Source organism: Ostrinia furnacalis, unplaced genomic scaffold (assembly GCF_004193835.3).
Source record: "Ostrinia furnacalis isolate ACB-3 unplaced genomic scaffold, ASM419383v2 OfSCF4295, whole genome shotgun sequence".
In the NCBI taxonomy this organism is placed as follows: Eukaryota; Metazoa; Arthropoda; class Insecta; order Lepidoptera; family Crambidae; genus Ostrinia; species Ostrinia furnacalis.
In genome coordinates this window covers 214,225-275,172 of record NW_021134534.1, presented here as the reverse complement: position 1 = coordinate 275,172, position 60,948 = coordinate 214,225, and the positions used below count along the sequence as shown (strand labels likewise).

At 40.9% G+C, this 60,948-nt stretch overlaps 4 protein-coding genes across 7 annotated transcripts in view; 1 reads left to right on the top strand and 3 right to left on the bottom strand.

Moving 5' to 3' along the window:
* Positions 1-1,013: 1,013 nt before the first annotated feature.
* Sra-1 (Cytoplasmic FMR1-interacting protein Sra-1) lies at positions 1,014-32,621 on the bottom strand. Of its 3 annotated transcripts, XM_028313635.1 has the most exons (28): positions 32,317-32,621; positions 31,253-31,389; positions 30,590-30,769; positions 28,669-28,850; positions 27,683-27,810; positions 27,144-27,241; positions 26,296-26,400; positions 25,442-25,527; positions 24,387-24,507; positions 22,886-23,077; positions 22,233-22,447; positions 20,121-20,251; positions 19,580-19,750; positions 19,195-19,277; positions 18,510-18,652; positions 17,313-17,486; positions 16,535-16,630; positions 15,856-15,898; positions 15,167-15,253; positions 14,247-14,446; positions 12,168-12,301; positions 11,660-11,851; positions 9,527-9,651; positions 8,554-8,727; positions 7,356-7,537; positions 3,567-3,629; positions 2,829-2,976; positions 1,014-1,440 (listed from the first exon to the last, which is right to left on the bottom strand). In XM_028313635.1, the coding sequence occupies exons 1-28, from the start codon at positions 32,390-32,392 to the stop codon at positions 1,279-1,281; spliced, it is 3,828 nt and encodes a 1,275-aa protein (XP_028169436.1). In that variant the 5' UTR covers positions 32,393-32,621; the 3' UTR covers positions 1,014-1,278. The 3 variants fall into 3 exon arrangements, with proteins under 3 accessions (XP_028169436.1, XP_028169435.1, XP_028169437.1); XM_028313634.1 differs by lacking the exon at positions 15,856-15,898 and having other exon boundaries at positions 16,492-16,630; XM_028313636.1 differs by lacking the exons at positions 15,856-15,898; positions 30,590-30,769; positions 31,253-31,389; positions 32,317-32,621 and adding an exon at positions 29,121-29,206 and having other exon boundaries at positions 16,492-16,630.
* Positions 32,622-33,343: 722 nt separating this feature from the next.
* Positions 33,344-37,896, bottom strand: LOC114359309 (zinc finger protein 600). The gene is made up of 2 exons (XM_028313637.1): positions 36,287-37,896; positions 33,344-36,141 (listed from the first exon to the last, which is right to left on the bottom strand). Exons 1-2 carry the CDS (start codon positions 37,763-37,765, stop codon positions 35,731-35,733), a joined length of 1,890 nt encoding a protein of 629 aa, XP_028169438.1. The 5' UTR covers positions 37,766-37,896; the 3' UTR covers positions 33,344-35,730.
* A 697-nt stretch (positions 37,897-38,593) lies between these two features.
* Positions 38,594-40,194, top strand: Pisd (phosphatidylserine decarboxylase). Its single transcript, XM_028313638.1, has one exon. The coding sequence runs from the start codon at positions 38,872-38,874 to the stop codon at positions 40,015-40,017; it is 1,146 nt and encodes a 381-aa protein (XP_028169439.1). The 5' UTR covers positions 38,594-38,871; the 3' UTR covers positions 40,018-40,194.
* Positions 40,195-53,190: 12,996 nt separating this feature from the next.
* Positions 53,191-60,948, bottom strand: part of LOC114359296 (solute carrier family 25 member 44) — an 11,938-nt gene continuing 4,180 nt past the window's right edge. The window contains exons 4-9 of one of the 2 annotated variants that reach the window (XM_028313623.1): positions 60,104-60,193; positions 59,364-59,489; positions 58,339-58,421; positions 57,972-58,072; positions 55,730-55,857; positions 53,191-53,407 (exon numbers count right to left, since the gene is read on the bottom strand). In XM_028313623.1, the coding sequence (XP_028169424.1) occupies positions 53,213-53,407; positions 55,730-55,857; positions 57,972-58,072; positions 58,339-58,421; positions 59,364-59,489; positions 60,104-60,193 (723 nt within the window). In that variant the 3' untranslated portion in view covers positions 53,191-53,212. Of the gene's footprint in view, positions 53,408-55,729; positions 55,858-57,971; positions 58,073-58,237; positions 58,422-59,363; positions 59,490-60,103; positions 60,194-60,948 lie in introns of both variants that reach the window. The other variant, XM_028313622.1, reaches the window with a different exon arrangement.

Genomic DNA, 60,948 nt, shown 5'->3' with positions numbered 1-60,948 from the left:
CGACGCTTCATACATTTCGGCTGTCAGCGCTGACTGTCAGCGTGACTCTAAAACCAGCCTTAATATTATCGCTACAGTTCTGAATAATAATAATTCATAACATTTTACTCTCTTTCAACCCCCTAACTATACTCACCAGACATCCCCCTAGTTCATGTGATGTTGAGGGGCATACTACAATTGTCTATTGATTTTCATCCCAATTTATAGTTATAACATTGTAAGTTTTTGCGCATTTTTTTGAGTATCTATCTTTATTTCTGTGTATATTGTGTTGAGGCGAAGAGAAGAGTGGCGTGTTTTCGAACTAGTCTCTCTCTACAGTTGTCTATACTCTATTTTTTATCCCAATTCATAAGGTAAAACATAACATTAGTATTTGAATTTTTACGCATTAATTTCTAAAATTTTGTTTGAATTTCAACCTAATGTTTTGTTCTTTCTCTATTCATACCAAAATCAATACTCACTTCATCCCCTAATTCATAAGATGTTGAGGGGCAGAAGGGGGTGGGAAGCACCGCACGTGTTTGATAAACTAGACAATATATATTAATTTTTCATGAGTTCATCTCTATAGTTGTCTATATTTGGATTTTCGTCCCATTCTACATCGTCATCGTATATTGTTCAACCCCCTATAGGGATGTTATGGATATGTAGTTTCGGTAGCGGAAACGGTTACGGATATTGGAATAATATTATACCGGTTTCGGTTACGGATATTTTTTTGTTTCGGATATCCGAAAGCTTCGGTTACGGTTACGGATATCTGTGCTAAGTATAGAATGCAAATTTCAATAGTTGTCCAACACAGTTCATGAATTACGAATAGAATGGGTACAGAAGAGATTTCTTTGGCATCTGTCACCATCTTTTGGTCTCACAAAAAAGCTTTTATCTTATGGGAAAAAAACTAATGTACTTCAAAATGCAATTCCTAACCTGCCTACATCCGAAACTATCCGAAACCTTTGAATCGGTTATGGTTATGGATGTTTTTTTATTTCGGATATCCGAAAGTTTCGGTTACGGTTGCGGATATCCATAACATTCCTGCCCCTAACTATACTCACTTCGTCCCCCCTAATTCATATGATGTTGAGGGGCGGAGGGCGGCGGGAAGCATTTAATAATATTTTAATTGTCTACAATTGTCTACTGATTTTCCTCCCAATTTATAGTTATAATATTGTAAGCTTTTGTGCATTTTTTTGAATATCTATCTTTATGTCTGTGTATATTTGAATTTTCACCCCAAAATCTATACTCACCCCCCTAATTCATATGATGTTGAGGGGCGGAAGGTGGCGGGAAGCACCTCACGTGTTCGACGCCCGCCCGCTCGTCGTCCGCCGATATGTGTCTCGCTAGCACGCTGAATATCTGCGAGTTTAGCACTTGGAAACGACGGATGCGGTCCACCATCCTTTTGAGGGGCTGTAGGGATGAAAATAGATAGATTATAGGTTAGCGCTTATCTGAGTCAGTGTTTGAGATGTGGGAGCGGCACGGGAGGGGTGACATTGACATATTATGACGTGACAAAGCATACAAATCTAAAGAAATCTAGTCTCGCTGACGTTTCACGTCTCAAAACACACACAAATAAATAAATAAATAAACATTCAACTTTATTGTACACAACACAAACCAAGAAAGTAAAGAAATAGACACAAAAGAGACTGCACAATTTAGACTGTATTATCGAAAGTGTAAGGACTATCGTACCACGGATCGTACCTTAATATTCAATATTACTTCGGTACTATCTATTAATCAGAACGTCGTCGATAAATAGATTATTCAAAACTATCAGTCAAAAAGAATCTTAAAAACATAGACAAAAATGTTTTTGTTAAATTGTCCTATCCCTGGATTATCTGGAAGAGATTGTGGCTAGCGATAAAAGCGCCTAAATTGTAACGTTTCGTTTCTGGCTCGACGTTGCCTTCCTTTTGTGGTTTGCAATAAAAAGTATCTTAACTCTTTATAAAATACACTCAAAAAACAAGAACAGTAGAATCTCGATTATCCGGATATCCGATTATCCGGACTCAATCTTCATGGCTTTAATTAACGATTTAAGGCCTGGAACCAGTGGCGGGGCAAGACCTAAATTTGATGTGGGCAAGACAGATTTCGCGAGGCCTTGTTCTGTGGCGACCTGAAGACGGATTTTATGAAATAATAAAAAAAAACGGGTCAATGGTCTTTCATTGACAGTTTCTGATTTCTTGATTCAGTGATTATTTTTAAAGGAATATTGCGCCAAAGAATAATGTTCGTCACTTAAAACCGTGTTGTTGCTTAATTTTGTGTCTGATTATGACTGAATTTGTTTGGAAAAAAATATATTTTTATTTTTAACTAGGTACATTGTTTAGCTATCAAGAATTTATATTTAATAGTCAATGTTTGCATTTATTGTCGTATTGTGATATTGTCATCTCCACCTTGTATACATTTTTTCAAAATTTTTGATGCGCGAGGCCCCTTGTACCGCGAGGCCGTAGGCGGTGGCCCACGTCGCCCACGCCTTACGCCGCCACTGCCTGGAACCATCAATAGGGCACAGCGCCGTCTGTGATACGGCTCGGCGCCGCCACCGAACACGGTACAGACAGACGTCGTCTTGGTTCATTGTTAATAGAAATTGGTTCACCCAATGTTCTAAAATCTAAATGATGTAAATGAACCATTTTCTATTAGTGAAAAGTTAATTATTGTTCGATTTTACTTTGTAATCGATTATCCGGATTACCCTTGGTTTTAATTAATTCGGATAATCGGGATTCCACTGCACTAAGATCTAGTCGGTAACTTACGATGCCTTTGACCAGTTCATCCTTCCCATCCACCCGTTGCACCCTCAGGATATGGTAGCAGAAGTCCAGCGCTTCGAAACGCCTCTGCTGCCCTAATAGAGCGATGATGGTGCAACCGGCCCAGTGGAGACCTTCGCCGAACAGCTCCCTATGAACAATGGTCACCATTATTAAAAAGATTTTTTTAATTTGTTTATCAGTAGCTTCCCCGCGATTTCGGTCCGTCTCAAAGTCTAAATCCTATGACGCAAAAACAAGAATAAGAACTATTCTTACTTCTTCCCTGGGTCTCAAACTGTCTCTATCAAATAAATCGACAATGTCAAATCCGCGGAAAAAAGCTAGTATAAAATATACTCTCCAATTTCAGGTAGTTTGTTGCTCTTTCGTTATAAAGTTGCGATCTTCCAGTGCCTTATTTTATTATGAACATACATATACATAGGTGTTTAACAAAAAAATATGAATATGTTTCTCAGGGAAAAATTACAATCCTAAAGGTGAAAGAATTTTCAAATCTGTCCAGTAGTTTCGGAACCTATTCAATACAAATACAAAAATAAAATCTTTACTTTCTTTATAATTATTAATAAAGATTATTATTAATGAAGTACATAAAAATCCAAAATCCTCAGAGATGTAGCTAAATCGACTCATCTGCGAACAATACAAACTAAAACTTGTACAACCTAGCTCTTGGTTTAGGGTTTATAAAATATTATTTAGACAGTTACTTACTCAACAGTAAACTGTGTGTCGCCAACTGGGATGCAATACAGGAACTGCAGGGCCGACCACAATCTGCGAACAAAAGGTCAATTAAATTGGTTACTAGCGGCCGCCCGCGACTTCGCACGCGTATTTAGTTTACCCCCGTTCACCCCTTTAGGGGTGTAGTTTTGTAAAATCCGTTTTAGAGGATGTCTACACCCTACTTTGAGAGTTATAATTTGAGATTTCGTCGTGCGCCATCACCTGTGGAAATCGACAGTGTCGTCGGTGTGTTTTGAGCCACTCTTCAAGGGGGTCCATTATGTAGGGGTCCCTATCCGAGGGGCCATTTGCTCACCTGTGGAACGCGGCGGTGTCGTCGACGTGGTGGGACAATCGGGGCTCATGGGGTCTAATATCCCAACGGGATACTCACCCTTGCAACTGTCAAGAGGCTACTCGGCATCAACTGTGTGCGACGGAAGTCATTATCTAAGGGGTCACTCAGGGCTTACTACTATGCACTTGGGAAGTTAGAAGTCACTTACACAGCAAGGGAGGTCACTGATCTAGATCACTATGGGCTCATCAGTGAGCTGGGGGTCACTATGGGCTCATCTGTGCGCTGGGGGTCACTGTTGGGGCCACTTGGGTCTCACTAGTGCGACGGGGGGTCACTGTAGGGAGTCACGATGGGCTATCTGTGAGCTGGGGTCACTGTTGGGGGGGGAGGGGTCCAATACCGAGGGGTCAATTTTCGTGGGGTCCAATATCAGGGGGGTCCAGGTCCAGTATTAATGGGTCAACTTTCTGGGGGTCCAACATTGGGGGTCCAGTCCGCTCACCTGTGGAACTCAGCTGTATCATCAGCGTGCGGCGGCGCGTGGTGCGGCGGGCCACTGCGGCGCGGCGAGGCAGGCACGCAGTCGGCGTAAGACCACCGCCAACAGGGACAGGCCGCAGCAGAGACGCGGGCGGGTTATCACTAGACTAGCAGGCAGTCAGTGGTCACTTGGGCTCACTTACCCTTGTCCACAGCAACTAAGCGGGACCACCGCGGCCAGAGACGAGCCACTAGCGATCTAGAGCCACTGTCAAGAGGGCTACTTGGGCTCACCTATATGCGACAGGGGTCCAGTATCTCGAGTCATCAGTATACACTGACCTCGTGTCACTATCCGGTAGTGTCACTAGTGCGACAGGAGTCACTGTCAAACGCGAGTCCGACACAGCTATCACTCGAGCGGGCGGTCACTCGACTAGTGTCTACTGTCATGGAGCCTACTAGGGCTCACGGACAAGGACGCAGGCGGGCGGGTTACAACTGGGAGACTGACCTCGAGTCACTATCCAGGTGCGACGGGGGTCACTATCTAGGGGTCACTCAGGGCTCATAGAGGCCACTCGGGACTCCACCAGTGTGCGATGGGGGCCACTGATGGGGGTCACTTGAGCTCACCTATTTGCGGCCAATGCCGGGGTTCACTAGGGTAGCACTAGTGCGATGGGGGTCAACATCTACGGGGTACCGGGGCCAAAGCGGGGGCCATTCCCGGGGGGGGGCGGGGGCCAAGTCAGGGAGCCACTCGGGACTCACCTGTGAAACTCCGCCGTATCATCAGCGTGTGGCGGGGCATGATGCGGCGGCGCGGCGGCGGCGGGCCACTGCGGCGCGGCGAGGCAGGAAGACCACAGCGAACAAGGACAAGCCGCAGCAGAAACGCAGCTAGACACAGCTAGAGGACACTGTTCTAGAGGGCCATTGTTAAGGAGGCTTCTTCATCAGTATACACTGACCTCGAGTCACTATCTGGGAGTGTCACCTGTAGCGCCGGCGGTCACTATATGGGGTGTCACTCAGGGATTCCTCTTTTGCTTCCGGAGCAAAAGAGGAATCCCTGAGTGTCACTGTTGGGGGATATTCTGATACTCAACTGCGTCACTATGTAGGGGTCACTCAGGGCTCATGGGGGCCACTCAGGACTCACCAGTGTGCGATGGGGGCCACTAATAGGGGTTACTTGAGCTCCTAGTGGCTTATTAGTGCAACAGGGGCCACTTCGGTGTCACCAGTGTGCGACGCGGGCCACCAGGTACAAGTTGGGGGCCATTCCCGGGGGGCGGGGGCCAAGTCAGGGGGCCACTCGGGACTCACCTGTGAAACTCCGCCGTATCATCCGCGTGTGGCGGGGCATGGTGCGGCGGCGCGGCGGCGGCGGGCCACTGCGGCGCGGCGAGGCAGGCGCGCAGTCGCCGCAAGACCACCGCGAACAGAGACAGGCCGCAGCACAGGCGCAGCTAAAGGACACTGATCTAGAGCCACTATCCGCGACGCGGGCTACTGTAGTAGGTCACTATGGGCTCACCTATGCGTTGAGGACCACAGCGTAGAGACAAGCCGCAGCAGAGACCCGGGCGGGTTATTACTAGACTAGTGCGACGGGAGTCACTATCTAACGGGTCACTCAGGGCTTACTCTTATGCTCCAGGGGTCACTGTTGGGGGATATTCTGATACTCAACTGCGTGCGACAAGGGTCACTATCTAGGGGTCACTCAGGGCTCATGGAGGCCACTCAGGACCACCAGTGTGCGGTGGGGGCCACTGATAGGGGTTACTTGAGCTCCTAGTGACATATTAGTGCAACAGGAGCCACTTGGGTCTCGCCAGCGTGCGACGTGGGCCACTAGTCTTACTAGTGCGACGGGGGCCACTTTAGGGGGTCACTATGGGCTCACCTGTGCGCTGGGGGTCACTGTTAGGGGGAGGGGTCACTCCATGGGGGGGCCAGTGTCAGGGGTCGTATGTGGGGGTCCAATATCACAGATAAGGGTCCAGTATCTAGGGGGGTCACTCCATGGGGGTCCGGTATCCCGCGTGGGGTCCAATATCCCGCGTGGGGTCCAATATCCCACGTGGGGGTCCAATATCTGGGGTCCAGTATCCGGGGGTCCAATATCTCGCGTGGGGTCCAATATCAGGGGGGTCCAGTATTCCGCGTGGGGGTCCAGGTCCAATATTAATGGGTCAACTTTCTGGGGGTCCAACATTGGGGGTCCAGTCCGCTCACCTGTGGAACTCAGCTGTATCATCAGCGTGCGGCGGGACATGATGCGGCGGCGCGGCGGCGGCGGGCCACTGCGGCGCGGCGAGGCAGGCGCGCAGGCGCCGCAAGACCACCGCCAACAGGGACAAGCCGCAGCACAGGCGCTCGCGGGTAGACAGATAGGACACTGACCTCTATTCACTAGCTGGGAGTGTCACCAGAGTGCGACGTCACTATCTAGGTGGCCGCAACACAGATGCGAGCGGACACAGCTAGGACACTGATCTAGAGGGCCACTATCAAGGGGGCTACTTGGGCTCACCCATATGTGACAGGGGTCCAGTATCCGGGGGTCCAATATCAAGGGTCAACTTACTGGGAAACCAGTATCCCGGGTGGGGGTCCAATATTGGGGGTCCAGTATGAAGGTTAGGGGGTCCAATATCAGGGGTCACTGTTGGGGCCACTTGGGGTCTCACTAGTGCGATGGGGGTCACAATCTAGGGGGTCACTCGGGATTCCAGTGCGGCGGGGGCCACTAGGGTCTCATCGGGAGCCATCATGACGTGGGGGTCCAGTATTTGGAGGTCAGGGGGTCCATGACATGGGGGTCCAATATCAGGGGGTCCTCGGGGGTCCAATATCCGGGGGTCCTTTCTGGGGGTCCAGTATCCCGCGTGGGGGTCCAATATCCGGGGTCCAGTTTCTAGGCGTCCAGTATCGGGGGTCCAATATTCCACGTGGGGGTCCTCCCTCGGGGGTCCACTCACCTGTGGAACTCCGCCGTATCATCCGCGTGTGGCGGCGCGTGGTGCGGCGGCGCGGCGGCGGCGGGCCACTGCGGCGCGGCGAGGCAGGCGCGCAGGCGCCGCAAGACCACCGCGAAGAGAGACAGGCCGCAGCACAGGCGCTCGCGGGTTAACAGCTCGCCTTCGCGCGCTAGCTGGCTTTGCTGGAATGGATAATGGACAAGTTATTTCTACTGAAACGGAGCGGAACTCTAGTCCAGTGTGCTCACCATGAGGTTACGTAAGATGTCCTCGCTAGCGAGTATAGTTCCAAAATACTGAACTGTCCTGTCCATGACATTGACAGCGAGGCGCCACCGTCAATACCGGATCGCTGGTTCCGATTTTTGCCATGTTGGAAACCAATGAAACCATAATAGTTGAACGATGGTAGCGCCCCCCTGTCATTGAGTTTGGTGGGACAGTTCAGCGTGGGTCATCTATACGTAATAAATGACATTAAATGTATGACAGATTGTACAGCGCCCCTAGCGGCGAAGTTTCAAGAACTAAAATCTTCATACGAGCATACCTAACGTAAACACAGAATAAGCACACTGAGCATGGATGTTATGGATATCCGTAACCATAAAAAAATAACCGTAATCGATTCAAAGTTTCGGATAAAGGCAGAGTCTAAATCTTAATATTTTATAATATTATTGTGACTTGTCTAGCATAATTTGCTAATTCGTCGGGCTATGTACTTTAGTTCGTTTATTGATCTCCTCATTTCTGATTCGATCTCGTACAGAAATACCGAGCAACCTTACTGACCTTGGAGGTCCCGAACTTGTCCACATTAAATATTAGAAAGATAAAATTACTTAGCTTAAAATTTCCGCTTAGTTCAGAAAATTTTAAGCTATTTTTAATTATGGTTTTCCGCAAAGTAACACCTGATACTATTAATTATATTGTCCACATAAGGCACAATCTGCAATGCGGCATACTAGACCTCCCTCGGGTTTCTCACTAGGATGTTATGTCACTCGCCTACTGTATCTAAAAAAGCAGCTGTCAAAGGTGACTGAGTTTCTTCCGCCACTTCTTCTCAGCAACAGCCCATATGTTGTCCCGAAGTGGTGGTAGGGCAAGCTATATTTGGGACGTGTATAAGCGCTCTGGAAAGGGCCTATGTACTGAATAAGAGCTTGACTTTACTGTCACTTTTACTCACCTTGGCGGTCCCGAACTTGTCCACATTGGGCACGATCTGCAGCGCGGCGTACTTGGCCTCAAGCCGCTTCTGCTTGGCCTCGGGTTTCTCGCCCTCCGCCGCGAAGGGACGCGGCAGAATGTTCTGGAATGGCGCCGCGTGGAGGAGGTCCGTCACTTCTTCTTGACTCAGCGCCTGGAGAATAAGAATAGACATGTTGACACCACCAATCAATTGACGTACTTTTTAAAACTGTCAAAACGAAACTCTCCCATAGATTTTGTATGGCACTACAAGCAAGTGACGTCACTATTTTGTCAAGTCAATTAAACTACTTTTTTCAATTACAATGCGACCAAAAATCGTAATTTACAGGTAATTTAAAATTAATTAAGTTTTTAAGACCAGAATGAAGTGTCTTTTTAGAAAAGTTGTGATGACGAATTATTGGAGAAAGGTGTCAAATTGTCCATTAATAAATATAAATGTATAAGCGCTTTATAAAGGACCTAAGGACTGCTTAAATGATTTGATTTGAAATAAACTTTGGACATCACCAAACACAGAGAGATAGACAGATGAATTGGATTTGCGTAATGTGCATTCTGCAAATTGCACAAAACTGATCTGGATATTCTGATTAGATATTTTGCGAACTCCATTCTAAATATTCTGATCAAAATCAAATCAAGAATATTTTATTCAATTTAGACCACCACTGGTGGCACTTATGAACGTCAAAATATAGTAAATAAAAAAAGGTAGCCCTTATGGGGCACTTTACATGACTCCTTATATTTTGGGTCCTACCAGCGCTTCAAGACAAAGATTGGAAGATTGGATATTATATTTTGCGATCTGTGAACGGGACATTCTGGGAATTGGACATTCTGTAAACACTATCGGCCAACTGAGTCTCTACAGGGAGTTAAAAGCAATTTTATGTTTTTTCTATCATATTTAAATGATCTAAATAATTATATCATGGACTTACCTGTTCAATGAGCATGCAGAACAGTATGATGTTCCCGAGCTCCCTGAAGGCGTGGAACAGTTCCGTGCGAGCGTCTGGGTACTGCACTATGTCGGTCAACTGCGCGTGATAGTAGCCCAGCACACCTGGAATAGACAAACACATGATTATCATTTATTCAGCCATAAATAAATAAAATAAAATAAATATCCTTGGACTTATACATATTGAAAACCAGCGCCGTGGCCTTCGTCACCGTGGGCCACGGCATATGCTGAGTGGGGTCCCGTTGCAGTGGGCATCTTGTTGGTGAATGGGTTTACTCTTGTTTTTAATTTTTCTTCTTCCATTATTATGTGCCACTGTCATGTCTATGTAATTGCCTGTATTTGTGTAATGTCCATTGTAATAAATGTATCTTTCTTTAAAAAAAACATTTTACACTGCGCTTCTAGTCCCAAACTAAGCAAAGCTTGTACTATGGGTACTAGACAACGGATACAAACATACTTAAATACTTTTTTTTTGTAAATACATACTTATTATACATAGAAAACACCCAGTCCAATACAAACAAATATGTTCATGCACACAAATGTTTGTACTGTGCGGGAATCGAACCCGCTACCTCCGTAATAGTGGTCCGTTTCGAACCACTATACCAAACGGCCGACGAGTATTGTATAGCCTGACCAGGAACATAAAAACCCTCGCCATGTTGCGGAAAACTAATGGTACTAATTTCTTTTAATGGCAACAGTAACTGAAAACTTCATTGACATGTCACCTTGCATGTCAGTCTATTGCTGTCAAAGTGTAAACAAACTTTATTTTAAATGTGCGCAATTGATTTTGTGAATTAAATTGCTAAAATCTTTTTATAGTCGTGAAAGAAAAGTGGTTCACAACGTGTTAAAGTATTTGTCGAAGAGAAATACTAAGGGTTCGGACAATATTTTCATTGAATAATGTTTTCGACAAAGGTTGTCAAATTGACTGACATGTTTATCGTATAGTACAGTCCACTATGAAAATTAGCTGTAGTTTGTTTCAACTACCTATTTTAAAGTTTTTTGTCACTTTCTAAGTGTTGAATTTTATGGAATTGGGAAAGAAGTACCGAGTTTGAAGCGTTCATGAGCAGACATTGCAGTTGAATATTCAAGTTCTGAATTTGATTATTGATGAATAATAAAATAAATCCTACTAACTCGATTGATGGTTTCATTTCATTTATTTAAAGCAGGTTACCTTTAATAACATTTTTTCGTTAATTTATGAAAATATCAAATTAGCCCGTAATCCTGAATCCTGATACTATTAATTTAACACAGGTACGACTGTACTCAGTGTTGCACTATCAAATGCAATTGACGCGCCTCTATGCCTTATTTTTATGTTCCTGGCCAGGCTATAATTTATTATTATTATTGTAATTGTTTCTTTCTTTATGTTTGTTTTCTCCGTCAGCAGGGGTACGCCGTGACAACAGAGGGCCCCCGCTGAAAATCAGTTTCAAGACAAGCCCTGGCGGTCTTGATGTACGCTGAGCGGGTGCCTTTTTGTCAGAGGGGCACAAGCAGTTAATTGTCCACTTGTTTATTTCTCTCTGTCTATGGTTTTGAATAATTTCGTTGCGGGTCCAATGACAGTTTAACTTTCCCCCGGATAAACTTAACCGTGAAGGTTAAGTGTCACGGTTATTGGTCACTGGGGGCTCAAGGGGCTCAAAAGTCATATTATATGGACACTACGGGCTCAAAGATCCATATTATAGGGACACTGGGGGCTCAAAAGTCGTATTATAGGGACACCAGGGGCTCAAGTCATATTATAGGGATACCAGGGGCTCAAGTCATATTATAGGGACACTAGGGACTCAAAGTTTCATATTATAGGGACACTAAGGGCTTAAAAGTCACATTATAGGGACTCTAGAGGCTCAGCCACATTATCGGAAATCAAGGGGCTCAAAAGTCATACTAAAGGGACACTAGGGGCTCAAAAGTCGTATTATAGAGACACTAGAGGCTCAAAAGTCACATTATAGGGACTCTAGGGGCTCAAAGTGACACATTAGGGACACAAAAATCGCAGCCCTAATACCACGTACCATTAGATCCAGATGTAAGGCACAGCCTTAATATTACGTACCGTTAGATCCATAGTCGTATCGCGGCAGCTTGCAATGCCGCGGCATGGCGGCCTGTAAGGCCCGCGTGAACTGAGCCAATGTCCCGTGCAGCAAGCCGCGTGCAACGCCCAGAAGCTCAGACACCACCATCGCCACGCCCTGGTATCCTAACAGGCGGACTAGCGCGTGTAGATGCACTGCGCCTACGAAACCTATAGAAACATTCAAATATTATTCACAAATGCGGTTTCGCCTGCATGAATTCTGGTCCCAATGCTTCTCTGATGCCCGTTTTTACCATCAATCCCTAAATTTTAAGTGACTCCTATGTAAACAAAATTCCTGTTATGTGTTACAATAGGGGTCACTTAAAAATTAGGGATTGATGGTGAAAACGGGCATTAAACATAAATGATTTTAGAACAAAAGTTTGGAAAGCTCAGAAGAGCTCATAATCTTAATAGATTTTAGGCATGTATTCTAGCTCTGCCAGTCTAAATAAATTAAAATAAATACTTATAAACTTACCGTTGTACTGCGCGTATTGTGCCGAATAAGCCAGGGTAAGCTGCTTCGAACCCCACAGCAAAGCGTGGCCCGCTTGCTGAGGCCGCTCCCGTTGAACACCCGCGGCAAATTGAAGGCCACGGCACTTGACGAACCTGCGACACACGGCTTAGTGGCTAATGTGGCTTAAACAGCACAAAATGGATAGTGGCTTGGAGGGTTTAAAAGGACCAGGGTGGCTCAAGTGGCAGAAATGGCTCAAATAGCGTCTAAAATGGCTCAAAAGTCACTTTTATTGGCTCAAATGGCTCAAACAAATGTCACTTTTGTAGCTTTGTGTATTTTAAGTGACTCAAACAGCTTTCAAGACATCCATGTGGCTTAAACGGCTCAAGAGCCGCCTAAAGTGTCTCGAGTGGCTCTAACAATGCTACAAGTGGGTCAAGGCTCCTTCAGAGTCGAATAAGCCAGCGTGAGTTGCCTGGAGCCCCATAGAAGCGCATGACCGACTTGCTGTGGTCGTTCCCGTTGAACACCTGCGGCGAATTGTAGGCCGCGGCACTTGACGAACCTGCAGAATACGGCTTATGTTGCTTATGTGGCTTAAACGGCACAAAATACATAGTGGCTTGGAGGGTTTAAAAGGACCAGCGTGGCTCAAGTGGCAGAAATGGCTTAAATAGTGTTTAAAATGGCTCAAAAGTCACTTTGATTGGCTCAAACAAATGTCACTTTAGTAGGTTTGTGTATTTTAAGTGACTCAAACGGCTTTCAAGACATCCATGTGGCTTAAACGGCTCAAGAGCCGCCTAAAGTGTCTCGAGTGGCTCTAACAATGCTACAAGTGGGTCAAGGCTCCTTCAGAGTCGAATAAGCCAGGGTAAGCTGCTTCGAACCCCACAGCAAAGCGTGGCCCGCTTGCTGAGGTCGCTCCCGTTGCACACCCGCCGCGAACTGAAGACCACGGCACTTGACAAACCTGCATAATACGGCTTATGTGGCTTAAACGGCACAAAATGGCTATTGGCTTTCGTTTATCAAGGTGGTTCAAGCTTCACAAACTGATCAAAATCTAAAATGGCTCAAAAGTCATCTAATGTGACTCAAGTCATCCAATATGACTCAAAAGTCACCCATAGTGGCTCAAATGAATTAAACTGCTCAAACGAATCTATCATCATCATCATAATCACTTTATTGTTGGTGCTTCAAAAGGTTCAAACAGCTCGAAAGTTTATTTATTTATTTTAGGAATTACAAACAAATGTGTTACAGAAATTAACTTATCTACTAGACTTATGTATTATTTATGTGGTAACACATCCCACTACGTAATCCACATATTGATATATGAAACCATGTAATATAGAGCGAGGCAATTACAATTAAGGTACACCTTATAAACGCGGTGTAGCTCAACACCAAGAAGTAATTAATATTATGTTCAGACTTTTAGTTATTAATTTTGTAAAAGTTGTTACTTAAGTGACCAAATGTCACTTTTATGGGTAGTCAAGGGCTCAAAGATCACATTATAGGAAGTCAAGTAGCCCAAAACCTACATTATAGGGAGACAAGGGATCCAAAGTCACATTATAGGGACTTGAGGGACTCAAAGGTATATTATAGGGACTCAAGGGGCCTAAAACTTACATCATATACAAGGGGTTAAAAAGATACATAACAGGAATTAAGGGTCTCAGAAATCATATTATAGGGACTCAAAGGGGCCCAACCGACATTATAGGGAGTCAAGGGGCCCGAAACTCATATAATAAGGAGTCAAAATGCCTAAAATTCACATTATAAGGAGTCAAGGGGCCCAAAACTCACATTATAAGGAGTCAAGGGGCCCGAAACTCGCATTATAGAGAGTCAAGGTGCTCAAAGCTCACATTATAAGGAGTCGTTTGCCTCCTGTCACATAAAAGAAAAAATGTCAAGGGGCCTGAAACTCGCATTATAGAGAGTCAAGGTGCTCAAAGCTCACATTATAAGGCGTCAAGGGGCCCGAAACTCACATTATAAGGAGTCAAGGGGCCCGAAACTCTCACCATGTGTGTGTGTATAGATGTGTACTCAAAGAATACTCATACATACCTGTCAGTGGCAGCATTGTAACAATAATTCGGCAGGAAGTCGTAGTTCAGCTCCCAGAACACGTGGAAAGCGATCCGGCCGTACGGCGCCAATACTCCGTGGTCCGATTCGCGAAGGATTGATTCAAATTCATCCAGTGTTAGGTAGCGACTGAGCAGCTTGTGGCACAGACGGTTTACGGAGATCAAGCCTTCTAATTCCTGTGGACAAGGTTAAAATTTACCAATATTAAAGCCCGGTCTGTGAGCACGTAGAATTTTGTCCAATGACCCCAAGCTACCCATCCTTATCGCTCGCGCGTCATTATATTGCTGTCGCGACTGTGCGACGGGCGCCCGCAGTGAGTGTGCGAGCGCGACAGCAACATAATTACGCGCGAGCGATAAGGATGGGTAGCTTGGGGTCATTGGACAAAATTCTACGTGCTCACAGACCAGACTACAGTGATTTGTAGTTATCAATAGTCCCGTTAACGTTTATATTAGTTATTGTTATCGGTGTGATGTTAAATTTTAGTAAGAACACCGGTGTTCTAGTTTTGTATTTCGTAAATAGTCTATGCCATTGACACCATAGACTCTATGGCAGGGTTTCCCAATTTTTTTTTGCCAAGGAACCCTAATTGATTATACTTTTCCTAGCGGAACCCCCGTACTACTCCGCCCGCACGCCCTGCCCCTCCCTTGTGCGTAAACAAGTCGGTGCGAGCGAACAACGTGGGTCACGAAACGTGGGATAATATTTTTTACGGAACCCTTGCGGTCTTTCCACGGAACCCCAGGGTTCCGCGGACCACCATTCGGGAACCGCTGCTCTATGGTATAATATTAACACAAAACTGCACAGATAAATAACAAAGTTTGGTTGGTAACTTATATTTTAGTTGATAACCCTTTCCTTAACTTTACATTGTTACTTACAACTACACCGGTGATGTCGCCAGCTTCGAATTTCGCGACCGCGGTGTCGAGAGCGCGGTGCATATCCGCGTTTATACGCTGCGCGACCTGCGGACAAACATTCAGTGTGAGAAATACATAGTTTTTATACATGGCAACTCCCTAAAAAACCAAAGAACATTTTTAATACATAGCAAGTTTAACATCATCATCATTTCAGCCACAGGACGTCCACTGCTGAACATAGGCCTCCCCCAATGATTACCACATCGCCCGGTTGGTAGCGGCCTGCATCCAGCGCCTTCCACTACCTTTATGAGGTCGTCAGTCCACTATGGGCCTCATAAGAAGGCTCAAGGTCACCCAAAGGGCGATGGAGTTTCCCTGCGTGATCGAATCTGAGGAGAAATGAGGAGATCCGCAGGAGAACCAAAGTGACCGACATAGCTCGCAGAATTGGTAAAATCAAGTGGCAGTGGGCGGGGCACATAGCTCGTAGCGACGATGGCCGTTGGGGCAGAAAAGTTCTTGAGTGGCGACCACGGGCTGGAAGACGTAGCGTGGGCAGGCCTCCTACTAGGTGGACCGATGATCTGGTAAAGGGGGAAGAGCCTGGATGCGGGCAGCGCAGTACCGTTCATTGTGGAAAACCTTGGAGGAGGCCTTTGTCCAGCAGTGGACGTCATTTGGCTGAAACGCAGTCCACTTACCAAGGCGCATAGGTCCACGTGTCGTCCCAGCAGAGCCACGTGCCTCTGTCTCAGCAGCGAGGCGTAGCGACTTCGTCGAAAACGACTGATCATCATCATTGCAGCCACAGGACGTCCCCTGCTGAACATAGGCCTCCCCCAATGATTTCCACATCGCCCGGTTGGTAGCGGCCTGCATCCAGCGCCTTCTTGCTACCTTTATGAGGTCATCTGCCCACTTTATGGGTGAACGTCCCACGCTGCGATTGCCAGTAAGTAGCCTTCATTCCAGAGTCCTGTTGCCTCATCGGTCGTCAGTTCTGCGTACTATGTGCCCTGTCCATTACCACTTCAGCTTGCCAATTCGTCGTCGCTACGTCTGTGTGACGTGTGAGTGAAGAACACGATGTGCGCTGTCTCATTTGCACTTTTTATTGCTGCGTGTTTTTACGTTTAGTTTAATGAAAAAGGGACTTAATGAATCCGACTTACCAAAGCGCCCAAATCCACGTGTCGTCGCAGCAAAGCCACGTGCCTCTGCCGCAGCAGCGAGGCGTAGCGAATTGGTCGAAAACGACTGATCATCATCATCATCACATCAGCGGCCTGCATCCAGCGCCTTCTTGCCTACCTTTACGAGGTCGTCAGTCCACTTACCAAGGCGCACAGGTCCACGTGTCGTCCCAGCAGAGCCACGTGCCTCTGCCGCAGCAGCGAGGCGTAGCGGCCGGCGCCGGCGCTCGTGGAAGCGCCGCGAGCCGCGCATTCGGCTCGGTAGCGTTTGTCGAGCACCATGCTGTGCGAACAATAAAGATTAGTAGGGAATATGCTTGTAAAATATAATTTTTACATGATTAAATAACCTATTTTAAGGCTTATTCGATCTTTAAAAGTACTGAAATCAAACTACAAGTAAAAAACTTAACTGGTCGAAACACAGGTTGAGTTTGGATTCTACTAGGTCGTATAAAAACCTGTGTATTTCTGGATTATTTCACTTTGTTCACCTGGATGAAGAGCACATATAACACATCTATGCCCATTTTCACCACCAATCCCTAATTTTTAAGTGAACCCTATGGTAACAATTAACAGGAATTTTGTTTACATAGGGGTCACTTAAAAATTAGGGCTTGATGGTGAAAACAGGCCCTAGACAAGTACTAACCTGGCAGCGAATTGCTTGTAGTGTGTGTACATTTTCTCAGACAACTTATTTACTAACTGGTCATAGCACAGATTATTACTCATCTCGTTGCACAGTTACCAACTAGAATACATTAAAAGCACAGGTTCGCTTCGGCTTCCAAGTTCCATCTCGTTGCACAGAAAACAGAAATGATAGATGCTAGATACAGACACAAATACTTGACTTCGGCTTCCACTTCATCGTACAGAAACTGTTTCTAGAGCACAGTGCTTTTTGGGAGGCTAAAATAAGCACAAACACAGCTAGACAGCTCTAGACAAGTACTAACCTGGCAGCCAGTTGCTTATAATGCGCGTAGACTTGTTCAGACAGCTTGTACACAAACTGGTCGAAGCACAGGTTGACTTCTGCTTCCACTTCATCGTACAGAAACTGTTTCTTGAACACGGTGAGAGCGTACTGGGCTGAATCGTTGTATAGATCCAGGGGGTAGAGAACGTATCTGAAACGAAAAAAACATGAGTTTTCAAATCATTATCATCACCATAATCAGGCACGGACTATTCCTGTTCTTCATATGGCTGTCGTAAAAAGCGACTAATGGACAAGCATAAGAACATCAAGCCTGGCCAACTCGTCTGACTAACAAAATCAAAAATCAAAATCATAAATATTTATTCAGTTTAGACCACAAGTGGCACTTATGTAACGAGCGTAGTATAAGGCAAATCCTCTATTTACCTCTGGTATACTCGACGCAAAGACTCGTGTCAGGCGGGGCCATCGTGGCATTTCATCTCGGACCAAAGGTTAATTCATAAAAAATCGCTTTTATTTTTTGCAAGTAGGCTTTTTAAAAAGTGCGTTTACACATCATAGTATTACTTTAACCCTACCACTGCTTCGGGTCAATGTATAGGTCAATAACTGGAGAAGAAATTAGCATTGTGAATGTTTTGGATCAATCTGTAAGTTCACTTGCAAATTTTAAAGCAAATAAATAATAAATGCCCTTATAGCATTAAGTTCGTATTTTGTACCCTGTTCAATGTCCAAATAGGTTTAAATAAATAACCTCATATTGACAAGGTATACTAACTCCATCATACCCGGCTCCTTGCTCCTCAGTATATGATCAGTCAATATCCACGTCATGGACATCTCTATGGGGAACTGGATGCGTTTTTCCATGGTGACCAGGTCGTTGCACTCCTCGTTATGTTGGTGACGGACTGTGACTTAAAATTACTATTTCTACCAAAATGGTAGTTTTTCTCCCACTCACCGACGTTCCGCCTCTACATTTTCATTGTGAAGCTAGAAAATAAAAAACTACTATTTCTACCATTATGGTAGTTTTTTTCTCCGACTCACCGATGTTCCACCTAGGCACTTTGATGTTGAAGCTAGCCTCGCCATCCTTCTTGCTCCTGTTAAAAAACTACTATTTTCTACCAAAATGGTAGTTTTTTTCTCCGGCTCACCGACGTTCGGCTAATGTTAATTAATGTCAAAGTGTACTCACTCCATCATAGCCGGCTCCTTGCTCCTCAGGATGTGGTCCGTCAGTATCCACGGCATGGACATCTCTATGGGAAATTGGATTCGCTTTTCCATGGTGACCAGGTCGTTGCATTCCTCGTTGTGTTGATGACGGACTGTGCATTTCTGTTTGGAGTAGAATTACATCATCATTTTAGCATAATATGGTTCACTGATGAACGATTTTTTTATAGAATACTAGCGGCCGCCTGCGACTTCGTATGCGTGGAACCAGTTTTTGGAGGGGTTGAATTTTCCAAAATCGCGTTTTACGGCCGGTTCACACATGTCTCCGTTTTATCGTGTACGTTTTTTTTTCGTCGATGTATGTATTACTGTATACAAAATACTGTGTCATGTGTTAAGTCGCTCATACAACTACATACGCCATCGACGAAAAAAAACGTACACGATAAAAGGAACAGTAAAACGGAGACATGTGTGAACCGGCCGTTAAAACCTACGTTCTAAAAGAAACCTCCATAAAAAATTGAGACTCCTAGCACTTGTAATGTAGTTCCTGAGTTTTCGTGACACTTTGGAAAACACTGAAGTTACATATAATTATGACATTTACAGGAAGGCGCTACCATCAATATTGAGTTATTAGTTCCGATCTTTGTCACTTGACGTTTCGGAATCGTTCGACTATAATAAATGTTACTTACGTTGACTTTTCTACCCATTGTCATCTCGAGGTAGAATTCTCTGTACCACAGCTGAGATAGGTCGCAGCATTTTTGCAAGGAATCTAACGACAAAGAAGAAAAATAATTATTTTTTTACAAACCCAAAAGAGTTTTTATGAGCTTTTTAACAATCTCCAAAGAAACAACAAAAAGTACCAGTTTTATACCAAAATATTAGTTTTTTTACCAAAAAGTAGTAACTACTATTTTGATTACTTTTTGGTAAAAAACTAACCAAAATAGTAGCTATTTACCAAAATAGTAGTATTTTTAACCAAAATAGTAGTTTTTTTTTAAACTAAAATGGTAGTTGTTATTTTACCAAAATAGTAGTTTTTTAACAAAATGGTAGTTTTTTACCCACCCGACAGATTGAGCATGTACCCCCAGTAGAAGCTCAACCGGTGGAACTGTTCGATCTGCTGCAGCGTGGTCGCGTCGAGGTCTTTACGCAGTGTCCGCCGTCCGCCGGACTTGTCCGATATTAGCGCTTCTAGCTGTGTCCGGACCATGTACAGCTGGGTTGATGATGGGCCTGAGAAAAGGAGATTTATCCCAACTAATATTATAAATGCGAAAGTAACTCTGTCTGTCTGTCTGTCTGTCTGTCTGTCTGTCTGTTACGCTTTCCCGCTTAAACCTCGCAACCGATTTTGATGAAATTTGGCATAGAGATAGTTTGAGTCCCGGGAAAGAACATAGGATAGTTTTTATCCCGGTTTTTGAAACAGGGACGCGCGCGATAAAGTTTTTCTGTGACAGACAAAATTCCACGCGGGCGAAGCCGCGGGCGGAAAGCTAGTTATAAATAAATGATTAATTTGTATATTTGTCACTTAGTTGTCTTACGACATTCTCTGAGGGAGTGGTTTCTACCAAAATGGTAGTTTTTTTCTCCAACTCACCGACGTTTCGCCGCGGTACTTTGATCGTGAAACTAGCTTCGCCATCCTTCTTTCCTCGGAGCGCCGGGTCTTGTTGCGGCTCGCAACCGCGCGCCCAATCGCCGCACGTTTCGCGCACTGATACTATTATACTGTGGACAAATGTTAGTTGTTTACAAACTGTATTATAAAACAAAATTATGTACACACGGCCACACTGTTAACTATCCATTCAACAACCATTTCCGTTTTTGCTCTCGCTCTCATCAAATGGTGATTCTTTGCGATAGAACGAGACGACATGACAGGCAATGGATAGTTAACACTGTTGCCGATAGTACAGTCGCGGAATGAAAAGGTTCGTCACCTTAGTGTCGGTTTTCGCTTGCACTAGGTACTGTAAGAGTCAAACCCGCCAACATAACAGTGCAAGAAACAGTGCTGCTAACATTTAAATAAATATGACGTTTGCTAACGAATAAGGTTTTGCTTGTTTAATTTTCTATCCCATGCAATGTTACAAAATGTAGTTTTTTTTTTTTTTAAGAAATAATAATGGCAGGTTGAACCAACAAGAAGGTTGTTGGGTTCCAACACTAAAACTCATTCATTCCTTCACTCGTTCGATCTTGTGACGTATGTATTTTGAGCGCCTTCGCGCCCAGTAGCGTTTCGTACTCCGGCCATTACACTTGTGATTGTGTGTATTAAACTGCGCAGACCTGGCAATAAACTTAATTAGTGAAACCACGGCCTTTCAATCATCAACACCTACAACATCTTCGCTGCCCTACAAAGGTTTTAGTTTATCAATCATAATAATCTTGACAAGATAAATCGTCAAACAATTTTGATCTGAATAATTTTGAACTTTACTGACGAACAGTTAAAGATTATTTTCTCTAACTCGAGATTATTCTGTAACATAGTTTCAAAGGGTAATATGTGCCCGCGATTCGTTGAAGGAATCAATTTGAAAACTGACGAACCTTTTCATTCCGTGACTGTACATCAATCGCATCAATTTTTTTTTGGCTGATACCGCAACTTTAGGGCTGCTGTGAACGGGTGGTTTGGCCACAGAAAACAAGGTCTTTCCGAATAGTCGTGGTCAGGTAAATGTAATTCTTAACCGCAATGGTGAACTTAAATGGTTTTTTTACCAGTTTCTAGCCTCTTACCTACGGGAGGCACCTATAGTTGTCAAGTCAAAAGTCACTTCTCAATACGGGTGGCATCTATTGTTATTTTAGCAAAGCCAATACTAAATTACGGTTTACGACAAAAAAACAATAAAATTGCAAATTAAGTGTAAAATGCGCTTGTAATTATGAAACTACATTAGTTGGAAAATGTAATATTCCAAATTTCAATACCGCAAGCCTCATACTTTTTAAAATATCTTGATGTAAAGTGGAGCAAACAATTGTATAGGTTAAAATACACCGTATTGAGAGGCGACTTTGGTTTCCAACGGCCCCGTAGGTAAAGGGCTAGTGAAGAATTAAGCTAGCTGCCCAATTTTTTTCTGATTTTTTGTGATGGTTAGAAATATCCCATTCTCATTACTTTCTGAACACCCCTCGTAGTACTTGTTACCTTCTAATAAGGTCCTTCTTGTTCTTAATGGCTTTCCTCAGCGGTTCCCTCAGTATCAACTGAACGAAGTCCTGCAGTTCAGCGTATATGGACCTCCTGGCTGCATCAGCGAAGACTGTCTCCATGCGAGCCATCAGCACTTGGACATCATCATCATCATCATTTCAGCCACAGGACGTCCACTGCTGAACATAGGCCTCCCCCAATGATTTCCACAATGGCCGGTTGGTAGCGGCCTGCATCTAGCGCATTCCTGCTACCTTTATGAGATCGTCGGTCCTCCTTGTGAGTGGACGTCCTACGCCTCCACTCCAGAACCTTGCTGCCCCATCGGCCGTCAGTTCTGCGTATGTGCCCTGCCCATTGCCACTTCAGCTTGCTAATCCGTCGGGCTGTCAGCGACTTTGGTTCGTTTACGGATCTCCTCATTTCTGATTCGATCTTTTAAAGAGACACCGAGCATAAAATTTTTAACATGTTCTTCAGGAATCTAAAAAATACTGAACAAAAACAGGAGAAAATAGTACTTCTTACCTTCTAATAAGGTCCTTCTTGTTCTTAATGGCTTTCCTCAGCGGTTCCCTCAGTATCAGCTGAACGAAGTCCTGCAGTTCAGCGTATATGGACCTCCTGGCTGCATCAGCGAAGACTGTCTCCATGCGAGCCATCAGCACTTGGAGACCCTTGATCATGGCGATCACCTCGATCATGGCGAATTTCTCTTCGGATGTGTAGTTGTAGCGGGTTGCCTGCAACAAAAATGGTGGTTAAAATTACTGTTGTGGCAGGAAATGGTTGAATTTAAAAAAAAGTGTAGACCTCTTTTTTATTATTTGTGTTTTCTTTTTTAAGTTTGACTTGTATTTGGTATTGTTTCAATTCTTATCCACGAAACATCTTTTTTTTTGTCCATTTTCTAACAAAAAGACCGTTTTGTACAACCTCATGGTAAAAAATAATTTTAAACTTATTAATATGGTACAAAATTTACTAAAACAAACTACCACCATGGTAGGAACTGTCTTTATATGGACATGGACTGTGGTAGAAAATGTTACTTTTTCAAAATTCTATTAAAATGGTAGAAATGGAAGTTTTTAAAATAAAAACTTCCAAAATGGTAGTTTTTCTTCAAAAAAACTACTGAAATGGTAGAAAATGGGAGTTTTTATTTTTCATTCTCTTACCCTTTCATATTCTTCAGCGTCAGGCGGGCAGCGCTGGTTGGTAGCGTGGTCAGTGGGATGTAGAAGCTTCCAGCTGCACAGTTCAGTGAGCACTGAACACCAAGATGACAGCAGCTGTAGACCTCGCAAGCATAGCTCGGATACGGCTTTGTTCTCGCCGTCTGAACCGGCTTCTTTGAAGGTAGTTGTCACCTGTAGATAAAGGTCGATATGATATGAGTTCCACATGCAAAGCTTTTTGCAGACTTTGCCCAACGAGTCACACTGTAACCAGTAACACTGTGACTCGTTGGGAAAAAATCCCATCAAGTCACACTGTTAATTTGGACATATCGGTCTACCCTCTTTCGCAGTCTTTTATTACGATTCCTCCCGTACCACTGTTGCCAACTCACTTTTTCTCGTAACTGTTCTCGACACACAACACTTACAGTACCTGACCGCGGTACTACACTTTGTTCAATTCTTCGGTGTTTGCACATTCGAATCAGGGGGTAGACCGATATGTCTGCCCATAGCATCTCATCCGCAAGTTTCTTCAGTTTCTCCGTGACCATGGCGCTTGCAACAGTGCCGAAATATCGGAAACTCAAAATTAAGGTACATGGTAGCAATCCCCTCAGTAATAATAATTACCCCATAGTAATGTTTGTGAATACGGGCGTAAGACTTTCGGTCAGAAAATACCGGTTACAGTGGTAACATACTTCATCCGTAAGTTTTCAACCGACTTCAAAAAAGGAGGAGGTTCTCAATTCGACCCGTATGTTTTTTTTTTTTTTTTTTTCTATGTTTGTTACGCGATAACTCCGCCAATTATGAACCGATTTGAACAAATCTTTTTTCGGCGTATAGGTAATACCTCAAGGGTGGTCCCATTTAAATTTAATAATAAAAAAAACAACCCCCAAGGGTGGAAAATTGGGGATGAACTTTTTTATACGCAATATCTCCGCCGATTATAAACCAATTTGAACGATTATTTTTTTGTTGAATAGGTATTATCAAAAGGGTGGTTTCATGCGAATTTGAAGAAAATATTTCACCCCCAAGGGTGGAAAATTGGGGATGAACTTTTTTATACGCAATATCTCCGCCGATTATGAACCAATTTTTTTTGGTCTCAGTGTACTGCCTACCTTCAGTGGTAACATCAAGGTAATAATTAGTTAACTAAAAAGCAAGAAATAAGTAAAATTTTATAAAAAAAAAAAAAACCGACTCCAAAAAACCTACACTAAAACGTAGAAAAATAATTGATACTTTTGGAGTCGGTGCAGGCAAACTTTACATGTTTCATAATCTTGGCACCGACTCCAGAAGTATCAATCATGGTATACCTACATAAATATTAATAATTCGTCCTAGTAAATAAGTAGGTAATTAGTAATTATTTTTCTACGTTTTAGTGTAGGTTTTTTGGAGTCGGTTTTTTTTTTTTTTATAAAATTTTTTTACCCGACTGCGCTAGAAGGAGGATTATAGTTTTTACACAACCCACCTCGTTGCTGTATCTAGCCAGCTCCGATATGTAGTTCTGGTGCTCCTCCCTGATCTGAGGCAGGTGGACCATCAGGTCTGCCTGAGGGGACGGCGGATTCGGGCTCGACGACAGAGGCCATCTGTAAGGGGAATTACATTGTAGATACTACTAGCTGTGCCCGTGACTTCATACGCGTGAAAAGAGAATAATATTTCCCGTTTTCGCAACATTTCATTCTCACTCACTCAACATTCTCCTTGTCTATGACCACGGAAGACCAGCGTCGTGGCATTATCTACTGAGATGCTACGACACCATGCCGAGTGGATACCTATTCAGTATCATTGTTCATGTAATTTCGATGATAAAATGTAAATGTAATTTCGATGTAAAGTGCCCCATAAGGGCTACCTTTTCTTTTTTTGTTATTTTCTATTGACGTTCATAAGTGCCACTTGTGGTCTAAACTGAATAAATATTTTTGATTTTGATTTTGATACCTACAGAATAAACATTTCTTCTTTATTTCTTTCTATTTTTCATTACTGCTTCGCTCCGTCCCTCTTGACTGTAGGGTAATGTTATACAGGGTGGAAACGATAAGTGATCTCACTTGATTATTTCTAAACTATACAACATATAGAAAACCAATTACTGATCCTGAAAGTGCTTCACGAGCTCTTTCAAACGATATCCATAATAGGTTACAGAATAAACTAGATCTATCAGAAAATACAACACAATGACAGAAAACTAAGCACTGGCCCATTTTTTGTCCCGAAGCAGTGATAGGGTTAACGTAATAGGACGTGTAAAAAAGCTTTTAAAACTTTCGTTCGTCCACTGCTGGACAAAGGCCTTCCCCAAGGATTTCCACTAAGACCGGTCCTGCGCTCGCACCTCCCTCGACCTTCACCAGATCGTCGGTCCACCTAGTGGGAGGCCTGCCCACGCTACGTCTTCCGGCTCGTGGTCGCCACTCGAGAACTTCTTCTGCCCCAGTGGAAACCTAAACCTTAAAAAACATATTTGAATATAAATTACTTTTATGACTTTTTGATGACAATACTCACTTGCTAGGATCATAATGTTTGGACCTCTTAATGTAGTTGAACGGCGCGATCTGCATGTCACCAAACAACGGGACCACTTCCAGATTCTGAAATAATAAAAAATAAACGTCACATTGTCTTCTAAAAGAATAGAATAGTAAGTCCTAACCCGTCTGGTTAGCGTGGGGAGTGTAGACCAAATCCTTCATTTGCCTCTGGTTAATGAGGACTATCCTTGCTGTAGCTCTAACGCTTAACTTAGTATGGGAGCGACTCGGTGTTTTTGAGACTTCAAACATCAGCGAGACTTCAGAGGCAAGAAATGACCTGATGATGATCATCATCATCATCATTTCAGCCATAGGACGTCCACTGATGAACATAGGCATCCCCTAATGCTTTCCACGTTGATCGATTGGTAGCAGCCTGCATCCAGCGCTTCCCTGCTACCTTTACGATGTCGTCAGTCCACCTTGTAGGTGGACGTCCCACGCTGCGTTTTCCGGTACGCAGCCTCCACTCCAGAACCTTGCTGCCCCATCGGCCGTCAGTTCTGCGTACTATGTGCCCTGCCCATTGCCACTTCAGCTTGCTAATCCGTCGGGCTATGTCAGCAACTTTAGTTCGTTTACGGATTTCCTCATTTCTGATTCGATCTCGCAAAGAAACACCAAGCATAGCTGATGATGATATTATTGAGTAATCTTACCTTGTTCTTCAGATTAATTTCGTTGCGGATAAAATACCAGTTTCAATTTTCCCCCGGGACAAACTTGGCCTTCACTGGTTGGGTTGGGCGGTCAAGCTGTAGATCCTGGCTACACAGGAGTTGCAGCGGTGGGAACGAGAGGTGGGAATATTTCCGTTAATGTTACCTTGAAAATCCTGTCGATCCGGTCTAGGCGAATCTTTTTCTTCTGATCCAATCGATTGATGTTGCACACTTCGGAATCCATTAGAAACAGGCCGAAACCCATTACCTGTAGATAAATATAATTTCGTTAAAATTAGAGTTAGCCTAGGCGCAGACCACTGACTTTTAGTCGGCCGATAGTTGTGCCCGATTCTAATTTGTTTGAAGAATCGGCCGACACCAAATCGGTGTAATGTGCGCACTTTCATACATCTCCATACTGATTAACAGCCCGACCCAACTATCGGCCGACAAAAAGTCTGTAGTTTGCGGCTGGATTTACTCCCGTCTTCACAAACATTACTATGAGTTCTCACAGTGCGCGTGGACGCAAAGGTTGACACACAAACCAATCACAGAGCCCTATTCAACGCTGTGCTTTCGATTAGCTGCTTCACTCAAGCAAGTATCGTTTGTGAATACGGGTGAAAGTGACATTCGTTGACAAATTTTATATCGCGATCGTTTCGCTACTTTGTTTATATTGAAACACTAGCTTTCCGCTCGCGGCTTCACCCGCGTGGACTACATTATATAGCTTATAGTGGACGCGCCTATTTTTTATGTTACTCGTGGACAATGTAGCTTTCGAATGGTGAAAGAATTTTTAAAAACGGTCCAATAGTTTCTGAGCCTATTCATTACAACCAAACAAACAAAGTTTTCCTCTTTATAATATTAGTGTAGATTTACAAAGTATATTCCTCTTCAGAAACATTTTTAATAATTTTTATTAACTTTGTTCTTGAAGAATGAAAAACAGAAGTAAAAAATTGAATGAAAGTTAACTTATACTTATTATTTATTTACCTTCACAAGCATGTGCTTCTCCGACGGTGTCAGATACATCTTCGTCTCGTACATGTGAACGCAGATGTTGACTACATCAGCCAACAGTTCTTCGTAACCTACCGAATAGTATATTGCGTTATAACTTATTGTCCTATCCTACTAAAAGTATAAAAAAAGTTTTTGAGAATGAATTTATCTTACTCTTTCATTTTGAACAATTATCGATGAAACTTTACGGCCTCCCGCGCACTAATAAGTACTATTTTTAATAGTCCATGCAAATAAAGGAGTTTCGACTTTGACTTTGAATGCGGTATATGAAATACACCGTCATATTTTCGTCTGGCAGCCGCAGTCAGGTTGCCTAAGTGCGCGGGAGGCGTAAAACGGCAAAAAGTTTTGATTTGTTTTGAATTTTTGTCATCATTGGACGTCATTCGGCTGATTAATACATCCGAAAGAAATACACTATGTTTCATTGAAAGTAATTTCTAATATTCAGTGCTAGAAAAGACAAAAAATAAGGTAAAAATATAATGTATTTTTTTTTCACTTACCATTGATTTTCTCGAGTGCATCCTTCACGGTGTCCCGAATCTTGTTCTGTGTTGCCAGAAACATGGATAGGTTCTGGGATTCCTGCAGACTTTGGCTATCCGACATCACTTTGAGGAATTGAGCAGCCCTGGAGGGTAAGTAGAAATAGATCAATTAGAAATATTCGTGGTCCTAAAATAGTTCCCTGGGGTAGACCTAGCCGTATCCTCTCACGAACTAGTTCACTATAGCTTATAAGCTACTAACCTTCTATAAATAGAATAGTCGTTCTTAACGCTGCTCTTCATGTTCTTTAACTCGTCTACCACGGCAAACATGTTCACGAACTAACTCGCGATAGCTCATTAGCTCTCCATAACTACTAACCTTCTGTACGTATTATCCTGCTTTCGCCTCCGAGATTTATTTTACCATGTAGTACCCCTGTACGACAACCCAATCCGCACACAATATTCAGCGTAGTAGTATTAAAAAACAAAAGAGCGGGCAACCCCACCCCTACCACGCTGTGGGCTCGGTGTCCGAGCGGTCTCATTCCTTTGTGCGCACGCGCAACGACCGCACGCAGTATAAGAAAAATGCTTAAGTGACGTCACCAGGACGTTTTTACCGACAAAAAACGTAATTATTTTAAGTTGTGCAGTGTAGTGACGAGAATTAGACCCAACAAAAGGTTGGTTGTAACAACTATTTTGTGCAAGTGCTCGTACATTTTTATTATAAGCGTTGTGACACGACGCGTAACTTTGACCCATTTTTAGCTCCAAGTTAACGCGCGATGTTAACCAGTAGCCATTTTTTCAGGATAATTTAGATCGAACTTCACTTGGTAAGTTCGTTTGATCATTCAAGAATAATCGTTCTTAACGCTGTTCCTCATGGTCTTTAGCTCATCAATAATGACAAACATGTTGACGAACTAGCTCGTTATAATAACTTAATAACTCATTAGCTTTAGTAGCTAAGACATTTAAGAAGAACTAACCTTCTGTACGTAGAGTAATCGTTCTTAACGCTGCTCTTCATGTTCTTTAGCTCGTCTAACACGGCGAACATGTTCACAAACTTGCCCAGCGTTAGTAAATACGCTTCCGACACAAAGTCGCGGCGTTTCTCTGCGTGGCATAAGCGGCGGACTTCCGCGCAGAAACGTTCGATTGCCTTGCGCTGGAACAATACAATACTTATTGTTAAAAATATCTTCAGAGACTAAAGTCTGGTCTCTGAGCATGTAGAATTTTGTCCAATGACCCCAAGCTACCCATCCTTATCGCGCGTAATTATATTGCTGGCACGCTCGCACACTCACTGCTGCCGCCCGTCGCACAGTCGCGATAGCAATATAATTACGCGCGAGCGATAAGGATGGGTAGCTTGGGGTCATTGGACTAAATTCTACGTGCTCGGCGACGAGACTATATGAATGGTACAACTTACTTGGAAGTACATGAACTGCAGCAGCTTGTCCACCTCGGGAGCCAAGACCTGGACAGTCCTCTCGTAGATATGGACGCGGTCGGGCTGCTCGTTGGAACGCGGCTAGTGGAACCACCAGGTCAAGTGCGACTCTCGACCTTCAGGTAAGTTCCATTAGGACCACACTTACTTAAGTAAACTTGGGGCTAGCACAGACTTGGCAAGCCACACTCAAGTAAGAGACGCCATACGGATGTGGGATATGGATCAACACTATACATGGAAAGCTAAGGAGGAATTGCTTAGGTCCAGTCCATTCTGGTTTTCTAATATAGTTAGTCGGGGCGAAAAACTCTGATACCGCGATGCAGGTTTGTAGGTGCGGAAGCGTGTGCCATAGTAAGCACGGATCAGCGCCATCTGTTGAGCGATGCCTGTCACCACTTTGTAATAGCAACTATAGTCTGGTCTGTGAGCACGTAGAATTTTGTCCAATGACCCCAAGCTACCCATCCTTATCGCTCTCGAGTAACTATGTTGCTGTTGCGCTCGCACACTCACTGCGGGCGCCCGTCGTACAGTCGCGACAGCAATATAATTACGCGCGAGCGATAAGGATGGGTAGCTTGGGGACATTGGACCAAATTCTACGTGCTCGGCGACCAGACTATATGAATGGTACAACTTACTTGGAAGTACATGAACTGCAGCAGCTTGTCCACCTCGGGAGCCAAGACCTGGACAGTTCTCTCGTAGATATGGACGCGGTCGGGCTGCTCGTTGGAGCGCGGCTAGTGGAACCACCAGGTCAAGTGCGACTCTCGACCTTCAGGTAAGTTCCATTAGGACCACACTTACTTAAGTAAACTTGGGGCTAGCACAGACTTGGCAAGCCACACTCAAGTAAGAGACGCCATATGGGTGTGGAATATGGATCAACCATTAAAACAAGCTAGCTAAAGGTGGACCTTGCATTGATGATTTATAATTGTTTGTTGCAATAAATATTTCTTTCTTTCTTCCTTCCTTCCAAGCAGGTGTCACTGTCATACTCGAGAACCAAGCACCAAGGTCCAATTGCTTACCATGTTAATTTTCTAATATAGTTAGTCAGGGCGAAAAACTTTGATACCGCGATACAGGTTTGTAGGTGCGGAGGCGTGTGCCTTAGTAAGCACGCATCAGCGCCATCTGTTGAGCGATGCCTGTCACCACTTTGTAATAGCAACTATAGATGTCACCACACATTCTTTGCAGCAGTGAACGTCCTGTGGCTGAAAATGCTGAAATGACTAATGACCCCAAGCTACCCATCCTTATCGCTCGCGCGTAATTATGTTGCTGTTGCGCTCGCACACTCACTGCGGGCGCCCGTCGTACAGTCGCGACAGCAATATAATTACGCGCGAGCGATAAGGATGGGTAGCTTGGGGTCATTGGACTAAATTCTACGTGCTCGGCGACCAGACTATATGAATGGTACAACTTACTTGGAAGTACATGAACTGCAGCAGCTTGTCCACCTCGGGAGCCAGGACCTGGACCGTTCTCTCGTAGATATGGACGCGGTCGGGTTGCTCGTTGGATCGCGGCTGCGGTATGGCGCGACTACAGCAACGCCAGGTGTATAACATAACTGCGTGCGCGTTGCCTTCTTCGAGGAGTTCGTTCTGGAATGAAGAATGTAGATCAGGTCATTAATTACCAATAAGTCTTGTTTTCTAGTCCATTTTATGTGTCAGAATGCCAATCGAAAATACAAGGAATACTGGTTTGATCTCTACCAACCATTGGATTAGGTATTGTGGTGAACTTACTGCAGTGAGATACTTTTTTTTAAACCTAACTGGGACTTTTATCATATCCACCGCAATTCCTATAATTTATTTATTTCTCTTACAACAGATCAGTAACATACTTAGGAGATAGCATAATGGATAATATGTTTATCTATAGATCAGCACTGTGAGAGAGATGAAGGCAGAATCTTTAAAAATTCATCATCATCATCACTCACGTCTCCACTACAGGATACAATAAAATTTGTCATCATGCTTAATCAAAATTTCAGTAAACAAAATGGCAACTAATAGCTATATTAAATCGTACTTCACATGGTCGTAAATTTTAGTTTAAAGCTACTAAATACTGACCAAGTTGGCATGAACAGTGGCCTCTTCGATGTACTTGGCGATGCCGGTGACGAAGCCATTGCGATCCTCGAAGTTGGTATCGAAGTTCGCCTGGTAGAGAATAGAACACGGAGCCGCTTCGATGCATGGCTGCTCATCTGTGGAGATATAAACAACACAGTCAAAATCTATACTAATATTATAAAGCTGAAGAGTTTGTTTTTTTATTTACTTGAACGCGCTAATCTCTGGAACGACTGGTCTGATTTGAAAAATTCTTTCAGTGTTAGATAGCCCATTTATCGAGGAACGCTATAGGCTATACAACATCACACGACGATCAATAGGAGCAGAGCAACAATGTTACGAAAACGGTTAAATAAACAACTTGAAAAATTCAAACTGCCTAAGGCCGGAATCGAACCCACGACCTTTCACATGCTAGGCGCCATTTCGCTCCAGGCTTGGCAAACTGCTCTTCAATCGTGAGTTTAATTTCCACCTTAGGCAGTTTGATTATTTCAAGTTATTTATTAAAAATTTAGTTTGAGAAGCAACTCTAATTGCTAAGAAATTTTAATAGCACACTCAAAAATTGGTTTTGATAATTACATGCAACCTATCAGGTCCTAGGTATAATATAAGGGGAATTTGTTAAAAATATTACACATACTAGCTTGTGCCTGCTTTTTTTTTTGTTTTTGCGTGAAAGAGTAACAAACATGTAGACTTGCATTTATAATATTAGTAGGAAGTAAGACTGCAGGAAGGAATTTTAAAAAATAATTATATCAGCTAATAATTCATGATCACCAAAGTGATTAATAGAGATTAAACATTTTATAGAATGGCAGTTTTAGAGAGAATTTATGCTTTACCCCCTACTGAGTCCCTATATCTTGGAACTAAGTGAATACTATGACAACAACCAATACTTAATATGTTTATTGCTCAATTTGTCTAATTATAGCAATATACAGTTTCGCCTAGCTCCTACTATCAGTGATTAGTGTAGGAAGTACCAACTTCTAAAATTAATAGCATACAGAATGAATCATTCATAAAAATGATAAAAAATTACTTGCCTGGTAAAGTGAGTTCATCCAACACATCCACATTACTTAGAGCGTCAGAAAGCGACACCTTTTCACTCACAGACATGATTTAGGACTGAAAAACCACTAAAATACAGAGCAATTTCACTCCGTGACCGGATATACTGAAACGCCCTAATTTTACAATATTTAACAATTTTTAACGCTGTTAACGCGAATATAGGCAACAATAAAGGGAACTAGATATAAATTACGGATAATATTTGTAGTTTTAGTGAGATTTTTCTATAAAATTCAGAAAATAAATACAGCGACCATCTGACAGCAAAACATGGCCACTAGTGTTGTTGAAAACCGTAATTAATGATTGTATGATGACTTCACTAGAATCGATATAAAAAAAGACAATCGACATACAATAAATTAATGTAGACTAAATAATGATTATTTTATCAGTTGATACAAATGCGCTCTTGTTTATGTTACAATTATCATTATCGGTGTAGTTTTAACAAATAATTGGTAAAATACTTTAAAATTGAAAAAAAAATTATCGATTGCAGTATAATAATCAATCTATGTTTTTACGTTTTTCCACATCACTAATGGACGACGCCCAAATCCGTTCAGAAACTTGAAATAAACTAAAAAAAATGCAATAACATTAAAATTTCATTAAATAAATAATTAAACACTAGTAACTTGAAAAAAAAATACTATTTCTGTTTTATTCATTCTGTTATCTTCTGAATCTTTTAATTATCAAACTATTTACATAAAATAGTTACAAAGATATATAATTTTGACTCGCCATGGGAACCTAAGAGATTTTAGACCAAAATCCATGATAATTACTGAGGATAATTATTTATTTTAATCGTAAGTTAGATGTCAGTCAGCAGATAAGCTCGTCTTTGTCAAAGATTAATAGAAATGTAAGTTTTAAACCAGCTAGAACAGTGAAAGGGGGATTATTCCCAGTTGTCACCTCCAATGTCGCCCCCACTGGGGGCAACAGGGAATGAATTTAAAAAAATGCAAAAAAAAAAATACAACAGACTGTGCAAAAAGAAATATATTTCAACCAAACCATTCTAACATAATATTTTGATATTATAATACTAATAATCATGGCTCACCGACTAATAAAGATAGGTAACACCATTTATGTATTTAATTTTTTACAAAATAATTTTTAATCACACTTTCTATTAATTACCAATATTGCTTAAACATACAGCTATGTGGTATTTACATTTTTTTTTTGTTTTTGTTAGTATAGTAAATATGTACTTATGTCCTTAATTTACTGATAAAATATATTTTGAAGCCAAGTTTGATTTAGGTAGCAAAATACCTAATACGTGTAAAATAAAAATATGTTCTTTTTTCGCATGCATAACAAATCAATGTCTTCTTCTATAACGTGAGACTACCTATAATTTTAACTCTACTTATAAAAATAATTGAAAATATAAATGATAACCAATCAGTATGTTATGTTAACATAAAATTTGACACAAAACGAGTTTGTCAGCCATAAAATAGTAATAATATATCTAATAATAAAATAGATTCTCAGTGCCATAATAATATTATGTAACATCAACTTATATCAAACTACAACGTTTTATGTACTAAAGAAATAATGTAACATGAATTGCATTAACGCAAAATCTTAATAATTGGTTCAGAATGATGGGGGATTTTTAATGAAAATATTTTTTTGTGTATTACGCCTAGTAGAGAAGTTAATAGTGCCTGCAGAAAAAATACTCTTGAATTATTTTCGTCTATTAAAATAAAAATCAGATTTTGCGTTATTTCAATAATTAAGTAAGATGTGAGTAAATAATAATGTTAAATTAAATCAGAAAAAAAAAACAATTATGTGTATAAGAATAACATAATTCTTAATACAATAACAGAATGTCAAGTAACCATTCGCAAAAATATACTTATCAGTTTAGAAAAGGTCAAATAATAATAATGACCCACAATAACAGGCAAGATAAATGATTAGAAATTGTAATCTTGCTCAGTTACTAAATTATAGGATGACTATTGAACAAATGGCACATTCTGGATTCAGATGGCCATATTTAACTATGGGGAGACTCAATAGGGATTAACTTTAATCACCCATCATAAGGTTATTCCCAGTTGCCCCTATCACTGTCACCCCACTGGGGGCAACTGGGAATTTATTTACAAAAATGTCCCAATGAAATTATAAATGAACATAAAACCTCCTCCCTTTTTTTAAGTCGGTAAACAAAGTAGCGCCTGTCTAACTGAATCTGAACGCGATATTCGAAAACTATCAAATGGATTTAAATAAAATTTTCATAATGGACATAATCTAATTGGACATTATTCTATTTATGTAAATAAATTACCAGTTGCCCTCAATGGTGGGGGCAACTGGGAATCATTATCTCTGCTTAAAATAAACCTGCTAATATTATCCTGACTGATTGCAAGATGATCTAACAAATGTAAGGTTTTAGAACTAGTATAATGGCCTTTACAGAATGGATCAATTCGACTATGTAATATTTGTATAGATAAACATTATTTTAAGCATCTATGTGTAGGTAAATAAGCACAACTATATTCACAACACAAACGATAGAATATTATGGATAACTATGAACAGGTCAGAATTCCACAACTTAGACGGTTTTTGTTGATTTCGGTAAAAAAAATACGACCAACCACCGTTAATTATGTAAAAAAAATCTCAGAGCCTATTTAAATCTGATAACAAATGATTTTTTTCAGAAAAATTCCAACTCGTCACCAGGGACAAAGCTAGGGGTGACGAGTGGGAATAACCGCCAATGATCAGTAGCCAATAAAATGTGCATTGATTCAAAATATCTAATCATGTTTGTGTCTATACTAATTTATGTAAAACTTCTTAAAAATTTAGATTTTTCCTGTCCCAGTTACATATTATGAGAACAAAAACATTAAAATACTTTTATTAAGTAAATCAGACTTCTATGATTTTAAAATTCTATCTAGAAATACTTAACAAACCAATATTGAACTGAGCACACACAAAAATATTAGGAAGTCTCATTAACGTCTACTTACGTACTTCAGTGACACATAAAATAGTTCTTACGATCTAAAAGACGTAGCACACTTATCAACCCGGAAAGGTATCGTAACCGTATCAACTCGAGGCAACCTTAACGTAAACGCCTCGCCTCTCGATTAATGACAGCGCGCGAAAGGTGACAACAGTGCCCCGATTACGCTAATTTTTAACATCTCCAACAGACAGACGTCAGCTGTTTTGACCAATCGTATCGCAGAATCGAAGAAGCGCGTCTGTATTGGAGACGTTAAAAATTAGCATAATCAGCCCAGCTCGCGAAAGGCGATACGGTGTTGTTCCCTTTCCGAGTTGATAAGTCTGCTATGACCTTAAAACTAGAATTCGATTGGTACTTCTTGCATTACAACCTTATATCCTAAGCTCTGCAATGGAGAAACGCAATTAATATTATTAGGTTTATATGCATTTGTACCTTCAGTTAGTTCCACAATAGGCGCAGGAATCTCGAAGTCTACTGTACTCATGTAATCATCGTTATCATCTATATTGAAGTCATCAATACCATTTTGGCTGATTTCGTGGAGGTTGTCAAAGTGGATCTCCGGTCTTGCATCATCAAACGGCATCTCCGGTATCTTCAGACGTATGCACCGATGGGACTGGAGGAGAGATGGCCACACAAAAGTTTCTTCGCAGACTCTGCATCTGAGGTTTTCATAGTCTATATGTTGCGTTTCAATGTGGCGGTTCAGGCAGTAATTTGAAGAATAGTATTTGCCACACAGCTGAAAATTTAAAATTTTAAGATTAATTATTTTTTACATAAATTACAAACTAGTACAGTCACTTACACTACTCGATGTAGCATTTACTACATCGATTACCTTTATGTGCATGTTACATAAAAAATTTGTAAATCATTTTACGTACCTGACACTGATGTTTGGAGAGCAAAGTCTTTCTAATAGTTTTCTTTCCACCATTGACATTTGCATTACTATTGACTTTTGCATTACTATTGACTTTTGCATTATCATTAACTTTTGCATTATTATTGACTTTTGCATTATTAGCAGCTTGTTTCTTTATACTTCCCAAATCAACTCTTTCTAATACAACAGTAGGCAACATATGTTCTGGAATTTTGTCGTTAATGTTAAAATTAAAAGGGTTCTTTTTAACATCCTTTTTCTTGGATAAAATAGATACAAGTGGCCGCTCTTGTGAATTGTCACTTGTTTTCAAGAAATGCGTCCATTTGTGTTGCAACATGTCCTGCTCTGTCCCAAACTTTTTCAAGCATTGGTCACAGAAGTAGAAGTCTTTATACCCAGTCATGGCTCGGTTTGTCAAATCCGGTAGCGTTTGCACATGACTTTCTATAATATCTTTATCCACTGAGCTCTCATCGCAGAAATTGCACAGATATAGTCTATCACTGCCTAAGTTACGCATTCCGTACAATGATGTTGGACGATTCTTGGAATGCAAGAACGAAATGTGATGAGACACTGCACACTTAGTTGGAAATTGATCTTTACAGATATCACAGATGAAATATGTGCTCATATGATCGTAGCTGTGATCTTTCAGATCCATAAATCTATAGAATGACAAGTCGCAGGTCTTGCATTTATGTAGTTTCAACGCTCTGCATACGTTACGTCTGTGGGCTAAGTAGCTTGACTTATTTCTACATAACAAACCACAGATGTCGCAGTGAAGTTTAATATGGACTTTGAAGAACATTCGGTCAATAAAGTTCTTGTTGCAGTAATGGCAGATGTAACATTTGCGTTTCTTGTGACTTTGTTTCATATGGCTCTTCAGAGACTTGTAATCTTTGAATATTTTAGTGCATTTCCTGCATTTGTGGTACTCTTGAACCTCGTGCACTACAATATGATCGGAGAACGATACACGTTTATGTGGCTTAGGCTCAGGCTTGTATACTATCATATGCTTATTCTCCTGGTGGTTCAGTAGTTTCTTCTCACTAGCGTATACTTTATCACATATTTTACATTTCAAGCTGGCCATACTTTCGTCCAGCTCGCTTATAGACACGTCGGACCTTGGAGACCTGTTGAGAACAGTCTCCTTCACCTCAGGCAAGTTTTGCCTCTGAAGTATAACAGCGCATTCATTCAATAACTTATTAACTTTGAGCGGATCCTCGGTCAAGTAAACAGAGGCAAAATCCGTCTTTAAAGACAGTTTACTTTTACCATTTAGGTATGGAGATATGTCGTAACGCTCCAGCAACACTTTTGGCTGCTTGTCGAAGCCCCGAAAGCCGCCAATCTTCTTGATTTCCTCATCAGAATCAGAGAATATACGTTTGAGGCTCCTCCGGCTTTTCGACGTATTTTTTGGCACTTTATCAGCTCCATTGTAATTAGTAGACATATGGGGGCAAAATGAACGCGGGAAAATAAAATAACGAAAGGAAAAAACTAAATATATCGGCAAAAATGTCAACAACGCTACATGTCATACTCCGGACAGTACGAGACAGACGACAAATTCGGCCATCGTCGTCGTAGACTAGCTGTCAAATTTTATTTTTTTAAAGCATGCCAGAGATGTTCTGGTACCGTAAAAATCGCTTTTATGTAATCGATCTATCGATTAATATAAACGTGGAAGGCTAATTTTGTTATGTAAGTGAACAATTATTATAAGTAGTGAATGTTTATCAAATGCCATTACCAAATTATCAAATTACATTGGTGAAACATTTAAACGAGGCGAGTAAAAGGAATAATATTAATAGAAAACCGGTAATTTGTAAAAAATCCATACACAGGCACAGCACTACAGTTACGTTCGAATACTTGTTTTAGATCACTAATTATTTTTTATAAAATAAGAATTTTTGGCTTTGTTCTCGACATGGTTATTTAATTAAAAATGGAGGAAATTGGTAACATTCACAAACAATATCATTATCAAGTATTAATTTAATATTTGAGGCTTACAACAAAAATGTAAAACTTGGTTCATACAGAGCCCCGATTACGGTAACTTTTATAACGTCTACAATCCAGACGCGTTTCTGATTGTGCAATCGTATTGCAGAATCAGAAACGCGTCTGGATTGTAGACGTTAAAAGTTACCGTAATCGGGGCTCTGGTTTTTAAACGACCATTTTGTGACATTGACAATTGGTTTTTTGACACCAGAAAAACACGTTCAAATACCATTTTACTTTATTTTATCTAATCCTAATCTCACCACGTTATCTTGCAGTGTAATGAGAACATGTAGCAGTTATTTTGCTCACGCGTCTACGAGAAAGATAAGTTTGTTTTATCAACGGTTCCTCATAAACTTCCATTGACTGCGACACTATCTCGTGATTTGTCTGATATCACCGACAGTATTTGTTTTGCCCCGCTTCGGAACGCACTCGCATTTTTTCTGCCGTTTCGCTCGCCTTGTTCCGCGTACTAATTTGTGGAAATAAACAAATTATTTTTAAACGCGACGGAAGGCGGTCGATCCGTGCGAAATGTTCCCTCCGACGCGTATTCGGAGCTGCCTTCCAGTAATAAATCCGCTGTTCAAGCAGCGGTTACGTCCCCATCGGCCGTTCCGTCAGACTTCTACTATTCATCAACACCAGTCGCAGACAAAGACTGCAACGCAGATTCAAAAGACGAAATGGATGAATTTGCGCGCGATAATTACCCGTTGGGTGCCTTTAGGCAGTGTGATGTACGTGGGTTGGTGTTATATCCGTGCTAGTATTAATTATGAAGTGTCGAAAGTGGAGATCCGTTTTTACGAGATGTTCCCCTTTAGAGTCACAAGCCGTCTATGGGGCCGTCTGGCGGCGTGCGAGCTGCCGATTTCGCTCCGAAATCTGGTCTACGGTACGTACGCTAGGATGTTCAACGTGAATTTGAACGAGGCAGCCGTCCCTGACTTGACATACTACAAATCTCTCTCTGCCTTCTTCACGAGACCACTAAGAGACGGAGTGAGGTACATAGCACCTGCTCCGTGCGTGTCTCCTTGCGATGGAGTCGTCCTGAACTGTGGTCCAGCCGATACTGACAAGATAGAGCAAGTTAAAGGTGTTACATACAGCTTAGAAGAGTTTTTAGGCGACAATAAATGGTCCAAAAACAAAGGGACGAGCTACTACGACTCTTTACTCACAAACAAAGAAAATATACTTCACCAATGCATCATTTACCTTGCACCTGGCGATTACCATAGATTCCACTCACCATGTGACTGGACGTCTACGTTCAGACGTCACTTCGCTGGTAAATTATTATCCGTAAACCCTTGGATGGCAAAGCTCATACCAGGCCTGTTTACGATGAACGAACGAGCTGTATACGTAGGAGAATGGAAGCACGGCTTCTTCAGCATGACTGCAGTTGGAGCTACGAATGTAGGCTCAATCGAGATTTACAGCGATCCTCAGTTGCAAACAAATACAAAAGGAAAACGGAACCGAGTTGATGAAATCGAGCTTGGTCAAGTGAATTTGAAGAAAGGAGAGTTATTCGGTCAATTTAACATGGGTAGTACAATCATACTACTTTTTGAGGCTCCAAGAGACTTTAAGTTTGAGTTCGCTACTGGTGATAGAGTGTTGATGGGGCAGGCGTTGACCGCTGCCGCTAAGGAACATTCGAGATGACAAGTTTACAGTGATGTGGTACAAATCGTGCAGTTTATGCTCATATTCTTCATGGTCTCGCAGCTACTGTGAGTTAGAAGCTTTTATACGCTTTAGATTTTATGAAAGGTGACACCGTATTTTATTTATTTTTGTATGACAAAAGTAAAGTACCTAATAAATGTGTTTCAAATTTTATCGCATAGTTTATCAACTCAATTATTGTACGTTACAAATTTTAAATTTTATACAAAGGAATTCATACAAAAATATTTTGTGAACAATCAAATAATACTCTTATAAACTATTAATTAACCTTACTGGTTAAAGTTAAAGTATAAATAACTTAAAAGTTTAATCAACAAAGTATTAATATAGGAGTTAACAGTACATAGTTACAGTTTGGCTTTGAAGGTTATTGACTTATCGACAAGTGGTATTGTTGATCAGTTTTTACAAAAAAAAAACTATCTTACAAACTTATTTCCTAGTTGTGTACAAAATTTAAGAATCTAATGCCCGTTTTCACCTATGGTAACACTTAACAGGCATTTTGTTTTCATAGAGGTCACTTAAAAATGGATTGATGGTGAAAACGGACATAAAACTCTTATCTCAGTGATTTCAGTCAGGTCCTGATTCTTTGAAAGATACTCTAATATATTAATACTTTGTTGATTTTAACTGATAAATATCTCAAAAACCTATAAACACCTCAGAATGATCTATAGATGTTGTATTGAATGGGTAATGTTGATTAAATTTTAGGCCTAAAACACAGGGTATATTGGTGTAAAGTCCAGTCGCCGAGCACGTAGAATTTCGTCCCATGACCCCAAGCTACCCATCCTTCTCGCTCGCGTCGCGTGTAATTATATTGCTGTCGCGCTCACACACTGCGGCTGCCCGTCGCAATGGACGAAATTCTACGTGCTTGGTGACCGGACTTTAACACAAAACAGCAGTTACGTTAAAGTTTCATTGTGTTTTGGGCCTTAATTGGTAGACGAAAAAAAGTTTGTCAATTTGTAAATTGATCATTTTTAAAGAAAACTCTTCCGTTACAAATTGGTTTACAATTGCAATCCGCGTAATTTGAAATGATCTCATTTCTTCAAACGCTTATAAAGCAATATGTATATTTTAATGTGGATCGTAATATAATAATATATCTATTGTATCGTTAGTTTATTAATATAGTAAACATTTGGCTATGTTAAATGTGATTTCTATTTGTAAATGTAAATTTTATATTGCAATATTAAAATATGTAAGGTGAACATTGTATTTTCAATAAATGTTTAGATATTTAAAACTAATTGGCATAGCTTGGTGTTATAATTAAAAACTGGTTTTCGAAGCTGATTATAAATTAATGTATTGTTCATTAGGACGATAATTCTGTACATTTTTTGCATATGTTTGCTGTGAATCTGTGTCCATTTTTGCTAAGAATTGCTATTCGATTCTCCACCCTAATGGATGACAGGGATACTGCTCTAAAAATGGCATTTTCAAACGTCCTTACTCCTTATCACTGTAATTAATTAGATATCCAGTTGTGCAATAGAAATAAATTGTAGTTGTAGTGTTAATGACCGATAAGTAGATAATTTACATAATTAGGTATGATTTAATTACTACGTCACACATCAGACCATTTTTATCTTAACGTGTTGGGCGCCAATTTCGGTCGTCACATTTTTCAAATATTATTTTTCTTACTATGGGGCTTCATAAGAAGGCTCTACAAATTAACGAGCGATGTTGCTGGCTATGATTTCACTACGGGTTTGAAGAAATTAAGAGAACTCGCAGAATGCCAATCTTAAATTAAATGTTAGCGAGCGGGAAATATTCTTGCATAAAAGTTCTCTAGTGATGACCCCGGTCCGGAAGACGTAGTGTAGTGTAGGCCTCCTCCCAATCATTGGACTGACGATCTGATGAAGGTCGCGGTATGCGCCTAGATGCGGCCAGCGCAGGACCGATCGTACTTCCTTGGGGGATACCTTTGACTAGCCGTGTATTATGCTTTGTTTGACAAGAAAACAAAAGATGTGCACACCTGCCGTCTATTCCCCGTTCATTGACACTTGTTTATTACTCAATCAATCTCGAAATAATTTTGATTAAGCCAGAATGGGCTTATTTCGAACGTGTGGAACGCATCAGTGATAAAGGCCTGTCATGCCATTTTTATCGCGGAGATAAATGAATTTGCAAATTCTTATCGGATGTCTAGAGTAGGTATAAACAAATCTGTCTAAATAAGTATTGTTTAGTTTAGGTTTTACCCGCGACTTTTCCCGGATGTCGGTTTGTCACCGCACAAAATACCTTGTGTCATTTTCCGAGAGCTATAAAACTTATCTTTTCTTAAAAAACTCATCTAAATTTAAATAAAAGCGAAATACCACTCACTGATTAATCAAGAAATCTCAGAAACTACCTATAACAATGGGCATATCCGCTAAGAACGGATTTTACGAAACTCCATCCCTAAGGGGTAAAACGGGATCCACGCGTACGAAGTCGCGGGTTTCTAGTATTTTTTTCCCATATTGTATGGGCCATACAAACTTTTGCCCTCTATTTCACCCACTAATGTGGGTAAATCTCACAGATATAGATCTGTGGTAAATCTAATGATTTATTTGGATTCTATTAGGTATTGAGCGGAATATGGATTCCGTAGTTGCAAAACACCTTGTCGGCTTACGAAAGATGTTTCACCGTTCTCCGACATACACTCGAGTATGCCTTCACTAAAATAGATTGATACTGTGATTGGTCCGAATTTAATATTAAAACGTAACTACATCCATCTTAATTACAAAACTAAACTGCATAGTAAAGAACGAAGACACTACTCAATTTCAGTCATAGATGTGCCTTTTCCTTTCGTGAGGATTTCGGGCACGCGTGCGGATCTGGCCCGCGTGCGTGTAAAATACGCTGATGTTGCCCAAAGATTTTGAATTGTGTATTGCCCGCAGCCAATCCGCGTTCCGCGTGCGTGTAGCCCAAGATTTATATTGATGTCCCTTTGTACATTTTTTTATTTTAAATAATTCCGTGAACCCCTTGGGGTAAGCTAAATATTATGCTTGTGTTACGAGTGGGTTCACCACAATAGTCGAGCGGCGGCGGGATCGAACCCGCGATCCTCGGATCACGAGTCGGCTAGACTGACTTCACCGTTCGGCTATCGTGGCTTCAAAACATAACTGCTGTTTATTTGTTTTTTAGTGCGAAGGCCATCCGTCTAGAGAGAATTTGAAATATGCAACGTTTTCATGTATTTCAATGTATAATGCTCGTTTCTTCACAGCCATGTGCTTATTACATATTTTAACTATTATACTTATGTAACATCATCGCAAGATCTTTAGTTCTTTACTAATAATGCGAAAATGGCTTTAAATTCTGTTTGTTGCGTTTACACGCCTAAATTGCTGGATCAATTTTCATGAATTTTGGGATTTCGTCGCCCAAATGTAGATATAGAAAAATAGAGGTAATATTTGTGAATTTTCTCATAAAAAGACTAAAAAGTACAGTTTGACGCTTCTTTTCACAGACAAAATTAAGCGGACGAATTCCCAGTAAAAAGCAAGTTCGAAATAACCAAACAAAAACGGGGTCATCACGCGAAATTTTAAACGAATTATCAAATAAGTAACCCATCATAAGTGTTAACAACTTAACTGCGTTAAGTTGTTAACTCTAAGCCTGGCTAGTGATAACATAAAATAGGTCGTTCACAAACGTAACACAAACACCAATGCTGTTGCTATGGATACTTTTCCTACCAAATACAAACAATAGAAGTGGGGTAAACACTGTGAACTATTTTTAACCTCCTTTAGTTAAGATTTTACGTAGACTACAGACTTTTAGTCGGCTTCTAATTTGTATAAAGCAGTGTTTTTCAACCTTTGAGGAATTGCTCAGCCCTGTAGATAAATAGATCAATTAGAAATATTAGTGGTCCTAAAATAGTTCCCTGGAGCAGACCTAGATAAAGAATCAGCCGATCAAATCGGTGTAATTTGCGCACTGTCATACATGTTCGTACTGATTAACAGCCCGACTAAACTATAGGCTGACAAAAAATCTGTTTTCTGCGGGGAGTCTATCTTATAAGTTTGAAGTATCCTAAACGAATGATCCTATTTTGATGCGGTTTTATTGTTTTAATTAAAATATGGTTCTTACGCCCGTATTCACAAACGATGCTTGCTTTAAGTGAAGCAGCAAATGGAACGCACAGCGTTGAATAGAGCTCGGTGATTGGTTTGTGTCACCCTGTGCGTCCACGCGCACTGTGAGACCTCATAGTAATGTTTGTGAATACGGGTGTCGGGTGAACGTTAGTCTTAGCTATTGCTTATGAAGATTGTTCAGCCGTTTGAAGATCATAAGCGCTTTAGTGGATGGAAGGACTTTATTTTAAAGAGGAAAGTTTACTTTTATTGCTCAGCTGTTTATCAGTTAGAATTCCCATCAAGTTTAATATTTCCTGTTTAATGTGAGCAATTTGCTATCAAAATGAACTACCGAACCGTATGAATAATGTTTTGAACATTGGTATTATTTAGGGCTCTTTCCCATGGAGGCAATCCGTTTTTTTGCAGGATAACTTTTAGTTTTAAACGTGTTGTAATATTGTGTGCGTAGTGAGCGTCCAGTTTGCAGTGTCCCGCAAAAAACCGATACGTTCGAATTTACATTACCGAATCCCGCTAAACTGGATTGTCTTGGGAAAGGGACCTAATGTGTTGAAAATTACAATAAAATACTTTTTACGATTTGTCAAAACGTGTGTTTCTCTATTGTTATCCTTGAAAACAAGTATGGAAATATCGGTTTGTGACGTCGCGATTTGTTTTGAATTGCTCATAATATCAAAGTTTGGGAAATAAATCTAGTTTTAATAACTTTCAAATCTTTGAAACAAAAACAGTAATTAATACAACGTCACTGTAATGATGTCTACTGATCGATTTGTTAATGATATTTTCACAGTTATTAAAACTAAGTTTGAACAAACTCTGTAATGAAATCCAATGTCTTCTTTCAACTATCTACTTTGTGCTAGTTATAAGTTCTGTCAGCATATTCCTTGTTAAATTTTGGTCCTACTTATTATAAGATAGTTGCTATTTACACCGCTATCCAGTTGACATAAAAGGAAATCTATGACGTTACTAGCTCACCAACTCAACTGATAGTCCAGTCAATAAAGCATTATAGATGGAAAACTGTAGAACACAATTTCTGACTTCAGGACTTTATTTAGACTAGTTAGGAGGTGAACATAGCAAAAGTCCCCGCCCTTAGCCCTTGAGCCGGCGGGGAGAGGGGGGTTTAAAGGTGCCACTTTTCGGTTTTTCGCTTAATCCTCGGAAACTATGCGTCCTAGTGACATGACTACTATGAACCAAAAAAAGCTTATTCAATTTGCTACAGGTGAGACCGTCAAGTTTTTCTATATCTTGTATAGTTTTTGCGGCATCTGCTCTAGAAGGTCTGTAAAATTGGAAATTTTATTGTTGTCTTACATGTTCCTTTCAGGAGAAAATCGACTAAATCAACATTGAGCAAACACTATAGACATGCGGGAGCATGTTAAGCCTAGTTCCATGGAGGGGACTGCACCGTGCGTATATTTAGACGAACCAATTAGAGCCACTTTTGACTCCTCATCATTCAAAAACTACTGTGCATTAACACTTCAAATTTGGCTCATGTGTTGAGACTTACAAGATATACATCAGTTTCAAATTTCATAAATATGCCTCAAACGGTTCTTTAGATATTGACGTCCAAAAATCTACATGTCTGACCTATAGACCAAATTCTAACCACTTCCAGATGACCTCGAAGGTTCAAATTTGGCATCCAGAAAGGTAGTTATGTAAATACAAAGGAACAAATAAAAAACCAGTAAATTTTAACATTTCACAGGTGATAGATAGATTTTAGTGTTCTAAATGTCGATTTTTGAACGTCAATACCTAAATAACCGTTTGAGGTATATTTATGAAATTTAAAGCTGATGTATATCTTGCAAGTCTCAATACATGAGCCAAATTTGAAGAGTTAATGCACAGTAGTTTTTGAATGATGAGGAGTCAAAAGTGGCTCCAATTGGTTCGTATAAATATACGCACGGTGCAGTCCCCTCCCTGGAACTAGGCTTAACATGCTCCCGCATGTCTATAGTGTTTGCTCAATGTTGATTTAGTCGATTTTCTCCTGATAGGAACATGTAAGACAAAAATTAAATTTCCAATTTTACAGACCTTCTAGAGCAGATGCCGCAAAAACTATACAAGATATAGAAAAACTTGACGGTCTCACCTGTAGCAAATTGAATAAGCTTTTTTTGGTTCATAGTAGTCATGTCACTAGGACGCATAGTTTCCGAGGATTAAGCGAAAAACCGAAAAGTGGTACCTTTAAACCCCCCTCTCCCTGCCGGCTCAAGAGCTAAGGGCGGGGACTTTTGCTATGTTCACCACCTAACTAGGCTAAATAAAGTCCCGAGGTCAGAAATTGTGTTCCACGGATTTCTCTCTACACCGTCGTTAAGGCATTCATTGACTGGACTATGATTAATTATTTATTTCAAAGCTACTTTAATTGGAACTTACATCAAAGTACAATAACCCGGTTTTTAGAACTGGAATAAAGTGTTTTTCCAAGTAAGTTGCCTTGGAAATGTTGGTCACTGGTATCAAGTCAACTACCTAAATTGGGAACTTGTTCATTAAAAATTAAGAGTATAAAAACACACTGCGTACCTTACTCGACACAATATCTATAGTATTTTGATTTTTATAGTGTTTATTCCTTTCTTCCTGTTGTTTAAGAATGAAACCGAACAAAGCTTATACGCCTTGAAAACGAGCTATTTATACGAATTTTGTGAACTGATTTATTTGTAATGCATCTTTGGAATTGGCAATCAGACCGGAATAAAGCCCTTTACCGGAATAGTACAAATAGGAAGCTACCTACCTTACACTATTAATATCAACGCGAAGGTCAATTAAAAATGTTTATTTTTTAATAATCACGAAAACAAAACAAATAGTGGGGGACATTGGAACTTTTTTGGTTTCGATGTCCACCACTGAGGGACAGAGCAACTCATTTCTTCTCAGTGTCCACCAGTAGGGCCCCCCAACGGGAAGATTTCAGTAGCGCTGTCCCCCACTGGTGGACATTGCAACTTTTTTTCTCGATGTCCACCAGTGGTGGACAAATAGTGGGGGACATCGGTATTAAACGCAAAAACCAGACACATATTATAAAAAGCATACACCTTTGATACAAGACGGTGTAATTTTTAGCACCAACTGATGGCTTTCAACAAATTATCGTGTTTACTCGCACCTAACATTGGGCCTTGAAAACATTTGTAAATTAAAATGAATCGTATATTAGTACGATTTTTTTGGTAATTAATAGCTCATCTAATGCAAATCTTAATTTATGTCCACATTTAATTCTTTAAGTCGACTCGCTTTAATATAGCTAGATTACATGGTTATACTTGCTAATCGTTGAAATGGAATTGAGGATATTTATTCCTCCAAAAATCAAGAACAAAGCCGTAAATTAAACTGTGTGCTTGTATGTTCAATTGTATGGAAACGTTGTATGATAAGCCGACTGCTTTGATGCACCAGTCTGAGGTATTTTATTGTAGACAATAATAATGACTCAACCAACACGTGTTTGCAACTCGATCCTTAAGATGATACAGAAATAATTCAAGGCTCTTTGGAATGAAGGATCGTTTCAAATCTCCGTCCTGCTGATACAGGAGTGTAGAGAGGACCCTGATTGTAAGGGGTGCAAAAACCTCCCAGTGGGTCTAGACAAAGTGCACTTTAAAATCGCAAACCAGTCGAAAGATTTTTGGTTGGATTTTTGTTCGAAAGCCCTTTTTTGTATGGAGTTTTGACGGTATCGATTTTCAATTGGATCAAAAGTGCCACTTGTCTAGGGGGGTAGGCTAGCTGAAGATAAGCTAAGGAGCGCTTCTAAATGTCACTTAAAGATATGTAAATGAAGGTAGTCCCAAAGGGACACTTGAGACCTCTTGTCTACCCTAGTTAAAATGCCGAAATATCGTGATTAAGGTCAAGACGGAGCTGTAAGTAGTCAAGCAATTTTGCTGATGTTTGTAAAAGATGTTTTTGATGATGTTGAACGCCCGACATGTACTTTTTCGATGAAAATGAGTATTATGTACCTACTTTTTATTTGTATGTAGATTTGACGATTGATTGTAATATTATTATGAAGTAGTGTCCATCACAACCGATTGGTTTCTCTTGCCAATTGACCGTATATTATACAATATACGACGTATTAATGTGATTCGAATAGTATCACGGGTATTTAGTTCTTTTGTAAGTTTTAAAAGATATAATAAACCAGTGCAAATACTTATTGTTGTTTTGATTTCCTATCTAGATCCTTTCTGTCACCAGTGTGCCTACCATGAGTTTACGTTAGGTGAGCTCGCTAGCGAATACGTCAAAAAATTCTATGAAGATCTTATTTCTTGAAAGTAGCCACTAGGGGCGCTGCACAATATGTCATAATACATTTAAATGTCATTTTTTTACGCAGTCGCTAGCGAGCACACCTAACGTAAACTCATGGTAGGCACACTGAACACCTACTTATAACGTTAAAAAAAACTTCAGCTGTATTTTCAGTTCAACTGAAAGTACAAATTATTACGTATCCTATACATATTTGACTACTAGCTGTGCCTGCGACTTCGTACGCGTGAGTGAAATGGTGAAAACCACTTTTCGCAACATTTTTCATTGTTGCTCTGCTCCTGTTGCACCTAGCGTGATGGTATATAGCCTATAGGCTTCCTCAATAAATGGGCTATCTAACACTGAAATAATTTTTCAAATCGGACCAGTAGTTAGCTAGTTCCTGAGATTAGCGCGTTCAAGTAAACAAACTCTTCAACTTTATAAATTAAAAATATTAGTATAGATTATTTTGCAGCTCTCATCCCATATCTCCCACGCTAAATTCTTAGAGCCTAGGTATATCCTAGTATTAATTACGCATTGACCTCTGAATAAAATGCACGCGTTTTAAAATCCACCAATCTGTATATTGCATAAAATTAACCTTAGATCTAACACAGGAAGTTTATTACGTTAACACGCAATGGCGAGTAACTAATGAATAAATAAGAAAATATGTGTTTCCTTCGTGTGTCATGTTCGTCGTTATGCGTGATACATATCTTCCAGTAATCTATATCTTCTAATACCTACTTATTATAAAGGTAATTAACTATGTATGTATATATAATGCAAAAAAGCTCTATGGGCAGGGTTTCGAACCCGCGTTCCTCGGATCTCGGTTCGATCAGTCCGACACTGACACATTTAAGGTGGTGTATGACCCTCAATAAAGAAGAATAACATTGAGTTTTGCCAATAGCCGTCTGTATAATGCTCTCCCCTTCTCTTATACTTAAACCTAATCATCATCATGTCTTCACAGGAAAACAATCCAATGGAGCATTGGCTACACCCTATGTATTACTTTTCTCTATGGGCTACACTCCCCACGCTGGCCAGACGGCCACTTATTGCTATCAATCAATTTACGAGGACGATGTTCGGCCAAAACTTGAGGCTAATCAAAGGACNATCAATCGTCAAAATCATTTTTGCTCGAGTCTTTGCATCTGCCGCTTCTGCGACTGCACCCGTTCCTTCTTGCTTTAGGTACTTCTCTGCACCCTCCAGAACTAGCAAGTTCTCCACTGCGAACGCCCAATCGTCGAAATTTTCGCGACCTTTTAACTTTGGCACGTTAGCGAGATAACTGGAACTCATTTTAACTGACTCAACACGAAAAATACTACAATAAAACTATTTTTTCACTTAAAATGGGTCTGGGCCCATAACCTTTAAGTAAAACGAGTCAGTTGCTGACTTACGACTGTCTTTTATTTTTATTTTTTTAATTACTATTACTATTTTGATATACATACTTTCCAACAGTAACCTAAGTATCATACAGTATGAAGGAGGACGCGCTCGGGGCAGGGCACCGACGAGATGGTCGGACGCGGTGAGGAAGACGGTGGGCGGGAGTTTGCATCGTGCGGTCCACACTTATGGCCTCAGTCTGTGGAGGAACACTATCTGTGGTCGCGATCCTCATCAGTGAGGGACCGAGGAAGAAGAAGAAGAAGTATCATACGTGTCCATCGTATGGTACTTAGGTTATGCGAGGCAGGAGGGTTTACTGCTCCAGCATCCTTCCTTAACTCTATAATTATTGACGGGGATAATTGTGAAATAAATATTTTTATTTAAAGAAGTACTACCCCCTTATTAATAAAAAGTTACACCTAGGAAGAACCTTGGATTAAAATGACATTTCCATACCAAATGACAATTTAAGCCAGAGTTCAACTAGGGTGTAACTTTTATTAATAAAGGGGTTAAAGTTTTATTACTTCTTAAGGGTTTTATTATGAGTTGCTAAAGCGAATAAACCCACAAGACCCAATAAGTCCACCCACAAGATGGACCGACGACCATAAATTAATCATAAAGGTAGCGGGAAGGCGCTGGATGCAGGCCGCCACCAACCGGCCATTGTGGAAATCATTGGGGGAGGCCTATGTTCAACTGGACGTCCTATGACTAAAATGATCATGATGATGATGATGAAAGCGAATAAAGGGCTAATAGCTTGGGTAGTTCATCGTAGGTATAATCCTTTCCTTTTCAATGCTTCTTTTGGTTATATTAATATTTAATAGATTGTAGTCATAATACATACTCGTATACATGGATGATTGTGTTATACTTTCATTATAATACTTAGTGGAATTACTGCTTTCAAAACGTGAATTAGAACTGGCCCCATAGCAGACATTTTCCTACATCTAAAGGCCTTTTAAAATATATATTGGTTATGGCTATTGGAGCGGGTACCACTTTCCATACATTTGTGCCCATCATCCTTTAATGGTGCGATCTCTGCTATTATTATCAGTATGAACTTGACATAACCTCCGTCTTGTTTTAACGGCTTCGAGCGCGTCCATTTTGCATATTGACGGAAATAAGAGAATTTTCAAAATACAGTCAAAGGCAGTTCAACCACAGTAGATATATTACTGTGGTTCAACCACAGTAGACTGTGGTTCAACTGTGCCCGTGTGTGTTTGTAGGTACGTGTGAAAATAGTTTGAATAATGTTTCTCGTTTTTTGTAACATTTTTTTTAGGTAAGAAGTAGGTACTTACTGCTCCGCCCCTATTGAGACTGTAGAGTGCAGATGTTATACAGCCTAAAGCTTTTCTCGAAAATGAGCTATCCAACACAACAATATTTTGTCAAATCGGACCAGTACCTAGTTCCTGAGATTAACGCGTTCAAGCTAACAAATAAACCCTTCAGCTTTGTATAGAAGTAGGTAATAGATAATTTTACCAGACGTCCATGGCGTATTGGCGACTAATAAAGCCATCTGATCATGAATCATGCGGCTGATTCAAGCTGTTCTTTATAAATATGTATGCAAATCAGTTACACGATCACAGTTTAACAATAAACATCATGATTTTATCGATGCTGCAGTCGCCTTGCTATCGTATGTAGTATCATAGTATTTATTAATCATAAATGAAATAAATAAAACAGAATTAATCATACGTCCGGTCATTCATTCTTCTTTCACCTACTTACTATGGTGAGGGTAGGTAGATATATCAGCTGATGACTCAAATAACTCGGTCAGTGTTGTTGATCCACCTGGCAATCGAACTCTAAACTCCAACACGCGTCTCATCACAGTTAGCACACTGGACAATAGAAGTCAGTTATGCCGATTGCAGTCATGACAGCCTGACAGGTAACGTCAACATCAGATTCATGCCCGTACCCTCTAATCCATATCTGTGCCCGTACCAGAGCGTGGCGTCGATGTGACGTCGCGCAGTTAATAACTCGATTGAAAGAAGCAAGCCCACTCATTCTAGCTACGATGGTTAATCAAAACATACTACATTTGAACTGTGACTCATAACGCGTGTGCAATGTGCATAGTAGGCGATGAGTGTTATCGTTTGTAATAACATGTTATAATTACTACTTACCTAAGTACCTTCTTTGTTTACAAATAGCTTCGATCTCTTCGGAATTTCTTGGTGGAACTTTTTTAATCTTTATTGACTTGCCTATTGGGGGCCAAAATTCTAGACACTTAGGGGCCCCGATTCATTTAAGACTTGGGGGCCAGGAGTAATTTAAGACAGTAGGGTGGCCACAAGTAATTTGAGACACTCGGGGGCTTGTGTAAGTTACTTGGGGGCAGTTGGGGGCCGCGCTTCGTCTTAGCTCAGATACTCGGGGCCACAAAACACTTGGGGGGCTCACGAGTATTTTTGCATGAATTAGACACTAAGGGCCACGCCTCACGTTAGCTACTAAGGTGACTGAAGGTAGTAGAATAAAACTACAGCTAGTTGCGTCCCGTATATTGCATCACCAGCGCACGCGGCCGCGGAATTCATCGCTAACAGCCACGCGCTTAATACTCTCGTAACAAAGTATTATACTGAAGGAGAAGCGGGCAGACTGGACCAGCCGATAGCCCCTCGAGGGAGAGCCCCAGTGGCTCCAGATACTTGGGGGCCACGATATGGAAACTATGGGTCATTTAGATATTTGAGGGCCACAAACTAAAAACACATGGGCCACTAATTAATTAACATACTTGGGGGCCAGAAGGATACACGAGAGCCACGGGTCATTTTGTGGGCAACGTATCGTTTAGACACTAGGGGGCCACGATTCGCCTTAGCTACTTGGGGCAACAAGGCCTTGCCTTATTTAGACACTTGGAGGCCACGAGTCATTTTCTTTCTTAGTTTCTTTCTTTCAGTAGCCCCTCTAGTACGAGGCACCACTAACGCGAGGGGGCCACAAGCCATTAAAGTCACTTGGGGGCCACGAGCTCAAGGCACTTAGGGACCACAAACTAGACACTCGGGGGCCATGAACAAGACACTTAGGGGCCACGAGTAATTCAAGACACTTGCGAGCCACGCTTCATTAAGCTACTTGAGTTAACTCTAGGATTCTGGGGGTAGTACAATAAAAACAAAACAGGTAGTTGCGTCACGTATATTGCATCACCAGCGCACGCGGCCGCGGAATTCATCGCTAACAGCCACGCGCTTAATACTCTCATAACCAAGTATTATACTGAAGGAGAAGCAGGCAGACTGGACCAGCCGCGCCGATAGCCCCTTGAGGTAAAGCCCCATTAGCCCCTCCTCCTGCCATAGGTCGCGGAATACTTGCCGCATCGTGCTTACGCCTTCCACCTGGAGAGTAAAAAGGATATATTTTAAATAACTCGAAAAAATCGAATTTCCTAAGGTATTTATTTAAAACTAGCTGACCCGGCGAACTCTGTTCCGCCTTAATGGCAATAAATAAGCAGTTTTTTTTTTAATTTCGAACGGGATAAGAAGTATCCTATGTCCTTCTCCTGGCTCTAAACTACCTCCCTGACAATTTTCAGCTAAATCGGTTCAGCCGTTCTTGACTTATAAGTGGAGTAACTAACACGACTTTCTTTTATATACAGTGTGAGTCACGTTAAAGTGTATGTACACTTTAACGTGACTCACACTGTATATATGAAAATATATGAACAGGGTGTCCACTGCAAATGTTCGAAAAAATTCCCTGACTTTTCCCTGACTTTCCCTGACAATTTTTTCAAAATTCCCTGACCAACTATGTATACAACGTGTCTCAAAATTCAAGGATAAGCCGACGCCACAGGATGGACATAGTCATGACTACTTTAGGAAAAATAAGGGAAAAAATCTATCTCAATTATTTTTTAACTTACACAATAAATTATGAAATTCAACGAAAATTGACACCCCTTATGATATTTTACATTACCACGACCACAATTTTTCAATTATTCCTGGTTTTCTGTTTATATCGGCAACTTAAGTAGTGCTGCTGTTCACCCCAACTCTTAAAACCCCCAGAATCCTTGCAGTTTTTACACAAAAGTTAATCAAAATATTTTAATGTGTTAAAGTATTTGTCGAAGAGAAATACCAAGGGTTCGGACAATATTTTCATTGAAAATGTTTCCAATAAAGGTTGTCAAATTGACTGACATGCGTATAGTACAGTCCACTATGAAAATTAGCTGTGGTTTGTTTCAACTACCTATTTTAAAGTTTTTTGTCACTTTCTAAAAGTTAAATTTTATGGAATTGGGAAAGAAGTACCGAGTTTGAAGCGTTCATGAGCAGACATTGCAGTTGAATATTCAAGTTCTGAATTTGATTATTAATGAATAATCAAATAAATCCTACTAGTTCGATTGATGGTTTCATTTAATTTATTTAAACCAGGTTACCTATAATAATATTTTTTCGTTAATTTATGAAAATATCAAATTAGCCCGTAATCCTGAATCCTGATACATAAAGTTAGCCTATTAATTTAACACAGGTACGACTGTACTCAGTGTTGCACTATCAAATGCAATTGACGCGCCTCTATGCCAGGGTTTTTATGTTCCTGGTCAGGCTATATATAGATAGTTCTGGCGCTTAGCTCAGTCAGTGCCTGAGGAATGGGAGCGGCGCGGGAGGGGTGACATTAACATATTATTATGACGTGAAAGAGCATATAGATAAACTACCCTGAAATGTCCCACCAAACTCATTGACACGGCGAAAATCGGAACCAGCGATCCGGTATTGACGGTGGCGCCCCCCTGTCAATGTCACTACTAATGGGACGGTTCAATAAGATTGGACAATACAAATCTGGGGGTTTTGTGCGAGTTTACATCAAACGTCTTAGCTAGCGATTGCGTAAAATTAAATTATCGGATACGGATTGTATGTACAGCGCCCCTAGCGGATACTTTCAAGAACTAAAATCTTCATAGATTTTTCGACGCACTCGCTAGCGAAGACGTTCAATGCAAACTTGCACTAAACACACTGAAGTTCGCTGAATCGAACCTTAACTTCGAACTCACTTCTATGTTCTGATTATTTTCGTTGCGGGTCCAATGTCTGTTCAACTTTCCCCCGGGACAAACTTGACCTTCGCTGGTTGGGTATTGGCGGTCAAACTGTAGATCCTGGCTACACAGGAGTTGCAGCGGTGGGGACGAGAGGTGGGAATAGTCCCGTTGAATTCTCGCTGATATTTGATGTAACAAAAATACCCTTCGCACGCTTCCATACCTCGGGCACTGAGTTAAGCGACCTATAGTTATACAGGGTGTTAGGTAAATGTGTATATGAGCCGACACTAGCCCATGTTAACATGGGCATATAAATGGTATGGTGAAGTCATAAATTAGATATCATCAATCTAATTTTCATATAAAATAAATTTTGTAAATTCCGATTTGTATGAAAATTAAAGTAATGATATCAATTTTCTGACTTCACCATACCATTTATATGCCCATATTAACATGGGCTAGTGTCGGCGCATATACCCATTTACCTAATACGGATATAGGAATAATATTATACCGGTTTCGGTTACGGTTTCTGTATTTTTTATTTCAGATATCCAAAAGTTTCGGTTACGGTTACGGATATCCATAACATCCCTGGTTAAGCGCCAGCTATAGACGACATTAATCTCACCTGAAGCCTCGCGCGTACGATATCGAGCGGGTTTGTCAGTATAGTGGTTGTGAATCCGCCCAAAGTGCCGGCGGCGCACTGTATCGCTAGATGTGACACCCACGCCGGACTTATTCTTAGGAGCTCATCTGGAAAGGTAAAAAGATAACGTGAGACTTGCACTTAATTTCATAATAATATCTGTAAAAGTGTAAATAAAGCTTTTGTGGGTCATTCCACAAAAATATGTCAACTCTTAGTCNGGTAGCCATTATTATCCTCCAAATGTCGCGTCGCTCTAGACGACGTAATAACTGTGTATTTTATCGAAATGTTTACTTTTATGGTCATTTCACATTTAAACACACACGAAGCACACACTTTTTCCAATTTAATTTTATTTTTGCGGCACGAACGAGAAATTTCGATGTTACGATGCCCGCACTATCGAAGCGAATGACGACTCGACGGTTGGAGGGGTGTGACGTAAGCGTGCCCCACTACCGCCGGATATCGAGTACTTTTTTGTATTGTATGCTCTAAAATGTTCGATGCCTAGTACAATGAGAAGTGGACTACCTGGTAAATATGAAAATCTCGAGGATGCAGCGACGAAGTATAATGTATATTAACTTATCTATAAATGTTAAGGTTATAAGTTATATACTTTATTAGAAGTCATATAGGAGTAATGTAGTATGAAAAAATTGAAAATTATAATTTCTCCTAAAATAATGCATAAAGTGACTGGCCCTTTTAGACATAACATAATTAATTAATAAACTATAATTTACACTAATAAAGTATTCAAAAGCATCTTAAAAAAGTTACGGACAAAATGACGTCGAAAATATACAGATTTTTATGGAATGACCCTTGTATATTTGTTACTTTTTGCTAATAACAATTTAAAAGATCAATTTCCACCAGGGCGTGCAAATAAGTAGGTACGTTTAATGACTTGACGTGGGGCATTTTAGACATGGCCCAGATTATGGCCATCATAGACATGTTACTGGACGTATTTTTCTTACCTCGATACGCGGTGTAAAGTACCCACCAAAGCGCCGAGTTAGTCACGTACGAGGCTAAAGACGTCTGGTATCCTCTATAATTCTATATTATAGAGGATACGAGGCGTCATTAGCCTCGGGATATTATACAGGGTGGAAACGATAAGTGATCTCACTCGATTATTTCTAAACTATACAAGATATCGAAAAACTGGTTCCTGATCCTGAAAGTGTTTCACAAGCTCTTTCAAACGGTACCAATAATAGGTTACAGAATAAACTGCAACTATCCTAAAATTCAATGTTTTCAGCTTCCGTACTTAATGTATGCCGACGACACATTATTAGAAGTGTAATTTATTTTTTGTTAATTAATAAACTTAAAAAGTCGGTTATATTAACTCGTAACTTGCATCTTATTTAAAATTATTTGTGAAAAACATTAGTTTTAGGCTTTACTTGCTTTGAAATTATCAAGAGATGAATGCCATGACTGGGATAGTACTAAATGTATGGAAGACGGAAACATTGAATTTTAGGATAGATGCAGTTTATTCTGTATTTATTCTGATACCGTTGGATAGAGCTCGTGAAGCACTTTTAGGATCAGTAAACAGTTTTACGATATCTTGTGTAGTTTTTAAAATTATGTAACTTTACCAAATGTATGGAAGCTGGAAACATTGAATTTTCAGATAGTTCCAGTTTATTCTAAAACCTATTATTAGCATCGTTTGAAAGAGCTCGTGAAGCACTTTCAGGATCAGTAACCAGTTTTTCGATATCTTGTATAGTTTAGAAATAATCGGTTGACATCACTTATCGTTTCCACCCTGTAGAGTCTATAATATCCCGCCACGCCATTCAGCCACTATTCGCTTCTCGCACAAGTAAAAAACAAAACTGACATATAAAAAGTGGTCTAGTTTTCTTACCTTGATACGCGGTGTAAAGCGCCCACCAAAGTGCCGAGTTAGGCCCGTACGCGGCCAAAGACGCCGCGTATTCTCTGTAGTATCCAGCCACGCCGTTCAGCCTGTATACTCGTACTAAGAATTCTCTGGCTAGCTCAGAACAAACGTATTCTACTAAACCGGTAGTTTACCTTGATACGCGGCTTAAAGTGCCAAGTAAGTCACGCACGAGGCTAAAGACGCCTCGTATCCCGCCACGCCATTCAGCCTTACTGAATTCTTATACCACAAGCTAAAAAAAAATACTACATTTACTAATTTACAGATTGTTTTTACCTTGATACGCGGTGTAAAGCGCCCACCAAAGTGCCGAGTTAGGCACGTACGCGGCCAAAGACGCCGCGTATCCTCTGTAGTATCCAGCCACTCCGTTCAGCCTGTTTACCCGTACGAAGACCTCTCTAGCTAGCTCAGAACAAACATACTCTACTAAAACGGTAGTTTACCTTGATACGCGGTGTAAAGCACCCAGCACCGCGCTGAGTTAGTCACGTACGAGGCTAAAAACGCCTCGTACCCATATGAGTGTTATTTTTTCTTACCTTGATACGCGGTGTAAAGCGCCCACCAAAGCGCTGAATTAGGCACATACGCGGCTAAAGACGCCGCGTATCCTCTGTAGTATCCAGCCACGCCGTTCAGCCTGTATACCCGTACGAAGACTTCTCTGGCTAGCTCAGTTTTACTGAACCGCTTGTCTAGATCCAGGCCTAGGGGGTTTATTTTCTAGAAGAGAACAGTTTTAAATATTAATAATATTTCCTAGACATTATCCACTTAAAAGCAAAGAAAATCTTGCCTAATACGAACATAATTATTTGATACAGTCGACCATCAAAACTCAACAACACATTCAAATTTTTAATATCAGTACTTCGTTTTAATCAAAAGTCGCCCACAGTTGGACAAAGTATTCCCCCTTTTATCACGACGCGCATAAAGGACGAAGCACACTTATCAACTCGGAAACGGATCGTAGCTGTATCAACTCGAGGCGGTCAGTATTCTTTGTATGAAACTCCGTACTAAAACGCACTTATCCGCACCGTAATGTAAACGCTTCGCCTTCGCGAAAGGCCATACGGTGTTGATCCCTTTCTGGGTTGATAAGTGTGATATGACCTTTATAGCCAGGCAGGTCGTCGATCCATCGAATGGGAGGCTTTGCAATACGTCTTCCGGCCCCTAGTCGCTACTCAGGAACTGTTCTGCTCTAACAGCCATCAGTTCTAAGAGCTATGTGTCCCGCTCACTGCCTCTAATGATCTCATAAAGGTAGCAGGAAGGCGCTGGATGCAGGCCGCTACCAACCGTGCGATGTGGTAACCATTGGGGAAGGCCTATGTTCAGCAGTGGACGTCCTGTGGCTGAAATGATGATGGTACTTACAGGATTCTTGCTGCCACCAGCTCTACTCCTCCCCAGTATAAGCAGTCAACACGTCGAAGGGAACTACGATGGTCTGCCCCACTTATATCGTCATCATTTCAGCCACAGGACGTCCACAGCTGAACATAGGCCTCCCCTAATGATTCTCACATCGCCCGGTTGGTAGCGGCCTGCATCCAGCGCCTTCCTGCTACCTTTATGAGGTCGTCGGGCCACCGATACGTGGCCTCCACTCCAGAACCTTACCTATAGTACAGATATATTTAATCAAACACTTACAGGATTCTTGCTGCCACCAGCTCTGCTCCTCACCAGTCCAAGCACCATAAGATGCTGACTCAACACGTCGAAGGGAACTATGATGGTCTGACCCACTATGGACGCGCAGCCACCGCCTATGAACGACTGGAAATAAAATATAGCGTTTTTTATTAAGTAGGAATGAAAAGGCTTCAGTATTTTGACAGTGTATTTTCCCAAAACAACGTATCGATCATCACAGAAAATTACCTCTTTCTGTCTCTCTCACTCACTGATTCCCTTTCACACAGTCCTTTCCGTTCCACTCCCAAAATTTTTCGATAAAACTGCTTAAAAAGATTAAACAGACTCATTTTATTTCTAAAGAGACATAGACAGATGCACCAGAGATAAAAAAGTTATAGAGTAATCAGACAAACATTTTTCAGGATGGTGTCGGATTATCGAATTTGTCGGATTATAGAGAACTGCCTATAAGACCCCCTATAATCCTGAATTTTTCGAAGAAGAGTACCTTGTAGCCCGCCTAATTACATATCAAAGAAAACAATTTTCCGAAAATTATAATGTATACAGTATACAATCAACATTAAAAAGCTTGTCGGATTACAGGGGGCGCCGGATTAGTCAAGCTCGAATTTCCGGGGGTCCACTATATTGCCGCTAGATGGCAGAAAATGCAATATTTTAATAATTTTAAGTACATAGAAGCAATAAAATGTTGAGTATTGTAAATTACATTACAGTTTATTGCTTACCTTAGCTTTCGGACTTAATTCGTATTTGCCCAGCTCATGTCTAACGCCTTCGTACGTTGTGATGTAGAAAACGCCGGAGATTATCTGAAACTGTAACAAAAGATATTATTCATAAAACTTAGATGAATTTTCGTGACTCAATAACTCGGATTCTCAACACCCGGAAATTGTACGGTTAAATTGTACGAATACACAAACATAAAGGCAGCGATTGCAAATCTTTAGGACATAATAGATTTCGAATCAACTTTAAAAATACTTATACTATTTCAAGCAATTAACTGCCGATTCGATGGTTACGATTAGGTCACCGTCGACCGCTAAACTATATTAATTCACTTCGAACATAAGCGTATATTATGCTGCGCATAGTAAATAGTAAGTATGCCAAAATGATTAAAATTTTCGGCAAACTATGCACGGTATCCAAAACGGAGTTCGAAAAGTTGCTAGTTCAAACGTAGCTGGAGGAACTAACAGGAATTATAACAATGTCTATACAGGGTGGAAACGAACGATAAGTGATCAGTAACCAGTTTTTGGATATATTGTATAGTTTAATATTATGTGGTTTTACTAAATGTATGGAAGCTGAAAACATTGAATTTCCGGATAGATCCAGTTAATTCTGTAACCTATTACTGATACCGTTTGAAAGAACTCATGAAGCACCTTCATCAGGATCAGTAACCAGTTTTTCGATGTCTTGTAGGTATAGTTTAGAAATAATCGAGTGAGATCACTTATCGTTTCCACCCTGTATTCCGCCCCTGTGGTCCAGTGTTTTCAGCCCAAGAGGTCCCAGGTTCATATTTCAGTGGGGGCAAAATAAAAAAGCTAGGAAA

What these genes read in the sequence shown, in the direction of transcription:
- LOC114359309 (XM_028313637.1), bottom strand. Translation starts at nt 37,765, where the DNA reads ATGTCTACTAATTACAATGGAGCTGATAAAGTGCCAAAAAATACGTCG. An exon ending in TCTCCAAACATCAGTGTCAG is followed by an intron (nt 36,142 to 36,286) that starts GTACGTAAAATG and finishes TTAAATTTTCAG; the next exon opens with CTGTGTGGCAAATACTATTC.
- Sra-1 (XM_028313634.1), bottom strand. Translation starts at nt 32,392, where the DNA reads ATGTCTGTGAGTGAAAAGGTGTCGCTTTCTGACGCTCTAAGTAATGTG. An exon ending in GATTACTCTACGTACAGAAG is followed by an intron (nt 27,811 to 28,668) that starts GTTAGTTCTTCT and finishes CTTACCCTCCAG; the next exon opens with GGCTGCTCAATTCCTCAAAG. An exon ending in GACACACAGTTTACTGTTGA is followed by an intron (nt 2,977 to 3,566) that starts GTAAGTAACTGT and finishes CATTGTTCATAG; the next exon opens with GGAGCTGTTCGGCGAAGGTC.
- Pisd (XM_028313638.1), top strand. Translation starts at nt 38,872, where the DNA reads ATGTTCCCTCCGACGCGTATTCGGAGCTGCCTTCCAGTAATAAATCCG.